The sequence below is a fragment of the Pocillopora verrucosa genome, chromosome 7 (genome assembly GCF_036669915.1).
Source record: "Pocillopora verrucosa isolate sample1 chromosome 7, ASM3666991v2, whole genome shotgun sequence".
Lineage (NCBI taxonomy): Eukaryota > Metazoa > Cnidaria > Anthozoa > Scleractinia > Pocilloporidae > Pocillopora > Pocillopora verrucosa.
Genome location: NC_089318.1, coordinates 12,120,963 through 12,173,570, shown reverse-complemented (window position 1 = coordinate 12,173,570; position 52,608 = coordinate 12,120,963). Strand labels below are relative to the sequence as shown.

Genomic DNA, 52,608 nt, shown 5'->3' with positions numbered 1-52,608 from the left:
CGTTCTAAAGGCCGCACACAAAGCTATATACTCTCATGATTGGCCCAGAAACCTTCAGCTTGAGCAAGTAAAACATGCTAGAAATTTATGCTCATCAAGTACCATAAATCTAGTTATTCCCTATGCCTCGGACACTTTTCAGTATAGCACGGCAGCCCTCGTCAGTCAATGTTAAATGCTGTGATAATTTTAAATCCTTCAGTAAGCAAACATTATGTATTTTAAGGGAGCACTGCCCAAATAGGGTGGTATACTTTCTAGCCTAGTTTTAATAATGTATATATTGTATAATTACATTTTACTGTTTATTACCTAGTTTTTTTACAAATTCATAATTCAGATTTATGTATTTTTATTTATTATTTATTATTTCTCTTTTTATCTTATATCAGGCAAAGAGCCATACCATGGATGTACTGATATTAAACCGTTATTGTTATTATTAAAATTATATTTATTATTATTAAAATTATTATTATTATTATTATTATTATACTCTATAATTGATACAGAAAAATGCTACTTGCTGGGCAATCATAGTCCTCTGTGGCAAGTTTTAGGCTGTAGCCCAATAGATTCTTGTTTGGCCTTTTGGAGTGATCAGCAACTTTCTCTGTGTTGAATGTGGAGTTACTGAACAAAAGTAAGCAGCAGGGCTCAGGACTCAACCTGGAATTTGTACATAGTGAATGCAGTTGATTGTAAAGAACAGATATGCTCAGAGCCTGACAAAAAATGATCTTAAACTCACTGTCACTGAGCTTATCATTACTTTTGTCATGATGCTCAGCACTGCTATAAACAAACATTTCACACAAAATACTCTGTATGACTTCAGGATCATACTCATTAGGTACACTAGCATTCTCCAGATAACTTGACTCTGAGATTGTGCCAAACTTTCAGCTGTGGGTTCAAAGCCTTGTTCTTCTCATGTTGCTCTGTAGGATAGGAAAGGCCTTAAAAATATCCAGAAAGCACCAATGAGCTGTGCCTGTGTTCGGTGTTGGTCTCCACATCTCAAAAGAGAAGGGAATTTTGGAAGTTTGTCTTCGTCTAGAGAATCATTTTTCTCCAGATATATAGAGATATGTCTGGCATATTTACACTGTCTTTCCACAAAATTGCCCTTGTATCTTTGTGCTATGAACAGTTCAATTTAATGAAATGGCTGTCCACTTGAAGCTAATGCAAACACTAAAGAGCAAGCTCAGGAGCAAATCCTACGTTATGGCCGAGATTAAATTCGAGATCACCTGATATTATGCTCTCTAGTATTCTGGGGTCATGACCAGCGATTCTGTGTCCTTGAGTGCATCAATACACATGGCTTACAAGCAACACGGGACCATTTACACAATAAATTTAGCATGGCAAATCTCACGCACCTTTTCTGTAAAGAACTAAACACCTGTTTATTAATGTCTTTTGTTTTTGCCCTTTAGGATTTTTGTATGTTAGTACGTTGTACGTGCGGAATGTATTTGAGCATGTTAGTCAAGTAGTTTAATGTAATATATTAATTAGTATCTACAGGACATCTAAGCCTTTTTGGGTCAGTTTTTTCACTTGCCATTTCCAAGCAGTCATTTATCATCCTACAGCGGCCAGATTTCACGTTACAGTTTGTCACCACTCCAGTGCAGTTTTTTCCCAGCTGCAACAAATTTTTAACAATATAACTTGCACTTTCTCCAACTGCACTAGGAGACATCCCTTGGTTCTGCACACAAACTCTGCAGCCCCAGGTCAGCAAGTTGACAGCCCATCCACTAGCATGAGGTCAACTTGCGAGGCAATAACGTGCATGCACAACACACTAGTAAACCAAGATGGGAAAACCCACGCTGATGCAAGCTTTTTGAGGACAGCTATGGCTGTGGTTCCCGTGAAAGTTTGGCTTACAAGAAGGGAAACTTCAGTATTCATATGCACTTTTTTAGACAGTGGTAGTTCCTCAACATTCTGCACGGAAGCCTTGATGAGACAGCTAGGAACAAATGGTACAAAAACCACAATCTCTTTAACTACCTTGGAAAAGAAGGACAGTCTTGAGGATAGTTTTGTCGTCACTTGTCTCACCATTTCTGATTTGGACGAAAATGTTTTTGTTGATCTTCCAACAATTTTCACAAGGCCCAGCATACCAGTGTCAAGTAAAGATAAACCCACCCAAGAATGACGTAGACAAATGGCCAAACCTTGGTGGAGTGTCCAGAGTCGATGCGGATGTTGGTCTACTTTTAGCATGTGATGCTCCTGAGGTCCTTGATCCCTTGGAGATAAAACATAGCCAGGGTGGTGGACGTTAGACTTCGTGTATGAGTGTTGACTCCATATTGCCTTGGCGTCTGGGCATCAAGCTTTCTTATTGAAGTCAACACTGAACTACAAAAGCTGGTAAAAGATTTCTACAATTGCAACTTTGATGATGAGTCAATAGGGTCCTTTCGACATTCTCGGACGCGTGTTCCTGAGAACTAGAAACCAACATGTGAACGAGGCTTAGAGGACAAATTGGATGCCAGCTCTGGTGCAGGCATCTTCAGCACTAAACCAGTTCCTTGGTTAAAAGAATATTTAAAACAAAGAGGCATTCAAAGCTCGGGAAAGCGCAAGAATGAACTAGTAGAACTTTGTGTAAAAAGTGAGGAGATAAAAGTCCCGAAAATCTCAGAAGAAGAAGAGCCAGTCGATCCAGCAATTTCAATGAAAGAGCAACTGAAAACTAACAATGAAGGGTACTCGGCCAATTCGTTGAACAAAGAAAATCAGGCTTTTGGTAAATGGACCCACAATTTTTCGGAAGTACCAGACTTTAGATTTCCTGATCTTTTTAATTATCTAGTGGGAAAGGATCCCGGGTATAACGCCGAAAGCCTAAAAAGTTACAAATCTCTTCTGGGATACAAGCTGTACTTCGATGGACACGTAGAAGACCTTTGTTACCATCCGCCACAATCTAGTGCCAGCGGTTACAGTTATTTTCTGTTTGCTGTAAAGCCAACTGAAAGGTCCAAGGCTGACAATGGGTCAGCAACATATAAGGGTTTTTTTATTTTAAAGAAGGATGGAAGTGTGCATTCAGCCTACTGCCCATGCAAAGGAGGGTATGTATTTTCATTTACTCTTACTATAAGGTAATTAGCCTTAAGATGTACAATGAGCCAGAGTCATTTGAACTATATACGAGCTAAAAGATACATGTAACCATTACTTTAACTCAATCTCACAAATATGTTTATAAAGGCTGCCGTTCCCATCATATGTGATCTCTTTTCTAGGTGCTTTGATATTTAACATAAACAGCTTTGACTGAAAAACAGCAAGTACTTCTCTATCAGTAGCTTCTCAAGTTGGCATTTACTTAATTTGAAATCTCTTTTTTTACTCAGGAAAGCAACTGTCTAAGAAGGCAGTAAAATCTACCCGTGCCATTGCCAGTGTTCGGATCCATGTAGAACGTGCCATTGGACGACTTAAGGACTTTAGAATTCTACAAGGGAACTTTCTTGTTCCAATGCTGCCCATTGCTGACAACATTTTTAGTGTATGTGCTGCTCTGTGCAATTTGCTACCACCCCTGGCTAAATAACTACTGCTGCCTTGTGAGCTGAGAAGCACAATAAGTTTGTAACTTTGAACAATTACCAGTCAGTTTATGTTAATGGTTAATAACACATATCAAAAATCTTCTTTAGACCCACTGAGGAATTATCCAGCATTGAGCATCAGCATTCACCACCAATGATAGTCCCTTATGATTTAAGTATGTCATGGTGAAAGAGTTCCTGAACTATGTACTTTAAGAAAAAGTTTCTCAGCTTCTCAAGCATTTCGTTCCACAACTCACTGTCAAACTTGACATTGACAATCAATATTAAGGTATAAATAACTAGATCACAGCAATGAATCCCTGTTATTCCCATCAGACCCTGAATTTGATGGTTCCATTTTGTTTCTTTTTTTAGTATATATTTGTCACCAACAAACACGAGCTTCTCCTCAGCTGCAACCTGTGGAGGGAGATTTCTTTTTGCATACATGCTCTTAATTTCAATTAACTTCTTCTGACAGCACTCACAAATCCTGACACCATCAGGACTGGCTCCCAAGAAGGGCCATAGTGTGTTTACTATTAGTCCACCGTTTTTTATTGACAACTTCTCATGGTTTCTCTTTTGTTTTTTAATGTAGAGATCAAGTGCTTTCTTTTCCTTTTCATGACCCCATGTTAACTGTTTTGGCATTGCATCTTCAGCAATTGGACAGTAATTCATAAGATGCTTCACAGTGTTTCTCTTGTCTGTGCTCTCTCTGAGGTGGCACACGGTGTAAAATGAGGAAGCTGTAATTCTTCCTGCCCTTTGATCAAACCAAAATTGGGACTGGGATTGATTGACAGTCTTTTTGTTGATCATTTCTGCTTGCTCTTCATTAAATGAAATAAACTCAAGGAACTCAGTTGCAAGTTCTGTAGAGACTGTAGGTGTCACTTTTTCAATATTAACAGAAACAAACACTTTAGCGTAATCACTCATTGAATAAACATCAACACTTTGAACACTTTCTTGTTTACTGACATTTAAATCATCACTTATCAAAGCCCTGATTTCTTCCTCTGTTTGCCCTGGTTCTTCAGCTGAATGTAAGAAAGGGAGAGCTGAAGAACCTGGGAATGTTTCCAGCAACCCAGCTTTGAACTGTTGTTCTAATTCAGCTGGGTCATAAGTGGATTAAAAGTGGATTAAAATCTCTTGGCTTTGCAGAGTCTTTTACTGTCACACCATAGCCACCACTATTTGTTTGTAGCTCCTGAATAGGCAAACTTCCCTCATTTCTCTTTCCTTTCTTTTTCCACATGCATTGTCTTGATGTACATGACTGGAGATCATTGAATCGAACGCTTGCTTCCAGATCAAACAGTGCTGCAGCTATGTGGCGACAACCTCCATCTGCCCTATCAAATAGAGACCAAGATGACTGATATTTATTAAACATTTTCCTCACACAAATAAAATGATCAAAAAGCAAGTGATTTTCAGTCATCTGCTTGTTTTTTCTGTATATTAATCTTATAGCAGAGTGAAACATTTGGTACACTGAAATGTAGCCAATAGCTTAATTTTTTTCTTTGAAAGTTAGTAGTGATATATTATCACACAAGTTTCATTTTTTATTTATTCATTTAGTTAGCTGGGTTTTTTTTAATTAATGTATTTCATATATAGCATATCTGTATGTTGTTTACATTAACATTAAAAATAGTCCAACAATTCATCAGCTGATCATAACAGGTAAACATACATCTCTCATTTTAGACTTTTAGCTCGTATATATTTCAAATGACTCTGGCTCATTGTACATCTTAAGGCTAATTACCTTATAGTAAGAGTAAATGAAAATACATACCCTCCTTTGCATGGGCAGTAGGCTGAATGCACAATTCCATCCTTCTTTAAAATAAAAAAACCCTTATATGTTGCTGACCCATCGTCAGCCTTGGACCTTTCAGTTGGCTTTACAGCAAACAGAAAATAACTGTAACTGCTGGCACTAGATTGTGGCGGATGGTAACAAAGGTCTTCTACGTGTCCATCGAAGTACAACTTGTATCCCAGAAGAGATTTGTAACTTTTTAGGCTTTCGGCGTTATACCCGGGATCTTTTCCCAATAGATAATTAAAAAGATCAGGAAATCTAAAGTCTGGTACTTCCGAAAAATTGTGGGTCCATTTACCAAAAGCCTGATTTTCTTTGTTCAACGGATTGGCCAAGTACCCTTCATTGTTAGTTTTCAGTTGCTCTTTCATTGAAATTGCTGGATCGACTGGCTCTTCCTCTTCTGAGATTTTCGGGACTTTTATCTCCTCGCTTTTTACACAAAGTTCTACTAGTTCATTCTTGCGCTTTCCCGAGCTTTGAATGCCTCTTTGTTTTAAATATTCTTTTAACCAAGGAACTAGTTTAGTGCTGAAGATGCCCTCACCAGAGCTGGCATCCATTTTGTCCTCTAAGCCTCGTTCACATGTTGGTTTCTAGTTCTCAGGCACACGTGTCCGAGAATGTCGAAAGGACCCTATTGCTGATAACCAGACCGAGTTATCCCAGGAAGAGCACCGTTTTATGGAAAGAATGAAAGAATCCTGAAAGTTGAAGAATGGTCATTATGAGATCGCCTTGCCCTTCAAAAATTGGCAACGTTCAGTTTCAAACAACCATGTCAAAGCAGAACAGCAAGCCGTGTGGTTAAAGAAGTTACAGAAGAACCCAATATTTCATGATGACTACAAGATCTTCATACATGACATTGTCGTCAAAGGATATGCCCAAAGAGTACCCAATCACCAAAGGGCGACAGGGTATGAAGGCAAGAAATGGTTCATCCTCCACCACGGAATTTACCACCCACAAAAGCCTGGCAAAATTTGTGTGGTTTTCGATTGCTCGGCAAAGCCCAAGGGAAATTCTCTCAATGACCAGCAGATGAAAGATCCAGATCTCACTAACTCACACTTGGGCGTCCTTAGTAGATTCCAACAGGAGTGTATGGCAGTTATGGCAGACATTAAAGCCATTTTTCATCAGGTGAAAATTCCCAATTGCAACTGTTTGTTTCTTTGCTTTTTGTAGTGGCCAGACGGTGACCTATCATATGCTTTGGCAGAATATCAGATGACTCTTCATCTTTTTGGCACTGTGTCGTCACCAGCCTGTGCCAACTTCACCCTTCGGAAAATGGTGGATGATAATGAGCAGCACTTCCCTTGTGACATGAAAAATACCGTCAGACACAACTTTTATGTCAACGAATGTTTAAAGTCCCCCTTGTCAGTAACAGTTGCTATCATCCATGTTCATGAATTGTGCAGCTTGTTGCATTGTGGTGATTTTCGATCAACTAAGTAGCCGAGATGTTAGGGGAAGTATCCCCATGCAGGGGCCTGGCCAAGAGATCAAGAAGCTAGACCTTTAAAAGGATGAGTTGCCAGATGAGCGCGCTTGGTGTTCAGTGGAGGATAGAAAATGACATGTCTGGTTTCTATGTTGTTCTCAAGCACAAACCCCCCACTCAGAGAGGCATATTGTCTGTTGTTGGTTCAGTCTTCGATCCGTTTGGCTCTGTTGCACCTTTCATACTGACTGGCAAGAAGATTTTGCAAGATTTATGCAGAATAAAATTAGGCTGAGATAACAAAGTGTCAACGGAGTATTGCACGCACTGGCAAAGATGGCTTTCAGATGTTCCTAAACTGTCCCACTTTATGATTGATCGTTGCTTCAAACCAGCCGACTTTATGGAGATTGTGTCCAGTCAGTTTCACCACTTCTACAATGCCTCTGAAATTGGCTGCGGATCAGTACCATATCTATGAGTGAAAGATAGATGTGGCAGAATTCATTATACCATCCTTCAAAGGAATTCCCCCTGGAGCCCCTTAGGCAAGTCACAGTTCCTGGCTTAGAGCTGTCAGCCAAGACAATTTCTGTACAGTAAGACAAAATTTTGAAGAGAGAGATTGACTTGCCATTACCTGACTGCTCAGTTCTTTGGCCCTTTGGTGAGATATTTCCAAAAAGCCTCCTCTTGGTATCGCCTGAAGAAATCTATTCCTTGGTTTCTGGCCTATTGTGTGTTGGTGGGAGAGTCAGCCTCAATACCATTTGATGCCAAGCACCAGATCATTCTACCAAAGAACGATCATGTATCCAACCTGATAGTGGAACACTGTCACCATATTTCATGGTGACAGTGTTCCACTATCAGTCAGCCACAATCAGGTCAGGTCCAGAAGATTCATTTAGACAACGGAACGAATTTCACCAGTGGCAAGAAAGAGCATCACGAGCTCCTCATGGCTCACATGTCAGTGGTGTATGGGAGCGCTGCATTTGCACCATGTGGAAAATTCTGCAAGCCCTCCTCCAAGAGCAAATCCACAATAACAAAAGTCTCACGACCTTCATGTGCGAAGTTGAAAGTATTATGAACAGCTGTCCAATTAAAACAGTTTTCAGTGACCTGCCGGAGAAGCAGCCCTTAACACCCAACCATTTGGTGCTGCTGTTCTCCAAGCCCCCAATACCTCCAGGTTTGTTCCATAAGGAAGATCTGTTGTCCCGTCGAAGGTGGAAACAAGTTCAGTACCTTGCAGATATCTTTTGGAAAAGATGGTTGAAAGAGTATCTTCCTCTTTTACAAAGCAGGCAGAAGTGGCTGCATCCAGGAAGAAAAAAACACCCATTGGAGATGTTGTGCTCATTGCTGTAGAAAACTACTATCACAATTCATGGCCCCTGGGTAAAGTAGTTGAAGCTTTCCATGACAAGAAGAGCCTGGTGCATCATGCCAAAGTCAAGGTTAAATCTGGAACTCTTGAAAGACCGATCGACAAGCTGTCTTATGATCGAACATCAGGATTCTACCAGATTAAACAGAACAGTGTTATGCTTAATTTTGCATCATGCATGTCTTCTTGTATATCTTTGTTTATTATTGTAAATAACGTAAGTAGCTGTTTAGTTGAATATTGTGTTTGTAAGTGTTTTTGCCCATGGCTCATCACTTAGGGGCCAGTGTAAAGAACTAAACACCCATTTATTAGTGTCTTATTTTTGCCCTTTAGGATATTTGTATGTTAATTCGTCATGCATGTCAAATGTGTTTTAGTGTGTTAGTCAAGTAATTTATTGTAATATATTCGTTAGTATCTAAAGGACGTGTAAGCCTTTTTAGGTCAATTTTTTCACTTGCCATTTCCAAGAGGTCATTTTTCATCCTATGGCAGCCAGATTTTACGTTACAGTCCATCGCCACTCCAGAGTAGTTGTTCCCCATCTCCTAACAAATGTAAGTGTTGCTTTGGTCCAACTTTCTGAAGGAAAGGAAGGAAAATTTCAACCGGCTGAACGGCTGAAGTTTTCAATGGATAAGGTCAAAGTAAACGGTTGAACGGCCGATCAAAAACATTCGAACGAAATGACATTAATTAAGATAAACGTGACACACGCCGCTTAGATCTGAAAACTGATAGAAAACCTAGAATAAATCTAATTCTGTTTTGAAAACAATAAGTCTTTTGAGAGTAAAGCAAATTCGTTTTCGCGGGGGAGAAACAAAAGCCGGTAATAGTCTGCGTTCTCTTTTAAAATAATTGTCATGCAACCATTTCCAGAATTTGTAATGTAACGCCATTAATTCAATTTGTAAACATCTCGTTTCCGAACACAGGCGACGCTTTCCCCACCATGTATCTTCGGAACTAACAGGCACACTTTGTAGTGACAATTTTTACGATGTGCCGAGTAATTTTCGCTACCTTGAGTGCAAGCAATTTTCTTAAGTTAACAAAGAAGCGGGTGCCATTATTTTTGTCCGCTGCGTTGATGTGAGTGTGTACAATAAAAGCGAATCAGCAAGGCATGCGAGGCTGACGTGCGAGGCATGAACAAAACATAATCTTGGACTATATATCGCATTTGAAGTTACCGGTAAGTGAAATTATAAGAATCAATGCGCTGCTTATGACGGCTTAATTACAGTGTGAAAAAGTTCGCTTGATTCGAAACTCTCTGAATTCAGTCTGTGTGGCGTGGCGTGGCACGGTAAAGCAACTCGCATGCAAAGTTTTTAAATCTTGTGATGCAATGCAATGCAATGCAAAAGAAAATTCAACGTAAAATAGATTACAAGTTTCTTATCGATTCTAGAACAAAGCCGCAAATTTTTCACTTTGCATAATCACTGTTAATTTTTGGTTCAGTGATTCTCATGGAGAATGCGTTGCCCTGGTAACTGCCAGATAACTCGGCTTATATCACAATTATTGTAAAATGGAGGAATCAACAAGAGTCGAGATGGATTGTAATCAAACGGAAAACAAGGAAAGTATCATCACCAACGTGCAAAAATTCATATAAGATGGGTGCGGATGTCGTCGAGGATTGAAAAGTAGTCAGTGTTCTGATCAATTTACAGAGGAAACCGTTCTAGATAATCTATACAACTTCCTGGAACTGTCTCACGTGGAGCTGGACTTGGTTGTCTTAGCAAACATTCAAGCTTTTATGGCGATTGAAGCAATCGGGGAAAAAAGAAAAAGAAGTCCACCTTACAGCTTCCTTTATCGGTCTCAACCCATCTGCAAGGAGATGTTTCTGAACCTCTACGGCATCAGCAAATCCCGGTTTCAAAGGCTTGTGGACCATTATCAAAATCATTGTATTTCTCTGTGAATACATGGGAACAGCAAGAGACTACCACATAACGCGCTACCACTGGACGTTGCTGAGGATATCAAAAACTTTCTGAGCAACTATGCAGATGAAAATGCTGTGCTGCTTCCAGGAAGGATCCCTGGTTTTAAAAACAAGGACATTCAGCTACTCTCATCGAGCGACACGAAAATGAATGTATGGAAGTCGTTTAAAAGAGCCTGTGAAGAGTCGAACAAGCAAGCTGTAAGTTACACTAAATTTACCGACTTGTGGAAACAATTTTATCCAAATGTTGTCGTGTCGAAACCGATGACTGACTTATGCTTCACCTGCCAACAAAACACTTCCAAGTTACTTCGAGCAGGCAATCTTCCAGAAGAAGAAAAGTCCGAATGCGTTCAAACACAACAGGAGCATTTGAATTCAGTGAAGGCAGAGAGAGAGCTTTATCGAAAGGTTTGCGAAGAGGCGAAATGCAGTTTTCAGGCCGTCGTGGACCAAATAGACCTTGATGGGCGTCACGAATCGTGCTCACTGACAACTACAATGCACTACTCCTTTGACTTCGCACAACAGGTGCATATACCAAGCAACCCTATGCAACCCGGGCCAATCTACTTTAAAACGCAGAGTAAGTGTGCGATTTTTGGAGTGATGTGCGAGGCGATCCCTTGGCAGGTAAACTACCTGATTGATGAAGCCAGTGACGTCGGTAAAGGAGCAAGCACCACCATAAGCTACGTGCACCATTACTTCGAACATCATGGACTTGCAGAAACTTCTGTTCATCTTAATGCGGATAATTGTTCAGGCCAAAACAAAAACAATTATTTTATATGGTACTTGGCTTGGAGGACAATACTTCAACTTCATCATTCAGTTAGATACTCATTTTTGATTGCTAGACATACGAAGTTTGGTCCTGATCGTTGTTTTGGCATCATCAAGAAATCATACAAACTGAACTACATATCATCAGTTTATGAATTTGCCAATATGGTAGAGTCATCAAGCACTTGGATCAACAAAGCACAGTTTGCTGGGACACATGATGGAACAGTTATCGTCCTGGTATATAACTGGTCTTCTTTTCTTGAATGGTTCTTTAAAAGGGTACCAAATATCAAGAAATACCACCACTTTCGGTTTTCCAAAGATGAACCCAGTAGAGTTTATTTCAAAGAGCTTCACCCGTCTCCCAAACAGTCTTTGATGCTATTGAAAGATCGCGCAGTCATTCCCCCTGCCTCACAGCTGCCAGCCAAACTGAATCCAGCAAGGTTGAGCCAAGAACGAAAGGAGTATCTATTCCGTGAGATCAGGCCCTTTTGCAAGCCTGGAACAGAGGACCTGGTTGCACAAGCACCCTAAACTCTTTCTCAGTACACAAGAAGCGTTGTATTTTGAGAATCTTCAAGTTTTTATCTTTGCATTAATTTGTATGTATAAGTTTTGAGCTTTGACTCGTAGTACAATGATTTATCATTATATAGCGACACATGTATACTGAGGATTTAGATTCAAATTAAACGAAATAATCAACAGGTGAATTTCAAGTCCAGTGTGATTGTTTACCTCAATAACTTTGCCCAGATTGAATCGAGTATCACTAACATTCAACCCCGAATGAATTTTTATCCGAAGTTTTAGTTTACTATTTAACCTTAGCCTTCACTCGTGGCATGGCCTTGGATCTTTAAAGTTAATGGAAATTTTTTTTTTTTTTTTTGGTAAGGCAAATTTATTCGCAAACAATCAAAAATTAATTAATTTGTGATGTCCGTCCGCACGCGTACGTCAATATGCAATGCACACGCTTATCCGTGCTGCGATAACAATAACACGCAATTCTTTCCTATCCTATTCATCAAGCTTTAAAAAAGGCATACATGAAATTGATTACAATGAACGAGGGGGAGTAAAGTCTGACATTAAAACTTTGCGGGTAGCACAACACTTGGAGTTAATTTTTCCTTCGATATCCTCCAGGCTTTGTCCTTCTCTTCGCTTTTGCTCACTGGAAATTTACTGAAGACTAATAATTTCAGCAAATTTAATTTGACACTGTCCAGGCATTTTTTGTCATGACTGCCATCAGTATTGCTTTCCGCAAGTTCCTCTTTACTGAAAAAATGTGGCAGCAGCTTCAAGGCACACAAGTGTCGTTCGGTCTCTGGCTTTGATAGGACGCGCTGAATGGTCTTTATTCTTCTATTCTAAACTAACTTTAGTCTGTCCGATGTACTCTTGACTGATCGCAGTGCGAAGACTATTAACTTTGACAGGATCACGGCACGAAACATCCCTTCCAAAGGAATTGTAAGCTACGGTTTCAAAACATACCGCCAGCCGTTCGCCACGAACATCCAGTTCGAACAGCTCACAACTTTTTTGAAACGTATAGCTCCAGCCGTTCGAACGGCTCCCAATTTTTTTTGAACGGATAGCTCAACCCATTCGAAACAGCTCCCAATTTTTTTTGAACGGATAGCTCCAGCCATTTGAACGACTCCCAATTTTTTTTTGAACGGATAGCTCAAGCCGTTCAAACGGCTCGTAATTGTTTTTGAATGGATAGCTCAACCCGTTCGAACGGCATCCCATCTCGTTTGAACGGCTTACAAACGGCTATCCGTTTCAAAAGGGCAAACCGTAAGGAACGTTTTCGCGTGAGAGGTCACATATTAGAGACATACAATAATACAATTTGCATAGAGATGCACAATCAATTGCACCTTTGTACAATCGTTTATTCAAAATGGTCAATCACTAATGTGAACTGACAAACATTGGTGTTTTTCGAATGAATGGGAAGAAAAAATATTCATCGGTGTCATCCATTGTAGTTACATGTATTTTATAATACTGAACAAAAATAAAAGAGTAGGTACATTATCATTTAAATTTTATGTTCCTTTTTGCACAATATTTTGCTGAAGCAGATACAGAATGAAGAACATTTTGCAGGTTCAGTACAATGTAACAAACAGAGTACATGTATGCTGTATGAATAGGTAGATAGAAATAACTGGAGAAAATCATGCCACCAAGAAACAGAATCCTACTTGAACAGCATCAAAGAATTATTCAAGCCTTTGAAGATGTTAATGAAGATTATTTGATGGTTGCTGCTACTATCGGAGTGAACCGTTCAACGGCAAGAAGTATCATTGCACGATACTTGTGAGAAGGAAGGATCACAGAGAGACCACAAGGAGGAACAAATCATGTTTGAGTAGATGATGAAATGAAGAATTGCCTGGATGACATTTTGAACAAAATTTGCCTGCTAACACTAGCACAGATAAATCAAGAATTGAGACAGCGTGTTCCAAGAAATCCATGACTGTACAGTAACCAGAACACTTGAAGGTATATTGTATCGTGAGAAATTGGCAAGCCAATCCCAGTTGAACGAAACCACCCTTATGTCCTGCAAAAAAGACTTGTCTGTGCCAACTGGTTCATGTGCTATGCTGTAGTGAATCAGAGTATTTTCATAGACAAGTGTGGCTAAAATATTTGGAAAGCAAGAAGTCACGGACAAACAAGGATAGGAGAGAGAGCATATCGACAAGTATGTGGTCAGCAAGAGAGAAATGTTACTGTAGTACTGGCAATTTCACAAACCAATGGACTAGTTTTTCACTCGGCATTTCTCAGTGGAATGAATGGTCAATTTAATGAATTTCTGTCACAGACAAGGCTAAATCTCGACCCAAATAAACATGTGATTTTCATTTATGACAATGCACCAGCCCACAACAATCCTGCCATTCCTGGTCCTAATTCTGAGCTTAAAAAGCTACCACCATACAGGCAATTTCTTAACATTGTAGAGCAGGCAATAAGTGCCTTAAAAGCAGCCATAACAGTGGACGTAAGCCATTCAGAGCAGCAAGAACAGATGCACAACAGAGCAGAGGCAAGATGACAAGAAATCACACGAGGTAACTTCTGCACTCAATTGCTACTTCATGTCCTGCAGAGAAACATCGGCACCATCACGGTTGCTAAATGTGAAGAGTGGTACAGATTTACGCAAACATACATTACAAGATGTTTAACCCTTTAACTCCCAGGATCAAATTGTTAATTCTCCCCTCAAGCTGCTACACATTTCCTTATACATTAGTAATGAGAATTTGGTGTTAGATCAAGATAACAACTTCTAACTGATAAGTTTGAATATTCTCATTACCTATTTGCTGGATAATGTAAGAATATTATAAGGAGAAGTTTTATGTTGATCACTTCTGGGAGTTAAAGGGTTAAATAATGAAGAAATTGAAGGATAATTGCAAAACATTACATTACAGCACAATGTAATTGAACAATTTTGAAATTTCTTTTTCCTTAGTTGACTCTTATTACTATACACATGTTTGTCAGTTCACATTAATGATTGACCATATCAAATAAACAATTGTCTGAAGGTGCAATTGATTATACGTCTTTATGCATTATTGTATGTCTCTAATATGCCATTGATTGTCATACTATGCAATTGATTTTCTATTGGTGTTAGTAATCATTCATTGTGCAAGATTGAAAGTATACTTGTTATGTTTGGTTGTCGAAAGGTGCAATTGTTCATCCATTGATGCTATTGAATGTTAATACATATGCAAATAGCATTATTGAAAGTTCGTTCACGTTAATGAAGTTCATGGAAGTGCTAATGAATGTATACTTGCCGTATAGTTTCAACTGTTGACATAAATTAATGTACATTTTGCATAAATGAACAACAAAAGGTGTACTATTTTTCCTGGTGTTTACCCATGAGATTCAATCCACTTACAGACAAAGATGGCGCCTAGACATTTTACAATAAGGCACATGTAGAAGGCAATATTTCACAAAACAACTCCATTATGTATGCAAGAATTCAATTTTTTTTACCTTTTCTGCTTGATTTTATGAGTGGTTCCAGGATTTTATTGCATAAAGAGTTCTGGGTGAATGTATCAGTCGCCATGATTTTTGGTATGGTGGTTTACAGTAACTGTTGTATGAAGTAACCTTCACTGATATTAATGCTGTGTACTTGTCATTGAGAAAGAGCTAGTTCATGATTAGACATTGATCATTTGATTAATTGCCATGCTCTACATTCATCATTGAAATTCTAGTTAATTCCTTTATCATCAGTAATTGCATTAAATATACTGTGTTAGATATCACAGCACTATGCACTAAAATTTAATGTCATCCTGAGCACAATTTCATATTTTTGAGCAAGGCAAAGGTAAAAATCAAACAAGACCACACAGACATCATCTCTGAGACAACATTGTTATGTAATACATAGATTTAGCCAAGCCTAAAACAGAGCTCTTGTTAATTTTATAGCCTCTCATTATATTAAAAACTGTGATAAAACTCTTCAGCACCGGCTGTAGAGGAGTTTCTTCAAGGGGATTAAGAGAACAGTCCCGGGGGTGGGGAGGGAACCTGGGGACGATGCTCTCACAACTTGTCGTAAAACACATCTTCAAGCAGCTGAGGACCTTTGCTGTTGTTCCTGATGTTTTGAGCAAATTCTCGAAGATAAAGAATCTTTTCTTCTTCAGAGGAAGTGGGTAATGTCAGCATCAGTTGAAATTATATTCTTTTAAGCATGACTGATAATTTTGGTTTGGAAAATGAGCCAAAATTGAAAGAAACGACAGTAAACTACTTGGAGTTTAGACATCATCAGTCGATTGAAGATTACAAATGTGATAACAGTGAATTAGTAAATCAAGATGCCAGAATCATATGGGCTTCTCTCATATCTTCTCTTGAAGTTGCCGGGTATGACTGCTTGCCCCACCATTTTTTCCCATTTTTTTTCTCTTAAAACTTTTCCTCTTTTGGCTATTGTTTTATGATTGTCCTCTGGCTGAAAATACACGGCGTCTTTTTTAGATTCTTTCCGTTATTTGATGCGGTAACCTCTGTTGTAACTACTTATGTAGGTTTCTTTAAGCCAACTGCCCATGATCTTAGCAACTCCAGCTAATGAAGTATGAAATTTGTCTAACATGTTTCTTGCACTGCAAAAGTTTGCTCTAAAAGAAGACAAGCTAGAGCTAAAATGTCATGAGTAAAAGTTGACGACAGAGAGAGAATTCAGATTTGATCACGAAGACTGTGGAATACCTCTGTTGTAAGCATGGGAAACGGTTGAGAAACGTAATCCTTCAACAAACTGCAGGAGTTACAAGTTCCACCACATGGTGGCCTTGTGTTGAAGGCAATTATTGTTCATTTCCTCTCTTTTCCCACCACAAAATTTCCGGTTCCCTCATTGATTCAGTTCTCGTACCCAGACTGGCTACTCTCTGGGCAAGCTTGGTTGCTATGCTGATAGTTTACCTGATCAGTTTTCGTTAGACATGGACCTAGGCAAGAATCCAAGCTACAAAAAGTGGAGATTCCATGCTGAAAGCAAGCCCTCATATGTTCAACTCTTTGGTGAAGAAAGAAACTTAAACAAAAACTTGAAAGCTACAATGACCAAGATGAATTGTTCAAGAACAAGGTATTATTTATTTATTCATTTAATGGATTCATACAAGTACAAGTACAGGTGCATAACAATCGGACATAAGTCCCCTACTTGGTTAATACACCCACACCCAGCCCCATAAAAAATATCCCGGAAAGAAATATCCCGAAAAAAGATCCCTTCCCTGATCTGACTAAACTACAATTCAAATAATCTAAATCACACAGAACATTCTAAAGTATACAAATTAACAACTTAACTTAACTGAACTTAACAAGTACAGACAGAAGAAGTATTTACATGATGACACTTAGGACAAATTAATTTAAAAGACAAAAATTGTCACCATCAAAATCAGTCAAAAGTCTAGTAATATAAAACGACTTAAGTTTACTTTTCAAAGAGCTTACAGTGTCTGAATCCTTGATATTTTTAGGTAAACTATTCCACATCAAAGTTATTCTGTTGAAGTATAAGTCTCAAAAGGAAGATGTACAACAGGCATTTAACTTTAAATGCAGCCCTGATGAAGCACGGCGCGTGTTACCCTTTAGAAAAGAAAAATAACAATTAAATTCACAAGTGAAATCTATAAGCCCATGAGGGCACTTAAAAAAAGAAAACTAATTCAAGATATTCTAACCAGTAACTTAGCGGTAATAACTTAAGCTTGATTAAACAAGTCTTATAACATAGGTTACTATTCCTTAAGATAAAGCGAGTAGCTCTCCTTTGTGTGTTTTCAACAAGGATTAAATTGCTGGTCCTTGCTGGTCCTTTTTTGGCTGTGACAACCTCCACATTAATACCATTTAAAACATAGCTGGGAGGAGGACTAAGGCACTCAGGAGGAAAAAGGGACTAAGGAGGAAAAAAAGAAGCATGGAAGATGAACTGTTGTATGAAGATAGTAGAATTACAGTGGGAGAAAGTTTACTTCTCACCATGGCATTTATTATGCGACACAAAATGTCCTTGTGTAACTGTCTAGGTTAGATATTAGTGAAGTTTCTGTCAGATTGTATTTCAGAACCTCGTGCGTCTTTACTAGTCGTCTGTGTGCATGGTCTGTGTTTTTGCGTTTGTGGAGTTTCTTGTGTTTATTGCGAACTTTTTGGATCCTGCATTTATAACTACTCAGGTGTACAGAAGGGACAATCAGTAAGCATCTATTTTTTACCTTTCTTAGTCTCATTTCGTGGGTTTATTTCTAGATTAGTTGTTTTGCCGTTACATGTGTTTGTATTTTTATCACATCCAATCTGCTTTGTTCTTTTGCATTGCATGGACTAGATATTTGTATTTGTATTTTAGTTTGATGGTTTTGAGCATTGGCATATTGTAATTAAGATAAATCATTGGAAATCAACGCGAAGTCCAGTGCTGTTGATCAGTGCTTTGACGGCCTTTATTTTTAATTCTGAACTTGTGGTAATTGTGCCTGGAGTCAGTTACACCTTGGTTGCCTAAAATGATTTCATTAGTCTCCTTGAGTTACATTGTCCTAAGGAGAATAATGCAGTTGTTGCCCTAATCTAAAGTGCCAGGTGTACATGTCTGCTGAGAAACCAAAGGATGGTGATGTTTGTAGGATATGCAGTAAGTCACTATCAGGTAAGTTTTTTTTCATTGAGCTTCCAATAGAAGACCAGCTACAAACTATTATGTTGCATAGGTTCAATTCTACAATGCATGTACATGTAATACATTATGGTTACATGTAAGGATCAGAAACACCCTATCAACAAATCTACTATTGAAAGCTATGTTCAGGACTATACCTCATTAAAAACAGGAACTAAGTTAAGTGATATTACTTTACTGTTATTGAAATGTTGATTGTACGCACAAGGAAAACTTGTATTACATGCATACATACATACACAATGAATGCATGCCTACACACACATGCATACATATATACATGCATACATGCATGCATACATCCATACATACATAAAGTGCCTGCTGTAAGTACAACATAAATTGGTACATTAATCTACCAACCATTTGAACTACCTTGACACCTTTTGCAAGTCTTTAAGGAGAATGTTATGGCTAATATTGACTGAATTGTCATTCACTAGTATACAAGGGATACAGCTACTGTAAATCAATTTCTTGCCTACAGTGTAATTGAGGTGGCTGAGGAACACTGTTTTATCCTACAGGTCCAGGACAACTTGAAAACCTCAGGTATAGATTTCATAGAGAAACTAGTAATGATGGTTCAATTAAAGATGTCTATAATGGCAAGCTTTACAAGATGTTTTCAGGACCTGGTGGTTTCTTGGCAAGAGCAACCAAAACCTCACTCATAGGCAACACTGACGATGTTGTACTCATTCACTCATCAAGTTACGGAGTCTGGCCAGTTTCCTGGTGATCAATGAGCTTTCACCTCTTACTAATTCTCTCACTCTCTTAGTTACACTGTATACTTCACAGGTTGCTAGCAATTCTTATCTAAGTTACTGCATGTAAAAATTAATAAAAAAGACAGGCAAAATGGATATGCTAAGGTGATCCTCTCATGTTTGCTTCAAAGGCTTATCAATGTTCTCATGCAATATGTGATTTGGCAACACATTACCAGTATTCTTCTGCATTGATTTCTAGGTTCAGCAGGACAAATCGCATTTTTGCAGGAATTTGGTTTAGCAAAAGGAAACCACATTTTCCAACATTTTTGCAGCCATTTTTAAGGTCCACCTAAAGTGGCAAACTTAAAACAAAAAATTAAAAAAAAAAGAGAACTAGTAGTTTGATTCTACTGCCTTTCATTTTGCCTCTTGCAAACTGTATCATTCTATGAAAACTTTTTGAGAGTAAGAACTGGTCATTGTATTTACATGACATTTGAGTAGATTGATCTTAAAGGAGTAGTTGTTTTAAAGTTCTTTTCTCCTACCAGAATGGCCAAATTATTCTAGAATATGCTAGCAGTGCTACTTCGAGTAAAAATGGTGCCAGCACAATGGGTGATGGCCTAGATGTGTTGTGACATGGTATTTTTTTTTTAACAGGATCGCAGGTATCAATGGGTAATGAAGATGTGGTCAGTGTGCGAGATATCCTGCTTGATGTAACACTGGACTCAAAGAAGCAATTTAATGGTTACTCTGGGTGTTCCAAGTGTAAAGAGGAAGGGTGTCAGCACGTTGTTGGCATTGGAGAAAAGGCTAGGAACAGGCAGTGCCACATATACCCCAACAACACTTTTTCAGCCAGTGGTCATGCTGAGATCAGAAGGCATGACAAAGTCAAGGAGCAGGCCCTCCAGGTGTTGAGAAGGAAAAAGGATGGTGCCAAATTGGTAGACAAACTGCTGCAAATTGTTTTTGAGCGCAAGACTAATATTCTCCGAGTTGACAGAGTCAGCATTGTTTTTCCTGAAGTTCAAATTTTGTGTAAAAACTGATGATGTGATTACAGTTTGTAAATTCAACAAACCAAGTGTTTAAAAAAGTTATTGGTTGTGATGTAGATCAAGGCCAATTTGCAACTCATCGTTAAGTGTTGAGCTTTTGTTGTACCTTCACTAACCTTAATCCTTCTAAGATAAAAGGGTTTTCTTTCCAACTATAGTTGGAGAGTAAGTGTCAATACTACAATTTTGTTTTTTGTATTCACTGGTTTCTGTCCCATCAGAATTACAACATAGAGGGAGTACTTGGTTTGTGTTGGGGATTTGGAATCCCAATGTTTGATGTCACTTGTGGCACTGCCATTGACTACATGCATTGCGTATGTGAAGGTGTGGTGGAACAATTATTAAATAGCTGGTTTTCCCAAGAGAACAAAGACAAGCTGTACTTCATTGGGAACAAAATAGAGGAAATTGACTCAGAACTCCTTTCCATTCAACCTGTATCTGAGATAACTAGAACTACAAGAAGTATTTATAGCTCCCATTGCAGGCCTATGCTTTACGTAAAACATCTGGGCAATCGCCCATGTGCTTTTGGAAGGAAAATTGTCGCGTTCATGTTGAGATATTTGTTACAGTGAATTATCATTGTTCATAGAAACCCTAAGCTCAAACAGTTGGTGAGTTTTCATTGTATTTGTGTATACACTCGATTGCAAAAATGTTGACACCTTGAAAGCCTAAACTGTGAACGATGAGACCCAATGGCTTTATGGGTATAAGTGTACTAAATTTATTTGCATAACATTCTACTCTCGTGCCACGGTTGATAACCAAAATTAGTTGCATGTGGTCAGTGATGGAAACGGTTCAAGCTTTCCTAAAAGTGTCTAAGCTGGCCAACAAGGGCCAATTTGAGCGATATTCAATCCGATATTTGCCTAATTTCATATCTGTCAATGAACTAAAGCAATATTTACTTGAAAATTATTCAGAAGAATTAAGTCCCGCTTCTAATTGCACGTCGCTAATTATCAGCTACATGGGTGACGGGCGCCGAAAATGTGACATCAAAACAGAAAAACAGTTGGATGACCCTATGGGTGGATCCACACAGTTCCTTCAAATGAAAACAGGGCGAGATAGAAAGAAGGGAAGCCAGTAAAGCAAAGAGGAAGAGAAATTCAGCTATGAATGGAAAACCATATTGCCTGTGTTTCCTGCTTGTTACAAAATTACTCAATGTTTAATGGAAACAATGTCCTCCTTTTTTGTTTTTCATTCAGGCGACACTATCGACAGCAGTGACAGTATGGAAGAGGACGACCATGACTCCTACGAAAACAGACTCGTGCGACTGCGAGAAAAACACGGAGGAACATTAGCGGACTTAAAACTGAAATGTTGGGCAAAAATGTTGGTAAGCTTGGACATAAAAAAAATTTCTTTTGGTAAAATAGAAAAAATTAATCCAATATTTGAATTTGGCTCTTCAAAAACTACATATTTTAAAAGCATGTGCATACATTTGTTATTTTAAATCACAAACTTTGTCCGTCATTGTTCATGGACGAAAAATACAATTGTATGCCTTGACTGTTTTTTTTTATTATTACTACAGGTAAATAAAACTCATCACAGCGAGGATGAAATGCCTCACCTTTCCTTGTTTACCGGGAGGAATAAAGCCAGCTGTTCAACGGTTGACCTACCTTCATCTTCTTCAGCTCAGTCTTCAACGAAAGAAACAACATTAAACTCAATTTCGGGTGCTGAGGAAAAGGTAACTCTCTCACTTGATACTCCACCTTGCGAACAAAGAGCGCGAGTCAATCCTGGAGAGTGATTTTTTTGTCGTTGCAATTGCTGCCATTAATTGCAACAACAAAACTCTGAAACCGGCGTCTTTTCTTTTTTATTACATCCATTTTGAAATCACTGGTGGTCCCTGTGATCTGATTGGCTCTAATTGGTGCGATTTATTCACGAATCGCACCATTTTTTGCTCTAAATCGCATCTTTTTTCCAGCCAATGAGGAAGTTACACTTAAAACAAAATAACCAATCAGATTTCAAGGCTTGTTTAAAGTAACCAATCAAATTGCAGGAAAATGAAAGACAAAGAGTATCATTTCGCAAATTTTGCAACTTTTGTTTCCATAACTCTTATTCCCCCCCCCCAAAAATGGATGAATTTAATTTTTTCCAGTTTTTGAATGATGACAATGAGATCCTTCAGGCTGAAGACCAACATTCCAGGGACTTTCCCACTTTTCGTGTACATTTTGGTGAATATTTTGACGATTTTCTACCCTCTCAAGCTCAAAATCCGCACAATCCCGAGTCCACCGAGTCAGCAACAAACGAAGAAAATCAAAAGCCACCACAAGGGTTAGATGTTTCAAGATTTCCTATCATTTCAAGCGATGAAATACAGGAGTTTAAGTCTGTCGCTTCGAATAAAAATACGTCCCGCTCCACAAAACAATGGATGAATGTTTTCAGAAGCTGGTGTCAATGCCGCCATCTTGAATAGGTCGCCATCAAAACAATGGCGCCCGAAAAACTTGGCAAGGTCTTGAGTAAGTTTTACGCCGAGGTGAAAAAAAAAGGACGGAGATGACTACGAGCCAGAATCCCTTAAAATCATGTAGAGTGCCATTGAACGGTATCTAAAGGAGAAGAACTATCCATTGAGCATCGTGCGATCGAGAAAGTTTCACTCCTCACAAGAAATCCTCAATGCGAAAGTAATTTCCCTACTACAACAAGGAAAGGGAAGGAGACCCAACAAAGCTCAGCCAATCACACCTGAAGAAGAGTCAGCCCTGTGGGAAAAAGGTCAGTTGGGTGATTTTAATGGAAAGGTCTTGACCAATGTCAACTTCAAAAATTTGACAGAACAACTGGGATTTCGTGGTCACCAAGAACACTACGATGCATACGTGGAAGACGTAATTATAAGACAGCAAGAAGATGGAACTGAAGTTGTTGAGTTCAGGGAAGGTCCCACAAAAACACGGAGCGGTGGTCTCACCATCAGGCGAAGAACAACACCACAGGCAATGTTCAGCACCGATGGCGGAAAAAGCGATCCAGTGCGGCTATTCAAGCTTTGGTTGTCCAAGCGACCCGAAGGAATGAAGAACACAGGGCCACTCTATCTTAGCATCATAAATCGTCCTAAATCAGCAGATGTTTGGTACACCAAAGTTCGAATGGGACAAAACACCATCGGCAATTTAATGAAATCCATGGCCTCCTGTCTCAGGACGAATAAGAAGCTGACGAACCACAGCATGAGGAAAACATTGGTATCAAAACTGAAGAAGTCTGGTCAACCGCGCAATGTTATCTGTGAAATAACAGGCCATGCACGTGAATCTTAGTTAGACGACTACGATGAAATAGACGAGAATCACAGGAAAGAACTGTCTCACATTATCAGTGGATATAAAGAAGTGTCAAACGAAAATCAAGCAAACGAAGTCTCCCGCCAAAACACTGCAAATGAAGCCTCAAATCAAGAGATTGCAGTCCAACATAAACGAACACCTCTGGTTCCTATTTATCACGTCCAACAAGAAGGCCAAATGCATCAGGCCATGGGCTCCAATCCTGGTTTTCAGCCGGCTGAATTTTCAGGATTTCCACCACGTTTTCCGTTGCAGTTGCAGTACCGCATGGAAGCCTTCAGTTGTGCTGCTCCCGTTCCATCGCAGAATTACACAGGCTGCACCTTCAATTTCTTCTCTGGAGACAGCCAGAATTCTCCACCGCAACCACAGAAGAAACGAAGAGCTTACATCATTGAGTCAGACGACGAGGACTGAACTTTAACGCTTCACTATTTTTCTGAGTTATTGAGGACTTCTCGAATTTCTTGAATGAAAGTTGTCTTTCTTTTGATACGCTTGACTGAGTTTTTGACACATGACGTCAAAGTCTTTCTGTTTTGCATACAAAATGAGATGTAAAAGTGTTTCCGGTTCCGCTTTTTATTTAAAAACCGGCTCAGTACTGCATCAATAAAATATTCGAATTGACCAAGTCCTGTATTTGGGTGATTTCAAAATGGATGTAATAAAGTGGTAATTGAACCTCGTGTCGTGCAATTTTGGTCTGAAATCATACTTGTGATTTCAAATGGAACTCGCGCTGCGCGCTCGTTCGATTTTGAAATCACGCATATGATTTCAGCCCAAATTGCACTCCACTCAGTTCAATTACCATTATAAATCTTGTGCTCGAGATCCATAAATTTTGAAAGCACACTCATCACCTCTACTTAACAAGAGAAAATTGCACTCCTTACTGATGTAATTTATTTTTCTTCATTTTCCACAGCTACGTTTACAAAGTATGATCTATAACCAGATTGCACAACTGAAGGATCTGTTTGATAAAGAAATCATTAAAAGAGATCAATTTGACAAAGAACGCACAAAATTAGTTAATGAGCTAAATAAAATAAAAGGGAAACGCGAATACAGGAAACTTGTTAAGCCGCGTAGAAAATAAAATTAAAAAAAAATTAATGTGATAATAATGGGCAGCGTGTCGTGCCGTACTCTTCTGTTATTTCTTGTAAAACCACCTTTCAACGATGTACATGTAATTAAAGGTATTCAGAATGACAAATGTAGTTTGCAATGTCTTCATCAGCTATTTGCATAAAGGCTTCAAAAACCATGTTCTCTGGTTCATCACACTGCTCCCAAACCAGGTCGTTTTCTCGTATCCAGCTCTTTTCCAGTGCGATCACTCCTTCACAAGGCATCAGATTCGGACTGTAAGGTGGAAGAAAAATAAGGAGTGCACTGGAAGCGTTTATTGCATCAACAACACGTTGTGAATGATGTATGGCTGCATTATCTGAGAACAACAATGACAAATTAAAAATTGTCTTAAATCTATAATATGGTCTAAAAAATCTTTAAACGATTTATGTCATACCCATTATAACTACGGAGCAAGGATTCACACCATTAAAAGGCATAAGGTTCTGGACAAGCTTCTCGTTAACAAACTGAAGAAAGACATCTCCATTTGTTGCTCCTCTATGAACACCAACTTCAAGCAAGCCTTCAGTGCATACAATTGGGATGGCTGTAATTCGTGGATGCCAATTTGTATGCTTCCTTTTCACTTTGGCACTATAACCTCGGAAACTGTTGCCAAATCCCCTTGTAAGTCGACGATCCTTAAAAAGAATAAAACATACCTCTAATCTTCAAAAACAAAGGGGTGTAAAGACAAGTGAAAATAAGGTTTCCTTGAGTTATACTTACAAATCCACTTTCATCAAGAAAGACAAACATCTCTGCATGTAGGAGACAAGTATCCGCACAAAAATTGATGTTCGCCAATTCGCTTTGTTGTCGAGCAACTTTCTTAAGCTGGAAAAAATAGTTAAACTAGTGTTAGTTTGGGGGGACTTTAGCTTAAACTTGCAGTTGAAGGTCGAGGATAAAATATGCCCTCACTGATCAGACTTCATTTTCGGACAGTATGGTGACAAAATTGATTGGAATAATGGGCAGTTCAGTTACCACCACGGCAACAACAGAGACAAAAGCGCCACTTAAAAAAAACAACTCTCCTTCTTTTAAATTACTTTTTATTTTAATATTTTTCCATTATGCATAATTTGTTTCTTGTTACTGAGGTTTCACTCGAGTTTAAAGTTCATAGGTAGGAAACTGTCATGTCTTCGTGTTCTCCAAAAAAACGTAAATTTGATCATTTTGACGTTGTTGATTGGCAAAGACTGGCGCGTGAAGAAATATGAAAAAAGCACGAGCAGAGGCACTTTTTCCCTGTCAATCCTATCATAGTTAATTGGCCTTTGTCACTTGGCGGCCATGTCGAGTCTCATGGGAATAAAAAGCTTTGTTTTTGCAAAGCAAACCTCTCTCTAAATTCGCGTCTGGCCGAGGCTTGTTGTGCAAAAACAAAGCTATTTATTCTTCTGAGTCAACAAATATCCCCATGTTAAAAGGTCTATAATAATCCTGCTGATAACTGCTTATCCGTTTTCTTGTAACGCCGTTTCTTTGAAAGTATCGGCAAACTGTCGACACTTGAAAACGGTTTCTGAATACAGTCATAATTTCTTACAATCTCAGTCAGTGTCTTCTCTGGGTGCTCTAGCATAGCTTCCATCATCACGAGCTCCTCACGCGGGTGCATTCCAACCAGATCCAAAGGTCTTCCAGTTTTCTTGGCCACAACTTCACCCGTGCGCACAAATTTTTTTTTGAATCTCTTTACTGAGCTTGGTGACATTGCCAGCATACCGGATGTATCCTCAATGTTATAACCAAGGAACACATGAAGCCATACAGCTCTTAAACGTAAATCGTCCGAGTATGCTTTGGGCATACTTTGGGCATGTCCCTCTGAACATTGTGACTTTGAGGTTGAAAAAGAACAAGTAGGATCACTATGAGCTGTAGTTTTATGAAAATTCCATGAACTTCTCATGAAAAACCCATGAAAATCATTTCATGGCCCATGAATACTGCAAAATGAAATTTCATTGGGTTATTTTTGGCCCTGAAATTTCCATGAATTAGGGGAATTTTTTCATGACCCATGAGTTTCTTCAAAGTCTACTTTCATGACCCATTGATTTGCCGTGAAAGTCACCAGAATTAATTTCATGACCCATGAATTTCTTTATAAGCCAATTTTCATGACCCATGAATTTCTTCAAAGTCTACTTTCATGACCCATTGGTTTCCTCAGAAAGTCATCAGAATGAATTTCATGCCCATGAATTGCAATCAAACAGCATTTCCTGGGCTAACAATTCATTTGTTTTGGAAGAACAAAATTAATGGGCCATGAATATTCCCTGAAATCTGTACATGGGTATATATATTGCCCATGAATTTCATTGATGAATTCGTAGTCCATTAAAAGTGGTATTAATGAGTTCATCACAGTTACTGATTTATCAATGAGCTGACTTTCAGGCCCCGTGGAACTGACTTGTTATGAATTTATCCAGTGAGGGAATTTTGGTGTACAGCACGAAATAAAACGGTCAAATGAAAATGTCCCTAAACATCTTAAGTGGCCTGTGTCAATGTAAAAAGTACAGGAAATCACAAATCAATGTCTAAAACAATGGATCTTCAATTTGCTCCTTTGTTGAGACAAATGGGGTTGGAGGCAATGACCCAGATGTTTGATCCTCACTTTGATTTTTTGGCACCTCTTTGCCTTCGCCATGCCTAGACAACTTTGTTGAATTTTTTTTTGCCTCACTGCTGGCTTTGATTGTTAGCCATGATTCTGGAAACCTGTTCAAGGCCTTCTCTTACATTCTTACAGCTGAGGAATCTTCTAGAGCTTTTCTGGTAAGGCACCTGCACAGTACAGATGCTTAAGTTGCACGGCAATAGTACACATTGCATGTACACGAAATGTGGGACAAAACAATGAAAAATCAATCACTTTCTCACCTCAATTTGGAACTTTGAATAGTGTGCATATGTAACCTGAAAAAAATGCCATTTTTACCTCGTTCATAGAGTCACCGGTTATCAGAGTCAGGCCATCTTCTCAGTTGCAATGAACCATTACCTTAATGTATTCATTGACATCGCCATCTGCAACATTGTTGTCTATTTCGTGATTGCTCTCACAGAAATCACTGTTGATGTCAGATCTGGCTTTCTTGGACTCTGATGGCCTGTCTATTGCTACTTGATTCGAATTCCAAACACTGAACAACTTTTGTGCTGCCTTATTTTGTAAGATTACAGACACAAGGACGAGACCTCTTCAGAGTCATTTGGCAATGTCGAACACAATGACCTGTGAGGTCACCATGTGACCGCTGGCCTATGATGACTGCGATGACCTAAGGTGATAGGACACGTGATTTATGAAGAAGTGGCGGCTTTTTTGTACCTCGAGTGGTACTTTCGGTATTAGTGTTTGTGTATCAGTCTCTTTTTTTCCAGATCAACTTAATGGACTGTCTGGAAAGTTTATTCAAAGAAGTTTCCTCAAGATTAGTGTGTCGATGCATTACAACATGAAGGGGTAAGTTCAAGCTTGGTCATCTCACTATGCGTAGACATCGGAGCACGCGCACTAAATACAAGGAAAATCAGTGATATAAAAATAGAGCTAAAACAACATTTGCGGAAAATTGCATACCAACTTTTTTGATTTAAGAAAGTGTAAACTGGATTATCACAATTTTGGAATCCAAAATTAATATTTATGTACAGCTGGTGAAACAAAATAAATTATCAGAGAATTCAGATTTCTGGTCATTTCTTTCATGTGTGTGTGCTTGTACAACAGTACCAAGAAGTTTCACAGAGAGGTTAGTTCTTCAATGTATAATTTAAGTGATTTTGTATGTATTACAGTTGTGGTATATTGCAAGCTATACACTGTAGTGCAGTCTTTGGTACAAGAAAAGTGAAGATTTTTCATTCTAAATTCATGGGGTTTCCAAAGAATTTTCATGGTCCTTGCATATTCCTAACAACCCCATGAAAACCAACTGGCAATTAACTTTCATGTGCCATGAAAATACCATGGAGAGGCCATGAAAATTCAAGGAAATTTTAATTTTTACATATTCACAGGATATTCACAGGTCATGATTTGCTGCAACCCATTAAAAACTAGTGAACTTTGACACCATGAAATTTTTTGGGCGTGAAATTCATGGGTTTCTCAGTACCTTTGAAAAGGCCATGAAATGCCATTTTCATGGGTTTTTCATGGCTTCTAGGTCACTTTACTCAATATTTCATGGGTCGTTAATATGAAAATTTTCACAGGTTTTTCATGGGATTTTTCAGGTCTTTTTCATGGTACTGAGACCATGCAAATGTCATTGATTTAACAATGAAAAACCCGTGAAAAATATGTGAATTTACAATGAATTGTTTCACAAGATTTTCATAGGTTTTTATTTCATAGTGGATTTAAAGAAAAGTTTTTGTTTTTGTTTTTAGATTTTTTAATATATGATGGATGTTTTTTTATCTTCAAATAAGATTTTCCATGATAATTCCCTAGAGCTAGGTTGAACTCGGAAATAGTTAAGGATAGGATTAGGAAGTAACAGATTGTAGTCGATAGAATGTACTCATTAGACTGAAATAACTATGTGAAATGAGACCTATAACAGATTTTAATTTAATTAAGTTTACACTATATTGTAGGAAAAGAATCAAATAAAGTTACTTGCATTATTTATTTAAAAAAGTTATAATTGTTGTTGTTGTATACTATGCAGAGATGTTCTTGTAACATGCTAAGTAGTTTAGAGGAATATCATTATTATTATTATTATTATTTTGTGCTAAGCAGAGATGTTCTTGTAACATGCCGAGTAGTTTAGGGGAATATCATTATTATTACAGTTATTATTATTATTATTATTATTATTATTATTATTATTTTAAACTATGTAGAGATGTTCTTGTAACATGCTAAGTAGTTTAGGGGAATATCATTATTATTAGTTATTTTTATTATTATCATAATTAATATTTTATACTATGAAGAGATGTTCTTGTAACATGCCAAGTAGTTTAGGGGAATATCATAATTATTATTATCATCACTATTATCACTAATAATTACTATTTCTATAATGTTATGTGTCCTTTGATGACCAGTTTTTGTGTGGGATTTCCCACACTTTGTCCAGGCCCGCGAAATTTATTTCTTTATTTATTTGTCCACGAGAGAGAAGTGCTTGTCACGTGGTTTCTATCTGAGCCGTGAAGACTGGATTCCAGTAGATGTTTTTTTCACTGTGTATTGTACGGCGGCCATTTTTCTTCTCAGATTTTGGGTTTTGGAGAACTTATACGGAATTTCATAATTGTTTCCTGGAGATTTTTGTTTCCAAGGTAAGGATAATTCATTTTCTATTTTCACGCGTTCTTTGCGTGCTTTAACTTTTCAATTATGTTGTGGGAGCTTCACGATTAACCTCTCACGAAAGGCGATTACATTCGTGCACCTGGTTTGTGTTCTTTCTTTCATAATCTGAGGCGTTTATTTCGTTATTTCTTCAGGTGTTTATAACAGCAGATTTTTTCACGCAAGCCAACACGCTGAAACACGGCTTGTGTTCAGTGCAGGTTGCACAGGAGCTTTTACGCTTTCACAAGCCAACATTTATCAGCTTGGACCGTTGGTGCGGGTTGTGCCAGATTGAAAGGAGTCATTGTACTCTCGCAAGCCAACATTTTTCGGCTTGAATATATTTGTGCGGGTTGTACTTCAAAGAGTCTCAGAGTGTCTCAAAGTGTCTCAAAGTGTCTCAAAGTGTCTCAAAGTGTCTCAAAGTGTCTCAAAGTGTCTCAAAGTGTCTCAAAGTGTCTCAAAGTGTCTCAAAGTGTCTCAAAGTGTCTCACGAGTGTCTCAAAGTGTCACATACTGAAAGAAACTATTGTTTGCCTAGAACTGTCAAGAGCGTTATTTATTTTAATAAACTGAGTTTCTAGTTTATTGGATTGTTGTTGTTGCTCGCTCAAGAACACAAGTAAATATGGGGATCTCTATTGAACATTTCCGTTCAAGGATTGGATCTCATGACAATTTCGTGAAAACAAAGGATGCCTCATCGCGCTTTAAGGATCGGTTTTGGAATATAATGCTAATGACGTTTTATTTAAATGTATTTTATTTGCCGACACTGAAACAAGTTGTTATGCAATACAAAATGTTGAATCAAGTGATGTTTTGGTTTACACAAATGATGTGCTACAATGTTTATATTCCATTGCTTATAAGACAAGCAAATGATGTTGAGGAAAATCCTGGCCCTACGATATTTGATATCATTGACCCAATGATAACAGTGTCTGCAGACTACAGTCAAGGAAATGAAGCACTCTTTGGTGAAAATGCTGGTAAGCAATGTGTAGCAATGTCACTTACTGCTATTATTTATCATCAAGTAGAACATATCAATGAATGGACTTCTTCCACTTTGAATAATATTTTGACCATTGGAAATAATCTATATGTTTCTATGCGATATTCCGTGCAAACAAATGATTATTTGCTGTTAACTGATGTTCCATGTGCTGTTTCACTTTACAACAACTTTACTTCTATCCCTCACCATTCGAACGTCAAGTGCTCAAGAAATTTTTTCCTCTCTTCGATAACACAGTCCAAAGTTTCAGGCAAGTTGAAAATTTCTGTATTCTCTATCTTGCTATTATTTTGTTGGTGTTCAATTTCATTGAATATCTCAAACCTCGCATTTAACATATCCTGTGCATGGCACCAACACGTGTACTTATCCTCGGTCACTCCTTTATCCATCGTTTGTTTAGTTTTCTTGTTGCTCATTTCGGTTGCGATTTCCTAGAGAATTTTAACTTGGGCGACGACCTTATTTTCAAATGGCATGGGATAGGGGGAAGGACAGTACCAAAAACTCGGCAACTTGACCTCGGAGTCGTAAGATCATTTGCTCCCGATATTGTCATTTTGCAGCTTGGCACGAACGATCTAACGGCGTTATCTGCCGTAGAAACGGGGTCCGCTATAGAGGATCTCGTTCGTTTGTTATACGATTCTTATAGCGTTAAAAGAATTTGTGTTTGTCAAACCATTTATCGCGAGAACGCGCCTCTGTTTAATAACAAAGCAAACACTTTATACAAATACCTTAGAGTGGTTTTGGAACCTATTCCATATACTTTTTACTGGAAACACAGGGATTTTTGGAACAGCAAATCTCGTTTCCTTCACCGTGATGGTGTCCACCTTAATAATTTAGGTCATTTTAAACTCTACCGCAGTTTGAGGGGAGCCATTTTAGGATGCTGGAGAGCTTTATCGGAAGCTTCGTGATCTGCCAGTTATTGTGTAAGCTTCTACTGCAGGACATTGCATTTTTTAAATGTTTTATCGGCGGTTTCCTACCCCGCATTTTATTTGAGAAGCAGCGTATTTCTTTCGATGTTTATTGCCAGTTCACATTTTTTGTTTTGAACCAGGCCTATGTCATATATGTTTTTGCCTTGCCTCTTATGTTATTTTTGGAAATTTTTTCCTCTTGGCAGGCTTGTTTTTGTTGGTGCAGTGGACCACATATGTTATTTACGATCTTGATATCCTTTTGGCCTTGGTATTTCTTTTACGCTGTGCTTTCACTTTACCATTTGAGTGTACAACCCTTTCTGACCATCCCCTAATTTAGGGGAAAGTGTCCAATGCACTCGGTACTGTAATAAAGCGTTAGCTTATTGTTCTGTATTGTGCAGTTTCAGCACACTTGTTTGTTGAACTTGGCATTTTTTGTGGCTACCTGCTCTCTCACTTTTTTGATTTGCTATGATCTTTTTAATTCACGTATGTACAACATCCATACTTGTAATGGTTTACAACTGATACCTTTGCTGTTCGTCTGAACACAGCCGGATTTCCATATCTTATACTCGCATCTTAGGCGTGGCCCCTCTCAGGCTATCGGTTTTTTACCAGACAACAATAGACAATAGAGTTGTCAGCACTGTCTGTAGCTATGTGCTTTATTAATTTTTGCCATAACACGGTAGATTTCGAGATTTTTTCTTATTGTCATATGCTCCCATTTTTGTACATTCCCTTTGTCAGTTATGCCTCCTAGAAAACGTTCTGCCGTTGTGAATGACCGTCCTAAACGGACCAAACGAACAAAGAAAACCAGCCCATCCGAGATAAGTGAAGTAACACCTCCACTTCCAGCTATGAGTTCCACAGCTAGCCATTCCAAGAATGTCAAGAACAGCTCCTTGGATGTCGGCGCTCTATCATGCACCATTTCTGCCGCCGTTTCCGAAGCCCTTCAGGCTGCATTTCCTGGGGATAACATAGCTGCCATTTTAAAGAACAGTGTTCCTGACAGCTCCAATCCTGTCTCCCCTTCCGTGGACGACAAAGTGCGCGCCATCACCAGGGACAATAGTTTCTCAGGTATCGGGGGCGTTCCTGCTAAAGCGGGTTTGGGTGAACCACAACCCCAGCAGACTTTTACTAGTATTGCGGTGGGTCTTCCCGCCCGGGTTAGTGCTAAACTTAAAGCCAAAATATGGGCAAACGAATATGTAGACTTTGGGGCATTGCTTTCTTCCTCCCCTCAAAATGAAGGCAAAAATTCGTTATCTATGACGCCTTCTGCTGGGCCGCAACGCTCGCCACAGTTCACGCTCGAGCCCTCACAATCCAACAAAAGGATTACTTCGATACATCAATGGGCTTCGGCATTTCATATTTTTGTCTCAGTCTATGCAGAGCGCTTCTCTAGCGAAACTCCAAGTTTAATGAAATATTGCGAAGTTGTACGAGATTTGGCTTATAAATCAGGCGATTGGTTTTGGTATGACAAACAATTTCGTTATCTCAGACAATCGAACCCAGCACTTTACCCATGGGACCAAATACACTGGGAATTATGGCTAAGAGCTGCCAATAGTTTTCATAGGCCACAGTCGTTCACAAACAAATTTCAGACTCAAACTTGTCAACGCTTTCGACCTCCCCCTTTTCCAAAGGGAACTTACTGGGCCTTTCAAGCCGGGAAGCATTGCTCTGGCTGCCAATATGACCACTCCTGCTTTAAATGTGGAGCAAAACTCCCAGGCAGTCAATGTGCCATTCAAGCAATCACACCCCATTTCGGAGGTAAGGGTAAAGGAGGCCCGACTCAAGCACTGGGTTCTACACAGTCCCCCGGTTACCCTGGTAAAAGTGGATCGTCTTAAATTTTTTCTGCACGGCTATGACTCTGCGTTAGCTTCGTATCTTATTGATGGTTTTTGTTTTGGTTTTCGAGTTCATTTTGTTGGTGAACGGCTGTCTTACAAATCTCCTAATCTTAAAAGCGCTATAGATCAACCTGATTTAGTTAAAGCCAAGTTAAGTAGAGAATGCGCGGCTGGGAGAATTGTTGGTCCTTTTACAACCCCGCCCTTTCCTAATTTTCGTACATCCCCTTTAGGCATTGTACCCAAAAAAGATCCGTCCGAATGTCGTCTCATTCACCACTTATCTTACCCCGAGGGTGCTTCGGTCAACGACTTCATTCCTGACATTTACTCCACAGTGAAATATGCGTCTGTCGGTGATGCATCCAAGTCGATTAAGCGATTAGGGCGGGGTTGTTTCATGGCCAAAACAGATGTTAAGTCTGCATTTCGCATAATTCCTATTCACCCTGCTGATTATTCCCTGTTAGGTTTGAAGTGGGAAAACTTGTATTATTTTGATAGGACTTTGCCGATGGGATTGAGTTCGAGCTGTGCTATATTTGAAGCTGTATCGACGGCACTTGAGTGGATTTCTATCCACCATCTCGGAGCTAAGTCCGTTTTACACATTTTAGACGATTTTCTCTTCATTGCGCTGACCAAAGCCCAATGCACACGCGACTTGTCGAATTTTGTTTCTTTGTGCGAATATATTGGCGTTCCTCTCGCCCCCAAGAAAACAGTAGGTCCGGATTCAGTTTTGCAGTTTGCAGGAATAATTTTAGACTCCGTTCGCATGGAGGCGCGACTTCCAGACGATAAGCTGGCTAAATGTTGCCAGTTATTGACTGTTTTTCTCGCTCGTAGATCTGTTTGCTTAAAAGAGCTTCAATCACTCATAGGCTTACTCCATTTCACATGTCTCGTCGTTGTACCCGGTCGGGCGTTTTTGCGTCGCTTAATCGATCTTACGAAAGGCGTTCGCAAGCCCCATCATCATATTCGTCTTTCAAAAGGCGCAAAGCTGGACATCGCAATTTGGCTTAGATTTTTAACAGATTTTAATGGCAAATCGTTTTTTCTTGATGACGCCTGGGAGACGTCAGACATGCTTAAACTTTATACCGACTCCGCTGGTTCCATCGGGTTTGGAGCTGTGTTTGGCAATCGTTGGTTGCATGGTCTTTGGCTGGCCTCTTGGAAGACCTACAATATTGCTGTATTAGAGCTTTTTCCAATCGTCATTGCAATTCACATTTGGGGTTCATTGATGGTTGATAAGTGTGTATTGTTTTTTAGCGACAACGCCGCCGTTGTTGACATTATTAATAAGCAGACATCTAAGGACGCCTATATTATGGTTCTCCTTAAGGATTTAGTTTTAAGCTGCCTTACGCACAATATTCTGTTTCAAGCTCGCCATATTCCGGGGTTGATCAATTCTCGTGCCGACTATCTTTCACGTTTCCAGGTTGTGAAGTTCAAAGAATTATCACCGGAAGCAGACGACTTCCCCACTCCAGTTCCTGAGAACCTGATGCCGGAGAGTTGGTTTCTAATTTAAGAGGCCTCTTAGGGAGTGCATTGACAGATAGCTCCAGGCGTCAATATCAACGCACTTGGGCTGTTTTTCGCCAATTTTATTGTCATTTTTATGGGTCTGAAAATCCCATTTTACCTTTAGTTCCAAATTGTATTCCACTTTTCATTTCTTACCTCTCTTTTCGGAAGATGGCACACTCTACAATAACCTCCTACCTTTCGGCTATTTCTTATGTACACAAATTAAAGGGCTTACGTAACCCCACCAAATCTTTCTTAATTCAAAAGTTGTTGACAGCATTAAGTCGGCAACGAGCTGCAGACGTTCGTCTTCCCGTGACGAAGCCTGTGTTTCATCAACTTGTTCGGTCTCTGGATTTCACCAACTCTTCGGCATGGCAACATTCTCTTTTTGGGACAATATTTTTAGTCGCTTTCTATGGTCTATTTCGCATTGGCGAACTTGTCGTCAAGAGCACGCATTTGGGCTCATCAGTTGTTCAATATCACAGCTTGACCTTTTTAACTTGTAACGGCCTGCCCCATATTGCGAAAATTAGCATTTCCGAATACAAACACAACCCTTCCAAAAGGCCATTTAACATTTTGCTTGCTCGAGAAGACATTCCTTCTCTCTGCCCAGTTACTGCTCTCTTGCAGTATACTAGGCTTCGCGGCGATCGGTCAGGTCCACTTTTCTGTAACGCTGATTTTTCGCCTGTGTCTTTACATCAATTCAACACAGAACTTCAGAGGTGTTTAACGTACTGTGGTCTCGATCTTAGCCGCTATAAAAGCCATAGTTTTCGCATTGGTGGCGCCTTTCATGCTGCCGACAATGGTTTTTCTGATGCCCAAATTCATGCGCTTGGCCGCTGGAAATCGGATGCATTTAAAGTTTATTTACGTTCCGAAATTCTTACTACTAATTGATAGACCATTACAGTCTTGGGCGCCACTTCATTCAGTCAAGGGCTGCGAAGTTGTTGTCATGCCGGTTTTTCAAGTGGCTGCTTTTTTGCAGGCTTTCTGCCGTTACATTACATGTTTTAGTGTTTTTTGCCCACTTCTTCTTTACCACTTCAGGTAATTCGTGTTACTTATCTCGATGAGTTGAATGCTTTCCAGGGGGTTCAGACAAGTGGCTGCCGTTTTTGGATTGCATTCTCTCTTTGATTTTAGTCACATGGGACTGTTCAGACATGGGCTGCAGTCTACATGGATTTTTGTGTAGAGTTGCTTTCCCTCCATTACGTGAGCTTTGCATTTTTATTCTTTCTTTCATTTGTATTTGTCGTGTCTGTTCGTTTTTGTGGAGCTTCAGCCACAGTTTGTGGCTTGTGGCATTTTTTGTCGCCCCACGTTGACATTATCGGTTGATAAGTTCAGATATTCCGCTCTTTGTTATCACTTAGTTATAATTGATTTAATTAAAACTGCCACAGTTTGTGGCCAAATTGTTCCAAATCATCTGTTGTGTTTATTCTAGCATTTTCTTCATGTTGGGACATCTTTTTCGGGCAGAGCTCACGTAAAGGGACGTTTTTCTTCGAAACATGCATCGATATAAAGACAAACATTATGTCTAGACATAATGTTTTTTATGTCGGGGCATGTTTATATGATAACCCGTTGGGAGGTTTGTACCAGGTACGTACAGTAACCAATCGGTAGGAAGGGCGGAGTTTGCTATGTTATAACCAGGAGAAATTCCTTGATTCGCCCTTCTATCCCTCGCCATTCGAACGTCAAGTGCTCAAGAAATTTTTTCCCTCCACCACCCCTATCACCTTCCAACGGGTTCTCAATATTTCTTTAATTATCCAATTTATCATTAGCCTTATCCATTGTGTTTCGTGGTGGCGTTTTTTGTCGCCCCACGTTGACATTATCGGTTGATAAGTTCAGATATTCCGCTCTTTGTTATCACTTAGTTATAATTGATTTAATTAAAACTGCCACAGTTTGTGGCCAAATTGTTCCAAATCATCTGTTGTGTTTATTCTAGCATTTTCTTCATGTTGGGACATCTTTTTTCGGGCAGAGCTCACGTAAAGGGACGTTTTTCTTCGAAACATGCATCGATATAAAAGATATTCCGTGCAAACAAATGATTATTTGCTGTTAACTGATGTTCCATGTGCTGTTTCACTTTACAACAAAGTGTATACATTGCAATACAGTGAGTCATTAACTGGAAGTTTGTTCATGACATCAAATAATGGCCCATACATGTCTCTTCAAAATTCACTGATGGAAGTATTTTCAAATTCTGGACTAAACTACCATTGTTGTTTGTTAACTGTTGGAAACAATACTGTTGCAGTGTTTAAAAATTCTGAACAAAGCTTTAAGATTTTTGACACTCACTCAAAAGATTTTTATGGCATGCCCCATTCATTTGGGAAATGTAATTTGCTGAGCATTGAAGGCCTTAAAAACATTGTGTCATATTTGCAAATGTCTTGCTCAGAAGTAGGGGTTGTTCCTTTTGAAATCAAAGGTGTTTTAATCAGTGATTGTCAACTTGATTTGAAAAGTGTTCAAAACAGCCAGAAGAATGAAGAGTCACGTTCAAGTGACAAAAATAATCCAAAAAAGCTTGTTAACAGAAAGCGAAAGTGTTCAAGTGAAATAGCAGACATAAGGGAAAAACGGTTGATTGCCCAACGTGAATATGAGAAAAAGAGAAAGGCAAATGAAAGTGAAGAATCTAGGCAAAAGAGGTTGGCACAACAGCGCAAAAATAAGAGAAAGAGTCGTGCAAGTGAATCTGTTAAATCTAGACAAAAAAGACTGGCTAGTCAATCTCTATATCAAAAAGAAAAAATTGCAAATGAATCTGTTGAGTGTAGACAACACAGACTGGCAAATCAACGTCAGTATGAGAAAGAAAAAAATGCAAATGAATCCGTTGAATGTAGACAACAGAGACTGGCAAATCAACGTCAGTATGATAAAGAAAGAAAAGCAAATGAATCTGTCAAATGTAGACAACAGAGACTGGCAAATCAACGTCAGTATGAGAAAGAAAAAATTGCAAATGAATCTGTCAAATGTAGACAACAGAGACTGGCAAATCAACGTCAGTATGAGAAAGAAAAAATTGCAAATGCATCTGTTGAATGTAGGCAAAAGAGATTGCAAACACATCAAGAGTATAGAAAAAATATTTCCAATAGTTTAACCATTGCTAATGAAATCCGAAAATTTCATGTAGCTGTTTCTAGAGGTCCACTGTACATTTGTTCTTGCTGTGACCAATTGTGGTATAAACACAGTGTTGTTAAGGCTGAAAGGCTGAGAGTTTCCAATCCTAATGCAGGAAAATATTTGCTGAGTAAAAAAAGTGTCAATGACATTGAGTGGATTTGTCAGTCTTGTGATAAAAATCTGAAGAAAAACAAAATACCACCTTGTGCAGCTATGAATGGAATGACCTTTCCAGTGAAACCAGACTTTTTTGATTTAAACAAGTTAGAGTGCAGACTTCTAGCACCTAGATTAGCTTTCCAAAAGCTTATGCAAGCCCCAAGAGGAAATCAGTTGAAAATAAAAGGAAATGTTGTGAACATACCAGCAGATGTTAACAATACTGTTAATGAGTTACCTGAGGAAAGTGGCACAATAAAAGTTCAGTTAAAGAGACGATTACAGTATAAGAGTTCTGCACTGTCCTTAAATGTAAGACTGTATAAAATCTTACAAGCAGAAAACTGGCTGGCTACTAACAGTAATCTTTATAGGGAACAAGGAATATCTTTTAGTAAAGACAAGATGGCAAATTGTAACATATACTTGCAAAATGAAACTGAGAGTGAAGATGCTTCTCAAGCCAGCTGCAATGAACAAATAAGTGATACATGTAATGCTATCAAAAAGACTGCAGGCCAAGAAACCAGTGAATTTCATGATGACTGGACTGAAGAGGATGCAGAAATACCTTCAGGAGTAACCGACACTATGTTAACTGCAACTGACTTTCTTGATGACAATGAACGACAACAAATTTACAACATTGCCCCTGGGGAAGGAAGTGTACCTTTGAGTATATTTAGGGACAAATATTCTGAAGAGTTAGCCTATCCAGGAATATTTCTAGGTCAAAAGAGGCCAGAAAATGAACAGAGACTAGTTGATGTTCATTACAGTCATATTTGCAAATCAGAATTACGGAGGTCAGATAGACCAGCTGCAATGTCTACAGAGAATATATTTTTTAAAACTAAAAAATTACAAATGAAGATTCTGCTAGGAAAATCTCAAATAGCACTACGAAAATGTAAAGGCAATAATAGATTTCTTACAGCTGGTCAGTTAAAGCAACCAGGCACCTTGGAAAGATTAGTTCATCTTGATGAAGGCTACAGATTCTTAAGAGCACTTCGTGGCTCCCCTCCTTATTTCGAGAAAGCAAAAAAAGATATCTTTGCAATGATCAGACAACTAGGGCCTGCTACTTTATTTTGTAGTTTTTCGTCAGCTGAAACACAGTGGATACATCTTCTTAGAATTCTTGGCAAGCTTGTTGATGATAAAGAATATTCAGATATCGAACTTGAGAATTTGAACTGGGAAGAAAAGTGTAGAATAATTCAGAGTGATCCAGTGACTTGTGCTCGACGTTTTGATTATCAGTTCAATCAATTTTTGAGGCATTTTTTAATGAGCAGTGCTGCTCCCCTAGGGAAAATAGCAGACTGGTTTTACAGAGTGGAATATCAACAGAGAGGCTCTCCTCACATCCACATGTTAATTTGGCTTGAAGATGCACCAGTGTATAGATGCAATAATGACAGTGATGTCACAACATTTATTGATAAAATAATAACTTGTAAAAAACCAGATAATGATCCAGAATTAGTGCTTCTTGTCAATAGACAGATGCATAGGCACTGCCAAACTTGTCGTAAGAAGTCAAAGGCAGAATGCAGGTTCAATTTTCCACAACCACCTATGAAGTCAACAACCATTTTGCATCCTCTTGGTGATGATGTATCTGAAACTGAGGTTAGAAAACACAAAGACACTTGGAAAAACATCAGCAAACATTTAAATGACATGAAAGAAGGTGAAGACATCACATTTCACCAATTGCTGATTTATCTCAATGTCACAGAACAAAACTACTACCTTGCTATTCAATCAAGTCTCAATTCTCCCACCATATTTTTGAGAAGAAATCCAAATGAACTAAGAGTGAACAATTATAACAGTGCCTGTCTAAAGGCATGGAGGGCAAATATGGATATACAATTTGTGCTAGATGTTTATGCTTGTGCAGCATATATCGTGTCATATATTTCAAAATCTCAAAAAGGAATGAGTCAGCTCTTACGAAGAGCATGTGATGAAGCCAGAGCAGGAAATTCCAGTATAAAGCAACAAGTAAGAGACATTGGCAACCAATTTTTAAATAGTGTTGAAATAAGTGCTCAGGAAGCAGTTTACATAGTTCTTCAGCTACCAATGAGAAAAAGTTCCAGACGTGATTTTTATTAACACCACACCTCCTGAGGAAAGAGTGCAACTCTTGAAACCAATGAATGAAATAGAAGAAATGGATGATGACTCAGAAGAAGTTCACTGTAGTGGTCTGTTAAACAGGTATAAACAAAGACCTGCCAGTTTTGAGAATATTTCACTAGCTGATTGGGCCGCATTGTATGATTCTTGTCAAAAACCTTTCATGAAAAAATCCAAAAGTACTGATTTGGATAATCTCCCACTGGAGACAATAGATGATGATGAAAACAATGATGATGAGCTCTTTGACTGTGCCAAAGAAAGCACACAGGTTGGAAAACCAGGAAATCCAAAACAGCATTTAAAACCCAGAATAATTAGGAGTGTGTGGTTCAATGTAAAATCTCAATCAGAAAAACACTACTGTGAACTTATTATGCTTTTTACTTCATGGCGAAATGAAGAAACTGATTTAATGGGGAACAGTTCTTCATATCAAGAGTATTACCTTCTTTTGAAAGAACAGATAGATAAACAAATGATGCAGTATGCTGTCTGTAGTGAAGATTTAAATGAGATTGAACAAGATTTACACAACACAGATTATAATGATGAGCAGTTTGATCCCATAGCACCAAACACACAAAATGTTGAATTGCAAGATGAAGCTGAGGGTACCGAAGATTTACATCCTGATTTTAGTGAAAACTATGACCTCTCTGATGATCTTGGCATTCCATCAACATCGCTGAATGGTGAACCACTGATATTGAATGAATTACCAGATTGTGATTTTCGTCAAATGATCCAGACACTCAATAAAGAGCAAAAATAATTTTTTTATCACATTTTACATCAGATTAAAACCTCAGAAACCCCTTTCTACTGCTTCCTCAGTGGAGGGGCTGGTGTGGGCAAATCACATTTAACAAAGGCTTTGTATCAGGCAGCACTTAAGTATTATAACACTAGAGCTGGTGATGATTTTCATCAGATCAAAGTTATACTATTAGCTCCAACTGGTAAAGCTGCATATACCATTAAGGGTAACACTCTTCATAGCACTCTGGCCATTCCTGCCAATCAATCGCTGAGAAATTACAAACAGCTTGATTCAAGTAGACTAAACACTTTGAGAAGTCAGTTTGGAGGTGTTAAATTGATTTTTGTTGATGAAATCTCAATGGTAGGAAATGGTATGTTTGCAATACAGCTAAACAATAGGCTTAAAGATATAAAAGGCTGTAGAGAGGATTTTTGAGGTGTGAGCATAATTGCTATTGGTGACTTATTCCAATTAGAACCTGTTATGGATGCTTATATTTTCAGACCTCAAAAATGTAGATTATGCTGTTCTTTCTCCCAGTTTATGGCATAAACACTTTAAAATGTTTGAACTTAATGAAATCATGCGTCAAAGAGACAGCAAATTGTTTGCAGAACTACTTAATAGGTTGCGTGAAGGTAAACACACAGCTGCTGACATTGCAAAACTTAAAGAGAGAGCTATACATGAAGTAATCAACAATCCAATAGATGCACCTCACTTATTTATACAGAATGCGAAAGTAGATGAATTTAATCAAAGGGCTCATAATGCAGCCACAGGAAACAAATTCATAATAAATGCTCAAGATAGTGTTATTGGAGCTATCTCTCCAGAGATAAGAAACAAAATACTAAGAAAAATACCCAATGATCCAAGAAAAACAAAACAGTTAGCCTCAACACTTTGTCTTGCTGAGGGTGAAAGAACAGATCTTGTTATGAATATACGAACTGAAGATGGCATGACAAATGGTGCTGGAAATGTTGTTAAACTAGTTCAGTTACATCAACAAACCAAACCATCTGGTATTGTATGGGTACAATTTGACCACTCAGATGTAGGTCAGAAAACAAAGAATGAAAAAAGACATTTGTATGTACAAGGAATTGAACACACATGGACCCCAGTAAACCCTGTGACTACACAGTTTGCAGTAGGTAGAAACAAAACAGCACAAGTTGTTAGAAAACAATTTCCATTGCGTCCTGCAGCAGCAAAAACAATTCACAGGTCACAAGGTGATACTGAAAGTAGAATTGTTGTGGATTTTAGTACCAGAAATACTATTCCACACATACATTATGTGGGACTCAGTAGAGTGACTGCTATAGAAGGCCTGTATATTTCTGATTTGTGTGAAAGCAAGATTGCTGTTAATCCAGATGTTAAGAAGGAAATAGAGAGATTAAGAACAACTGCAAAACTTAAGCTTTGCATCTCCCCCCTCTATGACATAACATCTTCCCTTCTTAAACTGTGTTATTTTAATGCAAGGTCTCTTCACAGACACATAGAAGATATACGTGAAGACTTAAATTATTTAATCAATATTAATTATATCAATATTTTCACAGAAACAAGATTTAGTTCTCAAGATAATAATGACATGTATGACATTGCTGGTTTTGTTCTCTTCCGTAATGATAACCTTAATTCCAGTAATGGATCAAGGCCTCATGGTGGTACAGCTGTGTACAGTAAAATCCCATACTTACCTGGCTACCCCTATTGTCACAATATACATGGTGTTGAAATGACAGTAATTAAGTTAGCAAGTCTTGAGGATTGGACAATCATAGGGATATATCGCTCCCCAAACGTGCCTGTAAGACAACTTTGTGAAGCAATAACTGAGGTATTGAATAACATTTCACCAGACAACAATATCATTACTGGAGACTTTAATATAAATTGGCTTGTTGAAACAGACAGAAGACCTTTGTATAATCTACTAGTGAGGGATAAACATTACAAACAGCTCATATCAACTTATACAACTGACAACAACACAATAATTGATCATATGTATACAAATATATCTAACATTGATATACAAGCAGATGTTTTAGAAACATATTTCACAGATCATAAAGCTGTTTGGGCCTCATTTCACAGTGTCCTATAACAAATTATTTTATCATGATGTACATTGTTTTTAAGTTAAGAAAGCAACAAAAAAGACAGCAGTAAATCATTGTGAAAAGAGTTTTTTCCCTTTTTTTCAGAGGAATCTGTAATGAGAAACTTGCAAACCTATTAATAAGGAAATGCTGCTTATTCATCTGGTACCAGAACAGGCCTTTTAAAATTAAGTTTGAAGTCATCTCTCTAAGAGTTGTCCAGTTTAACAGCCATTTACAAAAGAAAAAAATAAACTATATAACACAGTCTTGAAATTTCAAGGCAGCTCCTTTAGCATTTTGGTTAATTTCTAACTGCAACCTTTATTGACAACCCTGCATTAAACAAATTTCCACAGGTAAGTCTGCAACCCCTTCCCCACCCCCCCTTCCCCTCAACCTTTCTTTTTTTTTTTCGCCCTACCTTCCATTTGCAATCTTACAGTGACAAATTAAGAGCCATTTTCCGAGAAAATCGAAAATCGCATGACACTCGTGGAAAAAGGGAATTTTTTTTCCTCTCGCCAAAACATCCCTTTTAGTAACCTTATTAAAGAAAAAATAATTTTGGGTTCAAGCGATTCATTGTACGGGAGAAATTACAAAAAGTTTGAAAAATCGATTTTTTGCTGGTTTTTCGTACTCAAAAGAACAAAATCCGACCGCAACTTCGAGAAAACGGTGAACGCATAAGAAACAATCCCTAACATCGAAACTTCAGCCGAGTATTATTTCGTACTTACTCTTTAATTTCCTGAAAGAAATTTGAAGAAAGAAGTTTTTAGCATTTACAATCGACAAGTTTAAAAAGGTTAAATATGTATCCCTGGAAATGTTAATAAATGAAGGCGAACTTTAACTGTTGTAAAAGGCCACTGGTATATGCCGCTTCCTAATAAAACCCATATAGAATAAAACCTTGGCTATTGAACTAACTTACTGGAAAGTTTAAGCTCTGGAAATCCAATATAGTCCTCACACTAAAGTAAGCAATTTGAGTATCTGAGTAAATAAAATTTATGCAAATTAGACGGCCCGCTGAATGAATTCATATTTTTAACGCAAAGTTTTGTTGAACGAACAACTTACCATGGCTTGTTACGATAGAAGTCAAATCCATCTCTCAATCTGTTTGTTCTGTGAAGTGGCAACTCATCCATACCTGATTTTGACCAAAATGTGTCAAGCAACTTCAGCGCTTGAGCTATCTAAACACTTCCCACGCAGCGCTTATTACGCATTATCAGACGCTTTAATAATAATGAAACCCGATTATGTTTTGGTCCGAAAATAACATACAATGATGAAAATTAACCACTGCTCAAACCACACAGTTAACAAGGTGAGTATTATTCTTATTGAGCGAACAAATCAGGTACTAGACGGGATAACAAGATCATATGACGTGTAATTTAGCAAACGTGCAGAGATTGGTCACGCTAGCTTGTCGCATATGACGGTACGTGCTATACTTCGTACACAATGTAAACAGACAAAGAAGCAATTGCAGCTGTCCCAATGAAAAAATGTACAAATGTACGTCTGTTTATAGATCATCAGTGTAGAAATATTCGACTCTAGGAACAATAATAATAAAACATTTCCAGGTCAAATGCTCCTGGAATAAAATTTATATATTGTCACGAACTGTTTCGCCACTTACTATTGCACGTGCCTCTACGATATTATTTTTAATTGAATTATTCCCGTCTAGTATTACGAATACCGAAACAGCGTTAGTGGAGTTTGTCTCGTTTGTTGGGAGAGCTTTGTTTTTTGTCATGGCTTCGGCTTGTAGTTTTTCTGGTTTATTACACGACGCCACACCCTGTGGTTTGAGCAGCGATTATCCAGGCCAAGTTGAAGTTCTCGCTTTAAGAAATTGTACAAGGGACATTTCGAGGCACTGCGAGCTGTATGGATTAAAAGCAGATACAGCACTTGACACTGAATGGAAACTGCTGTTAGCAAGAGCAGGTAAATCTTATGTACTGTCTTACCGTCTTACGTAGCGGCTAATAGTGGTGTACATTTCCATCATCTCTTTATCACAGACCTCACGATGGTCATGTTATTCTAAAAAAATCTTCGGGTGCTTTCCATTCAGCCCAAAATTCCGCAAGTTTCGGTTAGAAATCAAATGGAGTGGAACATTTCGATTCGGTCCTACCAGAATATTTGGGAACGCCTTTGAAGCTGGTCCAATTTGACCGGTCAAGTTATTTCGGTCGGTCGAACCGAAAAGTCCCCTTCCATTTGACAAAATTATAGTCCCCAGTACTTGTGTACCGCTCTTTTGTATCCTGCTTGCAAGAACGATAAGCAAACGAGTCATCTCTTTCATCTCTTTAAAAATCGCAGGCTTTTATCCGCGGCGTTAATATTTTGCAAACCTAATATTAACGCTTACGATAGCAAAAAGGTCTTTATTCAACAAGACAACGTCAAACAAGGAGAGCCACAGAAATAGTAGCAACTGTGCTAAAGAGCATCACCCCTGATAATGCTGGTGAACTCTGGCGACGTTTAGCCTCTTCTACGGCTATGAACAAGGCCCTAGGTGTAAGCGAGTTGTCACATTCAGAGCATTTGTATTTAGAGGCCCTAGCAGAAGCGTACGAGAATGCAACCAGCTGGGATACCCGTAGACAAGTGCTTTCGATTATGGCAGGGGTTGGAACTTTCAACGACATTTCCCGTTATATCCCGGGGTTGACAAGATACCGATACTCCATGGCTAATTTTCATCGATCACAGTTTGGCCGAGGCGCTCAAGTTCCACAACAGCCTACCACATGAATACAAGTAGACTTGAGGCAGCTTGACCACCTTCTTGGTTTCATCACGAGCCCGCATCTTGTTCAGGACCTTCCATTTGGGCAAAAACATCTCAAGCTTTCGTCTGGTGAGGTTATTCAAGTACCTAATGTAATCCGTATGATGATACCCGAGCGAGTGATACAACAGTACACTCAGTACTGTTTGGAGATCAACTTCAAACCATTCAGCGAAACTACTATGAGACGGGTACTCTTTGAGTGCAGTGCCTCTGTAAGAAAACTACTGCAGGGCTTAGATTATTTTGCAGCTGAAGGTGCTCGCGCATTTGATGATCTCGTGGCCCTCGTACGCCAAATAGGGGGATTAGGTTCCGGCAAGGAGTGAGAGACTACAGTTGTGAAAGCTCTTATGACAAGCAAGCAGTATTTGAAGGGGGACTATAAGGTAATGTGAATTCTGACTCCAGAAAGACAGCTTGAATAAAACTAAAAGTAAGTACTTATTTTACCTCATCAACAAAATCATTCCGTAAAACAAATATATATTTTGTACTCTTTTTCTTCACTAAATGGTGCACGTGTAACTAGCTTACATAAATTCTCGAGATTAACAATGCGCGCACGAGGATAGTTTTTTTTTTCTAAGGTTAAGGTTAAAAGTTATTCGCCCCCTTACGTTAATAATATATGTTAGATTAAAAATCATTTGATTAACTATTATATTGAAGTATAAGCACAGACAAACAGTAATCTCAGTTTTGTTCTATCAACAGGTTCATGTCACAAGCCCCTCTAACGTAGCAGAACATTGTGTGTTGTTTGCTCTTAGCGACAGTAGTGATGCAGATTACCAGCAACAATGCAGTCACCAACACACTGATCTTTGTGACCGTTGTCAAAGTCTTGAGGAAACTCTGGCAAAGATTTAACGGGTCCATGGCGAGACGACCTTTCCGACTCAGGACGCGAAAGACGAGGCGCTATTTATATTCCAGACAGCCGAGCTGGCCATAATGTCCTGGAAATGCCACATCCTTAGATCAGCTAACCAAGACCAAGCGAGAATAGATGCACTGGAGAAACTTGATGACAACACTGTCTTGATAATTAACGACTGGGCCATGAAGTTCCTGCCACAAAAATACAGAGAGTCCCAAACCGACTGGTTTGGTAAGCGAGGTATCTCCTTAGGTTAGTCTAATGAAAATTCACAATTCTTCCTTTTTAGAATTATTTCATCGCGCAAATATATATTTTTTTATAGTTTGAGTAAAAAGGTGTACGTTTATCGTTTGTTATAGCCTTCAGACGCATGAAAGGCATCCATTTCCCATCCTGGTACGCAGGAGGAGCGGGTGTCTGCCACCCCGTGGGGTTTTGCTTTGTAAAAGACTTAAGCCCCTTAGACCCTTTATAAATTTATAGTCCTTGATTTGTTCTACAAAATTTTTAAAACGAACATTGCAGAATATGGCAGTTCTGAAGAACATGTCCGGTCATAAGATGTAAAAAGCAAATGTTTCATCTGTTCGCGCAGCAAAGTGGACCAAAGGGGCACTCTTCACAGGCTGTGCAGAGTGAAGTATTGAAGTAGGTGAACAGTGCTGTTAATGCATATCTTGTTTCTTTATGTGTTATCTACTTCAGAGCATGGCATTAGTTGGCTTTCATCTGAGTTTTCTTCTGGAGACTTTAAACCCCTTAGCCCAAAACCGACTCAGTCATGATCCCACTGACAATACAAATGAATCGTCATCCGTGTTTACCTGCCCTCAGGATGGGTGTGTTAAGGTCTTTCAAAGGCTGTCTTCTCTCGAAAAACACCTATCTTTAGAGAAATGCACCAAGTCTTTAGAGAAACGGTCTTTGTTAGACCTTGCCAAACTAGACTACAAGTCCAGGTTGGAGGAGGGCACGACCAGTCAAGTTATTTCGTTTGCGTCCTTTAGGGATACAAGAGAGGCTATATCCGGTGAAGTAGAGGTAAAAGAAGGATGGGCGCTAAAGCCGAGCAAAAAAGCATATCGCTTTAACCAAAACCAGAGGGATTATCTAAATGCGAAGTTTACAATTGGTCAAACCAGAGGCAGAAAACTGGACGGTGATATCGTATCACGTGAAATGAGACGTGCACAAGGACCTGATGGTGTTCGTTTGTTCAAAGTATCCGAGTTTCTTACCCCGCAGCAGTGCACTTCATATTTCTCACGTCTTGTAGCAAAGGTCCGACGGCAAACATCCGACGATGCTGAAATCCAAGCTGTAGTAGAAGAGGAAAACTTTACCATGGCAAGAGAAACAATCCTATCCATCACGCTACAGCACCCCATCACTTACGATCAGTACGATATCTGTGCCATGGCCAAGGGAGGATCTCTGGAGCGACTTAAACTTGGAATGCTTCAAAACATTTGTCAGTAACTAGAATTAGAAGTACCTCCCAAGCCTGTTCGCCGCAAAGCGCTCTACGTTGACCTGCTGAAAAAAGCCGTCATTAATTGCACTTGCCAGCTCCGTGGGAAAAATATGTAGAAACAGAAAGTACTACCCAGCTCACAGACGTTTTTCTGTTTTGGAAATTTGGTGCGCGCACAAGATAAGCGATTGCTCGTGAGAGAGGGCGGAACGCGCTTTTTTTTTTATATGTGCACTCGACGATATCTAAAAATGAAGAGAGTCTGTGAACAGGCTAGTAAAGTACACAAATTGTAGAGTTTTGCCTAAACGGTGTTCTCACTTCTCCTCAGAGGCTTGCTTCCAGGAGTGAATCATTCACCATTTGTTCTCGCCGGAATAACTAAGTCAAGAAAAATCTATTTTGTTCATTGTTTTGCTTCCTTTACTTATTTTTGAAGTTTGTTTATGTTTAAAAGAGCGTTCCTTTTCGGAAAGTGAGATCATTTCTCGTTTGTCAGGATGAGTCCTTGTTACAAATCAGTCAGTTACCTTTCAGCTCGTGACTATTTGCACGTTATAAATGTCTCTTCCCGCTCTGACAAATCAATGACACCTTATCTTATAAATGTGAAGAGGTATTTTAGCCTGCATAACAGCCGCTTTATGAGCCAAGCGAGGCGAACGCGGCATTTGCTCGGAGCACGAAACGAGTGCGAAGCGCGAGACGAGGGATGGAGAAAAATAAAGCTTTATTTTTCTCCTCCCCTCGTCGCTTCTCGCGCTTTGTGCAAAATGCCAGTTTCGCCTCGCTTGGCTCATAAAGCGCCTTTTATGCAGGCTGGAGGTATTTCTGCAAGTTCTTTGAGTTAACCAAAGATAACTTTGTTTATCTTCGCTAAACAACACTTCTAGAGGTCTCAGAGAAAGCGTTACGCGCGAGAATGTGGAATTTTATAACACTCCACATCGCGTATTCAGCCCTGCGGAGTGGTTCTCTTTTTCTCGCGCTCGCGGCGTGAATTGGTCATAGTTAACTCAAAGATTATTATTAACCTCAATAGGCTTTTCAACAATTTTGAAGAGGTCTGGAAGGTTTTAAGGATGCGATAAGCACACGCAAGTTTGAAGTTGTGTTGTGGACAAGCTTATGCTTTTTTTTTTCTTTTTTTGCTGTAGGGATTATTGCAAGGTGGGAAATTCGGGAATAACGAACTTATTAAGGAAACATTTGTGTTTGAAATATTTTGGGAAATATTATACCACTCTGAATCAAAAACTGTGATGAATGTCTTTCACAGCCGGTCAGCATATGCATGTGTCCAGACCAATACAAATATATAAATCAAATAAAGCAAGAAGGTCTGTTCTGTGAAAAGTTTATATATTTTTTTTACCAAAACAAAGGCCGAAAACAGAAGTTATTAAGTATTTCGTGACAGTTTGCTAACGTGACCTTGGCATGTAACCGATTTCCGGGTCAGTAGAGGTCATAAGACCTTGTGGTGGCTTGAAATCTTAACTAAACGAATTCAAAATCGAAGTCAACGGTCTCGAATGCATTTTAATTCTGCTTTTTCCCCCTGAAGAAAACTATTTTAAAATTGTGGTAACCGAGTTTCGTCAAGCGATGACAGCTTCAGTTCGAAGTTGCGATCTCAATGATTTCGCTGGTAGCAAAGTAGCTAAACAAACGTTTTTCAGTCGTCATATAAAAAGTTATTTACGGCTCTTACCAACACAGCTGAAAGCTAGAAATAACATTTTCACTGTAAAAACATATTACAAGCAACAGTAAGTAGTCCTTTTACACTAAACTTTGCATTTAGTATGAATTCATTCAGCAGGCCGTCTAATTTGCATAAAGTTTATTCTCAAATTGCTTGCTCCAGTGTCAGGGCTGTATTTAATTTCCAGAGCTAAAACGTTCCTGTAATTTGCTTCAATAGCCAAGGCTTTATTCTATATGGGTTTTACTAGGAAGCGGCATATACCAGAGGGCTTTTACAACGGTTAAAGTTCGCTTTCATTTTCTAACATTTCAAGAGACACAAATACGACCTTTTTAAACTTGTCGATTGTAAATGTTAAAAACTTCTTTCTTCAAATTTTCTTTTAGGATTTTAAAGATTAAGAACGAAATAATACTCGGCTGAAGTTTCGATGTTAGGGATTGTTTCTTATGCGTTCACCGTTTTCTCGAAGTTGTGGTCGGATTCTGTTGTTTTTAAGCGCGAAAAGACAGCAATAAAACGATTTTTCAAACTATTTGTTATTTCTCCCGTACAATGAATCGCTTGAACCCAAAACTTTTTTTTCTTGAATTAGGTCACTAAAAGGGATGTTTTGGCAAAAGAAAAAAAAATTCAATTTTTTTACGAGTGTCTTGCGATTTTCGATTTTCTCGGAAAATGGCTCTTAAGCATTCTTGATCTCATCAACTGTTTTACCTTGTTTTCTGAAAATAACTAATTCTCAGAAACTTTCACTGTCATTAATTTTGATTGTCCTTTTCCTTTATCAGGGTTTGAGCTAGGATTTGACTATTTGAGTCAATTTGTCCCTTTAGGTTATTTTTGGGGGGACATTTTCCATTTCTGAGGGTCGCCTAAGCATAGGGAAAATTTCAAACTGAACTAAAATTTTAAACATTTAATGAAATAGCAACAAGTTACATTGTAAGGTGGCATGCTTCTTTTTATCTTTCTCTGTAAACATGTATAATAGCAGTATTTCACGATTTCAAAATTCTCCTGTTCTTTATAGCCCACTCTTCAAGGGCTAAAGAAAAATCAAAGTCCACAGAAGGTGGCCCCTCGATGTCTATGGTCATAAGTACATCTAACCTGTTGGCTTTTAGTCTGCTTCTCAATGCATTTTTAATCCTGTTTTGGGCACTGAAGCCTCTCTCACAACAATTTCGGGGGAAAAAGCCGCAATTTTGAACATTTTGTCAAAGTATCCAGAATTGGATGAAACACTACTAAAGTGGTTTTGGGAGAAGAAGAGTCAGGATATGTCTAAAAGTCTTTTATTTTGAATCACAATTTTGTAGTTTAAAAAAACAACGCTTTACTCAGCCGATTTCTGTCAGATCGTGTTGCAATGTTCACACAAGCCGTGGGAATGACTGCTTCTGATTGGTCAGTTTCCGATGTTGTCAAAATGAGACAAAACAAACATCTAAATCTTGCTTCTCCTATCTTTCACAAAAATTGCTGTTAGCGTATTAATTCTGCGGCTAAAACCAAATTGTCTATTGAAAAATTGTGCTGTTTATAGTCGAATTTATGTTGAATTTCAACTCTTGCAATTTTTTTTTTGGGCACAAATACTTCAGTAAAATTTGTCGCAAAAATCACTCGCTTTTTTAGGGGACAAATTGACCCTTGAATCATTTTCGGAGGGGACATTTTAAATTTTATTGCGGGATTGGCGCAATGGCGCAGCCTGGCTCAAACCCTGAAACTTTATTAAAACAGGTAAAGTAGTTTACCACGCACTGCGGACCTATTCCAACACGCAGAGTGCACGCTTGATGGTCATGATTTCTGGCATATATCGAAATCTGCGAATTACAAAGCTGCACCAAACTTACTTGGCCAATCAGAAAACAGTATTTTCGACCCTCCAAATGAGTATAAAAATGACGAACAC

At 38.7% G+C, this 52,608-nt stretch overlaps 5 protein-coding genes and 4 pseudogenes across 5 annotated transcripts; 7 read left to right on the top strand and 2 right to left on the bottom strand.

Moving 5' to 3' along the window:
- Positions 1 to 3,236: 3,236 nt before the first annotated feature.
- Positions 3,237 to 6,005, bottom strand: LOC131795896 (uncharacterized). Its single transcript, XM_066170151.1, has 3 exons — positions 5,413 to 6,005; positions 4,780 to 4,960; positions 3,237 to 4,730 (listed from the first exon to the last, which is right to left on the bottom strand). The coding sequence occupies exons 1-3, from the start codon at positions 6,003 to 6,005 to the stop codon at positions 3,759 to 3,761; spliced, it is 1,746 nt and encodes a 581-aa protein (XP_066026248.1). The 3' UTR covers positions 3,237 to 3,758.
- A 4,402-nt stretch (positions 6,006 to 10,407) lies between these two features.
- LOC136282720 (uncharacterized) lies at positions 10,408 to 11,589 on the top strand. The gene has a single exon (XM_066170458.1). The coding sequence runs from the start codon at positions 10,408 to 10,410 to the stop codon at positions 11,587 to 11,589; it is 1,182 nt and encodes a 393-aa protein (XP_066026555.1).
- Positions 11,590 to 13,258: 1,669 nt separating this feature from the next.
- LOC136282509 (uncharacterized) lies at positions 13,259 to 14,293 on the top strand (annotated as a pseudogene).
- Positions 14,294 to 17,596: 3,303 nt separating this feature from the next.
- LOC136282508 (uncharacterized) lies at positions 17,597 to 21,930 on the top strand (annotated as a pseudogene).
- Positions 21,931 to 22,575: 645 nt separating this feature from the next.
- On the top strand, positions 22,576 to 23,146 carry LOC131775798 (uncharacterized protein KIAA1958-like; annotated as a pseudogene).
- LOC131775756 (uncharacterized) lies at positions 23,142 to 23,936 on the top strand (annotated as a pseudogene).
- A 766-nt stretch (positions 23,937 to 24,702) lies between these two features.
- On the bottom strand, positions 24,703 to 25,405 carry LOC131775757 (uncharacterized). Its single transcript, XM_066169336.1, has 3 exons — positions 25,376 to 25,405; positions 25,041 to 25,287; positions 24,703 to 24,959 (listed from the first exon to the last, which is right to left on the bottom strand). Exons 1-3 carry the CDS (start codon positions 25,403 to 25,405, stop codon positions 24,703 to 24,705), a joined length of 534 nt encoding a protein of 177 aa, XP_066025433.1.
- A 5,053-nt stretch (positions 25,406 to 30,458) lies between these two features.
- On the top strand, positions 30,459 to 40,864 carry LOC131775797 (uncharacterized). Its single transcript, XM_066170149.1, has 3 exons — positions 30,459 to 30,738; positions 30,832 to 31,112; positions 37,453 to 40,864. Exons 1-3 carry the CDS (start codon positions 30,625 to 30,627, stop codon positions 40,862 to 40,864), a joined length of 3,807 nt encoding a protein of 1,268 aa, XP_066026246.1. The 5' UTR covers positions 30,459 to 30,624.
- On the top strand, positions 32,711 to 33,835 carry LOC131789932 (uncharacterized). Its single transcript, XM_066169492.1, has one exon. The coding sequence runs from the start codon at positions 32,711 to 32,713 to the stop codon at positions 33,833 to 33,835; it is 1,125 nt and encodes a 374-aa protein (XP_066025589.1).
- Positions 40,865 to 52,608: the final 11,744 nt, after the last annotated feature.

Bases quoted from the DNA above. Each gene is read 5' to 3' on its own strand.
- LOC131795896 (XM_066170151.1), bottom strand. From the start codon at position 6,005: ATGGATGCCAGCTCTGGTGAGGGCATCTTCAGCACTAAACTAGTTCCT. The intron at 4,961-5,412 runs GTATGTATTTTC...TCTATTTGATAG, and splicing joins TACTGCCCATGCAAAGGAGG to GGCAGATGGAGGTTGTCGCC. The intron at 4,731-4,779 runs GTAAAAGACTCT...TTTTAATCCACT, and splicing joins GTGGTGGCTATGGTGTGACA to TATGACCCAGCTGAATTAGA.
- LOC136282720 (XM_066170458.1), top strand. From the start codon at position 10,408: ATGAATGTATGGAAGTCGTTTAAAAGAGCCTGTGAAGAGTCGAACAAG.
- LOC131775757 (XM_066169336.1), bottom strand. From the start codon at position 25,405: ATGTTTGTCTTTCTTGATGAAAGTGGATTT. The intron at 25,288-25,375 runs GTAAGTATAACT...ATTCTTTTTAAG, and splicing joins TTCTTGATGAAAGTGGATTT to GATCGTCGACTTACAAGGGG. The intron at 24,960-25,040 runs GTATGACATAAA...TGTTGTTCTCAG, and splicing joins TTGCTCCGTAGTTATAATGG to ATAATGCAGCCATACATCAT.
- LOC131775797 (XM_066170149.1), top strand. From the start codon at position 30,625: ATGGGGATCTCTATTGAACATTTCCGTTCAAGGATTGGATCTCATGAC. The intron at 30,739-30,831 runs ACGTTTTATTTA...TGGTTTACACAA, and splicing joins TTTGGAATATAATGCTAATG to ATGATGTGCTACAATGTTTA. The intron at 31,113-37,452 runs GCGATATTCCGT...GCATCGATATAA, and splicing joins AATAATCTATATGTTTCTAT to AAGATATTCCGTGCAAACAA.
- LOC131789932 (XM_066169492.1), top strand. From the start codon at position 32,711: ATGCCTCCTAGAAAACGTTCTGCCGTTGTGAATGACCGTCCTAAACGG.